This window comes from Leuciscus leuciscus (assembly GCF_965113295.1).
Source record: "Leuciscus leuciscus genome assembly, chromosome: 23".
Taxonomy (NCBI): Eukaryota; Metazoa; Chordata; class Actinopteri; order Cypriniformes; family Leuciscidae; genus Leuciscus; species Leuciscus leuciscus.
Genome location: NC_138747.1, coordinates 2034082 through 2088175, shown reverse-complemented (window position 1 = coordinate 2088175; position 54094 = coordinate 2034082). Strand labels below are relative to the sequence as shown.

General features: G+C 40.4%; 3 protein-coding genes and 2 long non-coding RNA genes across 8 annotated transcripts in view; 2 read left to right on the top strand and 3 right to left on the bottom strand.

Moving 5' to 3' along the window:
• Positions 1 to 4938: 4938 nt before the first annotated feature.
• Positions 4939 to 7328, bottom strand: LOC309487433 (uncharacterized protein). Its single transcript, XM_082155084.1, has 3 exons — positions 7319 to 7328; positions 6418 to 6950; positions 4939 to 6238 (listed from the first exon to the last, which is right to left on the bottom strand). Exons 2-3 carry the CDS (start codon positions 6907 to 6909, stop codon positions 6086 to 6088), a joined length of 645 nt encoding a protein of 214 aa, XP_082011210.1. The 5' UTR covers positions 6910 to 6950; positions 7319 to 7328; the 3' UTR covers positions 4939 to 6085.
• A 1641-nt stretch (positions 7329 to 8969) lies between these two features.
• On the bottom strand, positions 8970 to 10945 carry LOC309488458 (uncharacterized protein). Its single transcript, XM_082156694.1, has 2 exons — positions 10459 to 10945; positions 8970 to 9598 (listed from the first exon to the last, which is right to left on the bottom strand). The coding sequence occupies exons 1-2, from the start codon at positions 10909 to 10911 to the stop codon at positions 9446 to 9448; spliced, it is 606 nt and encodes a 201-aa protein (XP_082012820.1). The 5' UTR covers positions 10912 to 10945; the 3' UTR covers positions 8970 to 9445.
• A 4629-nt stretch (positions 10946 to 15574) lies between these two features.
• LOC309488039 lies at positions 15575 to 45269 on the bottom strand. Its single transcript, XR_014201987.1, has 2 exons — positions 44966 to 45269; positions 15575 to 15687 (listed from the first exon to the last, which is right to left on the bottom strand). It is a non-coding gene; the product is annotated as an uncharacterized lncRNA (long non-coding RNA).
• Positions 37735 to 38284, top strand: LOC309488056. Its single transcript, XR_014202003.1, has 2 exons — positions 37735 to 38146; positions 38181 to 38284. It is a non-coding gene; the product is annotated as an uncharacterized lncRNA (long non-coding RNA).
• Positions 45270 to 52986: 7717 nt separating the features above from the next.
• Positions 52987 to 54094, top strand: part of tmem63bb (transmembrane protein 63Bb) — a 55546-nt gene continuing 54438 nt past the window's right edge. For 3 of the 4 annotated variants that reach the window (XM_082155804.1, XM_082155802.1, XM_082155805.1), the window contains exon 1: positions 52988 to 53316. The gene's annotated coding sequence lies outside the window, so the exon portion shown is untranslated. Of the gene's footprint in view, positions 53317 to 54094 lie in introns of all 4 variants that reach the window. The other variant, XM_082155803.1, reaches the window with a different exon arrangement.

Genomic DNA, 54094 nt, shown 5'->3' with positions numbered 1-54094 from the left:
CCTTCGTTTAGCCCAAAAATAGACATTGCAAATTGTCTGATTTGGTCTAAATTAGGCCAAAAGTAGATGTTGAAAATAAAATATATTCATGCCTTCATATTGTAGTAGCCTAGTTTTTAATCAATGTTTTGCAATTTTATTTCTACACCACGTTTACCATTTCTAAAACTTTATTATATTATATTATATTATATTATATTATATGCTATTATATTATAAGCTATTATATCTAAATGACTTAAACATAGTTTTACATTCTCAGTCAATACTGCTTTCATGTTCTCATTCCATTTACAGTTTGATGATGGCCACAGGCCTATCCACTTAGTAATTTATCAAGTTTCAGGATGTTTGATCTGATGATCAAATAATTCACTCCATCAATTCTACATTTATGTAAATACTGCGTGACTTCGTGTTTTAATGAGCGCGCGCAGTCGTATTTGAACTGAAGCGGAGGGCGTTACCATGGAAATCGGGCGGCAGCTCAACTGACACCAGCTGCAAAACTCTCTCACTGTTGTTTTTACTACTTTCAGGTAAGTTTAAGTCCATACAATTACACAAATAGCACATACAAATTTTTGCTGGTACTTTCTTTCACGTAAATTACACGCTTCCGTTGAATATTTACTTTATAGAAATGGTGTCTTCGAAAAAGTCCGTTAGCATCTCAACCTTTAGGTCTGACTGCCGTTATCAATCTCTCTCTATTTTTTCCCTCTTTTTTGTGAAAACACTATTTTGGAGTTTTTATTTTGCTATTTGAGCTAATGGGAACACAAAATACATTTAATGCAAGGACAGCTCTTATCTCTTTGAATGGGGAAACATCAAATTCTCCAAAGATGTTCACCAAGCTTACGATTAAACTTCATATTTGAATCAAATCACCAATGAAATCTGACAACAACTGTCTAATAAATTTTGTTTCCAAACACTCAAATCTTGCCAATGCATGTGCAGTCATAAGTGCTCGTCTTCTAACGGCTGCTGCAGTGACGCATTGACTTTACCATTCGGCGATTGGCTCTTTTATTCAGAAGGCGGGACTTACTCCGCCATTTCGCGTTGCTCATGGTTGAACCGACTTTGTTTGTCTAAAAAGTTTACAGAAATTAATTTTCCACCACTCACTGAGGTAAATCTTACTTTGTATTTCACAAGGAAGGATATATATTTCGTTAATGATTAACTGTGAAACATGTAAACGAGTAGTTGACATTAAATGCTAGTAATATTCACACATACTCAACTTCAAACTTAAATCTGTACTTTTTACTACACATCTTTTTACTTTTGTTTGACACCATTATTTCTTACGAGTATTAACTATAGTTTTATTATATTAAAAGTGTACTAACCATGTTTTGTTTTTTTGTGGCAGATTGGTTATTTGTATAACTACAGTTTTACTACAAATATGGTTAAACTATGGTTAGTATTGCAAATCCATGGTTAAATTTGTTTTTGTTTTATTTCAAGTTAAAATGTATTTATATAGCACATTTAAAAACAACTATAGTTGACGAAATTGCTTAACAGTGTCAGTATACATTTGTAATAATTTGCATAAGGGTTTTCACATATTTATTGCATTAAAGGGATAGTTCGCCCAAAAATGAAAATTCTGTCATCATTTACTCACCCTCAAGTTGTTTCAAACCTGTATGTATTTCTTTTTTCTGCTGAACACAAAATAAGATATTTTGAAAAATGTCGGTAACCAAACAGTTGATGGACCCCAATGACTTCCATAGTAGGAAAAAAAAATACTATGGAAGTCAATGGGGTCCATCAACTGTTTGGTTACAGACATTTTTCAAAATATCTTCTTTTGTGTTCAGCAGAAAAAAGAAATTCATACAGGTTTGAAACAACTTGAACAAATCGTCTTCCTGACGATTTCTTTTAGTGTAATTCCAATGACTGTCCAGCAGAGGGCAGATGTTTGATAAGCTGACACGCACCTGAGCTGCAAGACAGGGAAAACTCTTCTGGAACTTTCAGTCAATCCTTGAGTTTTTGCATTGAGGATCTGATGTCAAAGCGCATGACCAGAAGTACTAGGGTTGCCAACTGTCCCGAATTACCCGGGACGTCCCGTATTTTGGGTCTAATTTATTTGTCCCGTACGGGACCTCCCTTGTCCCGATTAAATAGACTGCTACGCTGATCTAACCACTGACTGATACAACAGCAACACGACACTTGAGAATGATCACGACACCGCATCATCCAATCACAGCCCACACTCACACGCATCAGACCATACGAATAACAAACTCTAAATTGAGAATTAATTATTCTTTTGGGACAAATTATTGTTTGATTTGCGAACAGAATCCTCTGCTGTCTGGTCGCTCCCGGTTCGATCCGGAGATTCCGGACTCGCGCTAACGGCAAATCCCTTTCACTGTCCGGCCGGGTTTTGATTTCGGCAAATCAGTTTTGGTGAATTCAAACAACGTGATTATTGTTATATATATTATTATTCTAGCCAGGCTAGAAAACATGAAATCTTCCTGAGGGAAAAGTATGCTATTACTTTCTTTAATTTCTTTCAAATGTAGCGTATAATGTTACAAAAGCTTTCTATTTCAGATAAATGCTATTATTTTGAACTATGGTTTGTGTGTAATGTGACTTTTTTTGTGTGACATTAAAAATTCGTTTTAGAATTAGATTGTACATAAATAGGTTAAGCAAAACAAATGTGTTTATATCTGAGAAAATTGTAAACACATACAAACCTGAAATGACATATACTGTGTGATACAGTACAAATATTTTGAGTGTCCCTTATTTTCCTTTAAAGAACCACGATTGTCCCGCATTTTTCTTTTCTGAAGTTGGCAACCCTATGAAGTACCATCACCCGGTAGAGAGATTCAAATGATCAGAAGTTATAAACTAGCGCATGTTAGCCTATTCTGCAGGGTACTGGCTAATTAACCAAGTTTCATGCCGGTGGAAGGGAGATTTACGACTTCTAAGGCCATAGTGGCGGCATACTCGCAAATGAAGATATTTGGAGAAAAAATAAACGACACAGACCTCAGCCAATCAGAAACCACATCCTCCTGCTGATATGATGTAATCACAGCTGTCACTCACTTTGAAGTAATGCTGCAGGCTGTCTATGAGGCTTCTCCGAGGGCTGAAGACCAGAACATCAGCGACACATTAATGAATCTGAGAGTATGTAATGGGCACAGGTGTGGATGTGAGATTATACCTGTCACAGGTGCGCAGGCGTTTGAGCTGGAACTTCATGTTGGCTTCTGGGAAGGTGTATTTATGCCAGAAGCTCACTCTCCTCCTTCAGATGGGACAGACAAACCATCAGGAACTCATGGGCGTCCTGAGAGGAGAGAAACCGAAAGAAAACAAGGTTAAACTCCCTCACCTGCCGATGATCTCCCCTGAAATCTGGATGGCGAGTTTCAGTGCATCTCTTCACTGTAGACATGAGCTTCGCCTTCAGCTTCTCGTCATTGCCTTTCAGCCCGGTCATATGCAGGTCATTAAGCGCCCTGGAGAGGAAATCACACAATTATTACACTATAATTATATAAATTACATATTTAATTTGTATAGTATGGCTTTAGTTTTGCTGCGTCGAAATTTAAATTTTCCCATGTATCACTGCATCAATACAGTGTTGGTACCTGAGCATTGCGCTTCCCTCATTGCACCGCTCCCTCTGGGAAAGGACGTCGTTCCCGAAGGGAGAAACGGCGAGAAGCAATGCAACATGAAGTTCATGTATGACGTGTTTCTTAAATTGGGAAAACTTTGGCAGGAGGTCTTCAGTTAGAGGACATCTGTGAAAGGCACGTCATATGTGACTATATGTGTTCAAGCTTTTAACTAGTAGTGGACATCACAACATTTTCTCCATTTTGTCCGGCGATGCTGTCGACACAACATCAGCCAGCTCTACATCATCCTCCGTGTGGCTCCCGCTGCTCGACCTCCATCTGACTCTCATGTCTCTGCTGTTGATTTGTGCTGCTCTGTGGATGATGTGAGTCTCTGATCAGGTGCTTCTTTGCATTTAGCAAAAGCTTTTACCCAAAGCCTCATATCATAATGTTTATGTTCTCTGTCTTTCTAAACAGAAGGAAAAAACGACAATCCCCTAAAAGACCTGAAGAAAAAGAGCACAGCAAACAGGTACCTAACAAAAAAAATTCTCTAAGGACGTTTTTATAACAACCACAATAAGGGTATAAACGAGCGGCTTACATTTTGCTAATGTTCCATTTACGTTGTGAAAACGTTATTTCTGAACGTTCAAAACATCCAGTTTTTAAACATTTAATTTTTTTTTTTGAGTTTTCCATTCCATTTCATCCTCAACGTTCCATTTGAATGTTCTCTGAACGTTCTGAAATACATAACATTTAAACAAACATTAGACGAACATCCAACTAAAATGTTGAAGAAAAAACGTTCCATAAACGGTATGAATAACGTTTTTGTGCTTACATTGAGAACATTATTAAAGGCTAGAAAACTTTGAACACACGTTCTATTAACGTTATGCTCATATATAATGTAACATAAATGTTAACCAAAGTTCTGAGAACGTTCCCCGTTAGCTGGGTAATCTTAACCACAACCAAGTTTTTAATAGACTTGATGTGTAAAACTAGTTTCAAACCTGAACCTTTGATGTGTCTTTTCTCCAGAATTACACCGTGAATGAAAATAACTGGAGGATTGGTGACATGGATCTGAGAAGATATATTTATTTCAGACTGCAAAGTAAAATACACCACAAAGCATCAGCAGAGGAAGCTGTTTCATGCTTTCAAGAGTGTCACGTGACAGTGCTGCCCACTAGTGAACATCACAACAGGATCCTATGATTGAGGTACATACAGTAGACAGAATTCATATTTATACACACCACACTGTTTTTTTTTATGATCTCAAAGCTTTGGTCTTTGTAAGAATCAGTTCTGGTTCTTTTAGGTTGTCGTGTTTCACAGACTGATTTTACATCTCAGTATTAGACAGTTGGTCACAAAATCACCCAGTTTACCTGAATTTACCCTGATAAAAGTGAAAGTCATTCATATTGGAGACTGTATGTATAATTGTTTGTCAGCTCTCGATACAGAAACATGCTATAAGTTTAAAGGTTGGTTACAAACTTTATTTCATCCTATAGTCATATAAAACTATTTGGCCTTCCATTGAGTAATGCAGTAAAATAAGATTAGATGATAATCTACAATTTAATCATTTACAGTTGTTCTGCACATTATTATAACAACCATAAAATGCTCAGCTTTTTCTTTACCAGAAATAACATTATGAGCTGTGCTACTTCTGATGGACATGGCTGGCTCATATGTTTCCATATCTGTCACAGATAGGTTCTATTTTGTCTCGGTTTTCTTTGTGTTCAGTTTGTTTGCCTGTATTATTTTGACCTAGTTTGACAGTGTGCGTCAATGAATCTTCCCATTCACCTGTTAATCGTTAATTATCTCGTTCGCTCCTTTGTTTACTCAGTGTATTTAAGCAATGGGTTTGATCCTTCTCCCTTTTGTATCTCAGCATATGACAATATCCAGTCAGATATCTAGGAAAACTTGATATGAAAAATGTATGAGCTTTATTTATGAGACTGTTCGCAAATGCGTGTACATTACATTTAACAAGGCCGTATTGAGCAGATACAATTTGGAGACCTTGTATATTAATAGATGAGCAGAAACAATGTATTTCATGAACTATCAGAACTTTTCTTTTGGGTTATAAATCATACAGAGTATATACATATATACATATACATCTCATTAAAACCAGAATACTCAGAGTGGTTTTTTTCTTTTTCTTTATTTAAATGCTTTATTTTGATGTGTAATTTAAAACAATGAAAGAAACTTGCACTAAATGAAATGTAGTTTTATAAGTGCTCAGTGCATTGATAGTCATACAGTTTTCAATCGGACAGCATTAAATAAAATAGAAATAAAATGTAAACATACAATAGATTATTTTCTCAAAGGATCTTGAAAATACTTGTAATTTCCAATCTGCATTTGAAGCAGAATACAGCATCTGTTCATTTAAATACGCCTTTCACGTACAGTATGAAGATGGTGGTCACCGCGTAGGTTGCGAGGCCGATACCGAGAGCGACATTGTTCAGGACCAAAGCCGTTCTGGAGGATCTGATTGCTAAATCTTGCCGTCCAGCCATGTTATTATTTCGAGTCTGCGAAAACAAACACAATTTAAATATATAAATAAAATGTAATGCATGTTTTCCTTTCATACTAAAAATCTGCATTTTTCATTCTGTAATTTCATCATAGCTTTTGATGCCTCCAAATGCAAATCCAAATTTCAAAGTTGTGGCGATCAAATACTCTTGAAGTGAGAGCGAATACTTACATTGGACGAGTTAATGATGGCAGCGATTCCCAGAGGGAAACAGCAGAACAGCAGAGTAAAGATGGAGTAGCACAAGTAATCCGACACATGAACGGACGCTGTGGAGGTCATGAACACAGTGGGCTGAACCATTACCCCAGTGTGACCTGCGTACGGTCTTTGTGGATATGCAGACATGCCTGGATATGGCTGTTGATGGGCATACGGGCCCTGAGGGCCCCCAGGAGCTGCGTACGGCTGGCTGGGATATCCAGACGGGTTGGGATAGGACGATGGGAACGGGTATCCGGCACTAGGGTGTTCCTGGTATGCTGGCGGTGCAGGCGGATCCATCCTGGGCTTCTGCGATGGATCCTGCTCATCTGGAGCACCAGTGAATGAGGGGTTTATTCTCTCGATTGTCGGTCCTTGATTGTACATGTCTTCTCTTGTACTCGTGAACTCTTTGGTTTCGTGCTTCTTGCTGGTGAATCTGCCGTCTTGTGTTTTCATGAACCTTGTCCTCTGATGGTGACGTGCAGATTTATAGGACTCTAATGGGAGGTGGTTTACAGCTTGATAAGGGGAGGTTCAGCGGAGATTCAGTGTAATAATTGCTTCATCTTGAACATTACACCCAATACAATGTTTCTTAACTGGTTGATCACGCCTAAAAATGCGTTTTAACCGTGAAGTCAAAAGTGCAATTAAATCATAAAAAAAAATCAACTTCTTTAATCAAGATTATTTAGTATTGCAAAACATGCATCTTTAAAGTCGACCTGAAATCAAAATTTACCCTATTTACTTTGTTAGCGCATATTACTAGTCTTGTGGTGAACAATTAATCCGTGCAAGTTAATACACTGAAAAAAATTGTTTGCCGTGGTAATCTTTAATCTAAATCTGAAAAGTTACTTACGGTCTGAATGGCGTTCCTTTTCTGATGACGTCAGTTTGATGGCTTGGGTTGAAAACGCTAAACCACTCCCCTCAAACCGTCAGTCTGCTATGAGCAGAGATGGAGAGGAGGAGCGCTAAAGTAAAACCCTGCCCTCGTTTCAATATTCCCTTTCACTTGGAAATATGTCACAACACTGGAGAAAAGTTGTTTGCAACTTCCGGTCCATGCAGACTTTAATAAAAGGTTTACATAAGTTTCACATTATGAGCTGTGCTACTTATGATTACACATGGATCAATTATCTGAAAGCTGGATAAATAAGCTGTCCATTGATGTGTGGTTTGTTAGGATAGGACAATATTTGGTCGAGATACAATTATTTGAAAATCTGGAATCTGAGGGTGCAAAAAAAATCGAAAAATTTAGAAAATCTTTAAAGTTGTCCATTTATGTTCGCGATTGTGCAGCATTCACTCACAAAAACAAATGTTTTTATATATTTACGGAAGGAAATTTACAAAATATCTTCATGGAACATGATCTTTACTTAAAGGTGCATTGCGCAAGTCTCTGAGTTTTTGCAGAACTATGCCCCCTCTGGCGGCAAGCGAAACTGCAACAACAAAAGTTTTCTTTTTTTTATCTTACGTGGAGTTTGCGTTGGTGTTTGAAATTAACTACAAGCCGGTCTCTTAGAATCCATCCTCTACGGAGAATGGCGGCGAATACACAAACCTGCCAGACAGCCAGGTGAGCGTGCCGTGAACGCGCATGACGTCACGCCCAGTCTCAAATTCCGACCCGAATCCCTCTTATTTATTTTACTGTACAGGATTATAGAGACAATCGCAGTGATCAGAGAAGGGCTCATTCAGCCCATCAGGCAATTGTTTAAGCATGTATGGGTTAGAAAACGGGTATTTTTAACATGAAAAGTTGCGCAATGCACCTTTAATATCCAATACATTTTTGGCATAAAAGAAAAATCTATCATTTTGACCCATACAATGTACTGTATTGTTGACTATTGCCACAAATATACCCGTGCGACATGTGACTGGTTTTGTGATCTCCAGCATTTAGCACTTGTCACGCTCTTTGTTGTTGGGTTACAATGTGTGTGTCATAACGTTCAGTTGGGTTGATGACATTAATGGTAAGTTAAAAGTTGTGGGTAACGTTGGGTAGAGGATACCTATATCTTTTCTCCTGTTTAATGGATGGTTAAGGAGTGAGGGAAGCTATATGTTGTTTTGTTTTCTTTATTGTATGTATAGGTAGTCATAGTTAATGTTATCCCTTTAAGGTAGAGGTATTTTTGTTTTCTTTTGTTTGGGTCCTCCTCCCCAGGTAATGCTTTCGTTTGTATTTTTGGTTTCTTCGTAATGTTTTATTTAATATCCCTGGTTACTTTTGAACCCCTGTTTAGTGTAAAAATAAAAGGCAGACATGCTTTTTTTTTTTAACCCTAATGTTTGGTTGTTTGTGACTCTGGGGCTGGAGACTTGAAGATCCTCAAGAATCTCTCCAAACATTTATTGTTCATCGTTCCCTATTTACCCATAGACGGAAGGGAAAGACTTAACAATTGGGGTCTCGTTCGGGATCGAAAGATAGAGAAATAGAGTGAAAAATACCCTCCAAAAACACTCCTTGTATGAATAGCAGAGGCAAATTTTTAATACATCCTTGGACGTAACATTACATTTAACAAGGCCGTAATGAGCAGATCAATCTTGCATAAATTGCTAGAAAAGATTGATACCTTGTATAATAAGATGAGCAGAACACTTAATGTATTTCATGAACATATATATATTCTTTTGGGTTATGGATCATATTGTTATTTCAATTTAAAAAAAACAGAAAATTCAGTCCTTTTTCTCCATTAAAATTCTCCATTTCTCCACTTTATTTTGATGTGTAATTTAAAAGAATGAAAGAAACTTGCACTAAATTAAATGTAGTTTCATAAGTGCTCAGTGCATTGATGGTAATACAGTTTTCAGTCTGACAGCATTAAAAAAAAAAAAAAAAAAAAAAAAAACATACATTGAATTATTTCCTCAAAAGATCTTGAAAATACCTATAATTTCTTCTGCAAAATCATGAATAGCAGAATTTAAAGCAGAATACAGCATGTGTTCATTTAATTATGCCATACATCCACAGTATGACGAGGGTGGTCACTGTGTAGATTGTGAGGCCTAAACCGAGAGCGAGATTGTTCAGGATCAACGCCGTTCTGGAGGATCTGATCGCAAAATCTTGTCGTCCAGCCATGTTAGCATCTCGAGTCTATGAAAACAAACACACAAAAAAGAGAGGTTTTTAAAAAACTGTCAATACATGAACAGAAGGAACACGGGTATCATTGAGCAGGAAATTTATCACACAGGTAAAGGACTGAATGACCAGCAGACAATCAGGTAAGTGTGTAACTTGGGTTACACAAGAATGCAGACAGTCACAGATCTTTCCATCATTTGCATGGTTATGGTGGAGCACACGGATCACGCTGTTGATGCCTCCAAATGTAAATCCAAAGTTCAAAGTTATCCAGAGCTATGAACCTAATAATGCTGTTATCTCTGTTGTAAAAGGAGAATCCAGCAGCTGTCTGGTGAGATGACTATGACGTCATTTCACAGGAACTGGTAAGTTTCAGTTGCAATATGACCTTCTGGTTTCCCAGTATACAGTTAGCAGATAATCACAAAATGTATTTAGAGTTAATGCAAAAATCACTGCATCACAACATGTTCACGTAGAAAATCAACTCAATGAAACCTATTATCATCACATTCTATGAATCACATTCTATATATATATATATATTAGTATTGTATTATGATAAGCTCAGTACAGTTTATTTTTATTTATATGACATGTTCGATAAAATCTTTCATCATCAAATGTAACATCTATGGGTCATTTTATGAAGCATTCAGTTAAGTTCGTTTTTAATACATTTCTATTTTAAACATTTTATCAGACAAATAAAGTCTTTCAGTGTTACAAACAAAGATAATAAATATACTAACAAAAAAAATTGGATCATATGCATGTTGTCAATTAAAACGTATTTTCATTATTTCAAACATAGGTAATTCATTATGAGGCAATCAATTACTCTTGAAATGAGAGTGAATACTTACAGAGGCAGAGAAGATGATGGCAGCGAATCCCAGAGGGAAAAAGCAGAACAGCAGAGTAAAGACGGAGTAGCACAAGTAATCCGACACATGAGCGGGCGCTGTGGAGGTCATGAACACAGTGGGCTGAACCGTGACCCCGGTGTGACCTGCATTCGATCTTTGTGGGTATATAGACATGCTTTGAAATTGCTGTTGTTGGGGATACGGACCCTGAGGGCCACCTTGAGCTGCGTATGGCTGGCTGGGATATCCAGAAGTGTTGGGATAGGACCCTGGTGACAAAGGCGGACTCATCCAGGGCTTCTGCGATGGATCCTGCTCATCTGGAGCGCCAGTGAATGAGGGGTTTATTCTCCCGATTGTCGGTCCTTGATTGTACATGTCTTCTCTTTTACTCGTGATCTCTTTGGTTTCGTGCTTCTTGGTGCTGAATCTGCCGTCTTGTGTTTTCATGAACCTTGTCCTCTGATGGTGATGGAGATTTATAGGACTCTAATGGGAGGTGGTTTACAGCTTGATAGGGGAGGTTCAGTACAGATTCATTGCTTTATCTTATCTGAACCACTTTATCTCAGCTAACAAAAATACGTTCTTAGAATGTTATGAGATAATTATCCCTGATTGTTTTTTAAACGTCCAATACATGTCCAGTTTGTTTTAATGTATTAAGGAGTTTTTATTTTTTGGTTTAAGTGAACGTAAAGGAGTCAAAACATCCAGTTTTTCAAATGTGTTTTCTTGGTTATGCAAGAATCCTCCAAACATTCCCACAGGGACATTGCTTCTACTCTTCCATCCATTCTCCACACCACTTAACCTCTGTAGAGCCCCTTTCACAAAGCACATTGAGATCTTTAAGATCACTAAATTCAAGGCTTTTGGTCATACCTAGGATATCCAGAACCACCAAAGGAGGGAGAGCATTTTCACATTTGGCTCCAAAACTCTGGAATAGTCTTCCTGATACTGTTCGTTGCTCAGACTCGCTCTCCCAGTTTAAAACTAGATTAAAGTCGCATCTCTTCAGCCAGGCATTCATATAATCCCACAGTTCAAACTACAATCCGGCCTCTATCCAATGCCAGAGGAGAACTGGCCCCCGACTGAGCCTGGGTTCTCCCAAGGTTTTTTTTTCTCCATTAAGGCACCTGATGGAGTTTTAGGACACCATTAGGTCACTTGATGGAGTTTTTCGGTTCCTTGCCACTGTTGCCTTTGGCTTGCTCAGTTGGGGATATTTTGGGGATATTTAATTTAATTTTATCAATCAATAAATTCCTCTTGAAACAAACTTGTTGTATTATTTTAATTTAATACTGTGAAGCTGCTTTGATGCAATCTGTATTGTGAAAAGCGCTATACAAATAAACTTGACTTGACTTGACTTGACATTGATCCCCGGAAATTGCCATAAAATTGCTAGAGTGTCTTCCGTGTGAACGGAAACATGTCCAGGGTTCGATGCCGGGATGGGGACCTCGTAACATTGCCGGGATCAGTTCCGGAACGCACCCTGTGTGAACAAAAGCCAGGACCAATGCCGTAAAGGGTCTTTTGTTGCTCTTAGAAGAAAGTTTGTGTCTGTAATCAACAAAACAAAGAACGAAAAAATTTCTGCAAAATAGAATGAAGCAGAGACCAGGAGCTCCTTACTATTCGCGCTGAAGCAGAGAGCGTTCGCCAGCTTTGTGGAACGACCGAATCCGGAAAAAAATGCTTGAGCGTGGTTTCTCGAGATCGAAATCGCAGATCATTAGTAAACTTAAGACGCTGTGTAAAAAAATCCACCAAGTGCTCGACTACAATGGAAAGAGCAGTAGCGGAAGATTAGACTGGCCTTTCTACAACACATCCTGACGTCACGTGTCTTCATGGGATCTTTACGGGATCTACAGGCAGGGGAAACAACCTGGGTTGTGTTTCCCAAAATCATTGTTTGCCAACTATGGTCGCAAGTCCCGTCATTATCAGCATAGTTTGACGAGTCTGCGATGCCCAAAAACATAGTTCTGACGAACATTCGCAAAAAGCATCGCAAAGTTGTGTGGTTTGAATGACAGCTCTCTACCTGTGGTTAGAAGCAGAGTTTCTTGTTTGATTATATGATTGAATATAAAGCATAATAACTGTATATAATAAAAATTAGAAAAAGTCCTCAGATGCCATGTTCGTAATTTATAGCAAAACATCTAGCATTAATTCGATCTCAAACAGATTCTGTTACGTCAACGTCACCAACGTATTTGGGATCACTTCAGGGAGCCCCAATCATCTTCGAGTGTATACAGAACAAGCCAATGCACATTCGCGTGCGAGATTTGCAGCACTGGTATAAATACTTAAGCGGATGCATGCACCTTTGTCTTTCGCTTCGGAGCCGAGTTGTGAACACTTCTCTCTCCAAAAGTGCTGCAGACTTCACAAGCTTTGGATCTCTCTTTTCTTGGTGTTCCAGCGGTGGCCGCGAGCCTACAGTTCAAACAACTGCTGTTTCATAGAACTGTGAATTTCATTGTGTCGGTCTTGAGGGCGTTCCTTTTAAAAGTGTACTGCAGGCTGCACTATTCCTTGCTTGTGCATATTCTCCAAAAGTGCTGCAGTATATTCTATGTTGCCTTTGGCTTGCTTAGTTGGGGATATTTTGGGGATATTTAATTTAATTTTATCAATCAATAAATTCCTCTTGAAACAAACTTTGTTGTATTATTTTAATTTAATACTGTGAAGCTGCTTTGATACAATCTGTATTGTGAAAAGCGCTATACAAATAAACTTGACTTGACTTGACTTGACTATATTAAAAGAGTGTTTTTCCCTAAAAGACCTTCACGGGTGTGACACTGCATCCTTTTTAGGAATGTCGTTCCCTGGCTCCAGCTGACGGTCACAATCGTTGCCTCACGTGTTTGGCCATTCAATACACTGAGGCTGTTTTTATGGATAGTACATGTTCTCACTGCGGGAACATGTCTATCTTGGTGGTAAGGTCGAGACTTGCTTACCTCAATGGAGGTGGAGTCCTCTCGCCTATGCCCCGATCTAGAACTTATTCTGGTCCCCAGAATAGGGCTACTTCGGCGCTTAGCCAGGGTGACCTGAGGATCACCATGAGGGCTTCCTCGCCGAGTCAGCCTCCGTGGGCCCCTCACGCCTCTCTAACACCACAAGCCATGGAGCTTCCATTGGAGCGCGCTGGTCCCTTCTAGATCTCATGGTCGTTTCCTTCGGGGCTCCAGCTGACGATCAGATGTCGATCGCAGCATCGGAGGGGGAGCTTCAGTCTTCTAGAGATGAAGGCTCGGCTGAGTTGCCTCCTGGGAGAGTGGCATTGCACGAGACAGGTATGTTATCCCAGGCCGCCGAAAAGGTCGGGCTCACGTGGAATCCTCCACCGTGTCTTGAAGCTTCTAGGTTGGACGAGCCGCCCCGGTGCCTTTCTTCCCAGAGGTACATGAGGAACTAGAACGTGGACGGCACCTTATTCTGCCAGAGGCCATTCAAGTACCTCCTCCCTCTTCACGACCCTCGATGTCGGGGCAGCTAAGGGGTACATGGATATCCCCTGGTGGAGCGGGCCGTCGCGGTGCAACTGTGTCCAACGTCCGCTGCCTCCTGGCGGGGTAATCTACGGTTCCCATCCAAGGCCTGTAAGTTCTCGTCTGGTTTGACGGGCAAGGCTTATATTTATACCCGCGCTGTGGGGCGCAAAATGCAAATCTCGCACTCCAATGTGCATTAGCTCGTTCTGTATACACTCGGAGATGATTAGGACTCCCTGAAGTGATCCCAAATACGTCGGTGACGTCACGTAACGTCTCCGTTCCCTCCCTCAGGGAACAAGGGTTACATACGTAACCGAGACATCATTACTCCAGCACCGGCATGACATCATTAACCAACGTGGTTGAACGACCAATTTGTGACAATACGGTTTCGGGAAACAGTTGTGACTAGCTAGTTGATTTCTTCAATGATGTATCATACTATGGTAGTTCAGCAGCAAGTTACGTCGTTGTATGTGAAAAACACCCCTGGACGGATGGCCAGCCCATCACAAGGCTCATACACAAACTCTTCAGTATCGCCAATTTACCTGTGCGAGTACCTGGAGGAAACCCACACTGACACACAGAGGACCAAACCAGAGACCTTCTCGCTGTGAGCTGACAATGCAGCCACTATGCTGTCTTGATTATAGCCTATATGAATTCAAGTGATAAAAATAGATCAAATGTAAGCAATTCATTTCTTACAGCCACAGGTATGGATTTCAAACAAAATTTTTAAGTACCAAAAACTGTTAAGACACATTTTTCAGAATCGGAATGACATTTATTCGCCATATGTGCGCAAATACAAGTAATTTGTTGTGTTTTTTTAGGAGTTCTGGGTACATACATACATGATAAATAGGAAGAACATATAAATAAGAAAATAATAATTATAAAAATAAAGTTTTATACATCTGGAACAGAAGACTTATCCATAATAATCAACATAATGCACGGTAAACTGTAAAATGAACTGCAGCAGTGCTAAACTTGCATTATACAACAAGTACAACACACAAACTATCAATGCATGAATCAAACTCACTAAGACTGGCGACAATTTGTAAATTTATTTAGTAAAAAAATTAATTTCAAGGTTCACATTTCATTCAGTGGGATTTTGAATCGAATCGTGACCTCAAGAATCAATCTGAATCAAATCGTGAGGTACCAAAAGATTCTAATCCCTGATATTTTGATACAAAGGTACATCACATAATCAATTCTGATGGAAAATATCTTATCTTACATTTGGAAACAATCAAACTGGTCAGAGCGAATAGTAGAAAATATATAAATGATTAAAGAAATCAATAACGTGAAAAAAAAATAATGCAACAAAGAAAGATGATTAAATGAATACTATCAATGAAGATATTAATAAGATTCATAAAACGGAATAATAAATAAATAAATTACATTAATCAAGAGAATACATTTAAATGCAAATAATTTCACGTACACCACTTGTGATTTGTAATTTCTTTGGTAAAATAGTGATTAGCTGCATGTGAAGCAGAATACAGCATTAAAAATAGGCTTGATTGTGCAGTGAGAGGAGGATGATCAGTATGTAGATTGCGAGGCCGATACCGAGAGCGACATTGTTCAGGATCAATGTCGTTCTGGAGGACCTGGTCGCTATATCTTGCTGTCCAGCTATGTTAGCATTTTGAGTCTGCAAAAAAACAATCAAACTGTCAATGCACGTTTTATTTCATACAAAAAATCAGCATTTTTCATTCTGTAATGTCATATCATAGATCATTGCTTTTGATGCCTCCAAATGCAAATCCAAAGTTATCCAGAGCTATAACCCTGATTATGCTGTAATCTCTGGTGTTAAAGGAGAATCCAGCTATCTGATGAGATGACTATGACATCTAGAGATAATGAGAATAATTAATAAATGTTGTGTATGTGGTAGAGCAGCCGCTGATCAGATGCGCACTGCAAACGGAACAGGAGACAACGGGGCTAAAGGCGCACCGCGGTAAAAGACGACTTTGAGTTTATCTTTCTCTAGACCACTAGATGGCACAAAAACTTGCAACATCACTTTCCAAAACATCTGCTTTTCAAGATGCACGTGGAAATTTGTCTGATCCTTGACTCGATTCTGCGCTAATTTTATCTAATATGTTAAAATGTTGTAGATTTAAGTAGCAAATGATAATCTATAATTATGGTAATTATAATGATAATCAATGACTATATTTTGAGACAAAGGTCTTCTTGGTGATTTTCAGTTTTGTTCAAGATAATTAAAGCTGCAGTTTTTCAATAGCGAAAGAATATGTAAAGTATAGTATTTGGGGTAAAAGGCGCCCCTTCTGCGCCTAATTAACCAATAATTAGCATGATAATAAACAGCTGACTAACTTTTCCATTTATTGACATGATGTGGTTAGATTCAGATGGGAAATATCATAGCAATATTAAGTTGGGTGTCAATCTGAGAGATAATCACCATATTCATAATGAAACCATCATATTTAAAAATAATAATAATTATATATATATATATATATATGATACTATCATATAATAAAATATGATTTAATGTTACAACTGTACATTTATATTTAATTATTATGGGATCTCGTTCAATGCTTTGAGAATCTTTACTTTTTTAATGTATTTTTAAAATATATTTTTATATTAACATATTTTAATGACAGTATATTTATTGATCAAAAATGAATTATTTTGATTGTTTTTAACAAGTATTCATTTAGACATTATAAAAAAAATAATTTAAATTTAACATTTTCTGCAATCATACACTGGGAGAAGTGAAAAGCAAATTTTTTCTGTGTAAACCTGCGTTACTGCATGCATACTTTCATAATTTAGCCCCGGGACCGGGTTTCGTAACCCATCCCTGATGACATCATTGCAGGAAATGAAAAGTTTAATTTGCAATATGACCGTAAAGTTTCCTAGCATTTTAGTAGATAGTCATTAATGTAATTAGAGTTTATGCAAATATCACTGCATCACAACATGTTCACAAAGAAGATCAACTCAATAAAACCTTTTGTCGTCACATTCTATAAAGTGTTAAATTGTGTAAAAGTGCATTATCTCAAGCTATATATATACAAAATTACTGTATTTCACATACAACAATTACATTGTTACAATTACAAGCAATGTAAATTGCTTTACAGTATTATACTGCAATACATTTTACAGCAATTACCAAAAATTTTAAAGGACTTTATTGGTAACTCTTTTGCCAGTAAATTCCTGTAAATTCTACGGTACATTTTTTACAGTGTATATCTCAAGCTATATATGAAGTGAGAGTGAATACTTACAGAGATAGAGTAGATGACAGCAGCGATTCCAAGTGGGAAACAACAACACAGCAGAGTAAAGATGGAGTAGAACAAGTAATCCGGCAAATTAACAGGCGCTGGTGTGGAGGTTATGAACACAGTGGGCTGAACCATGACCCCGGTGTGAACTGGACCTTGTGGATATATAGACATGCCTGGATACGGTGGCGGATCCATCCTGGGCTGTGATGGATTCTTCTCATCTGGAAAGTCACTGAATGAGGGGTTTATTGTCCCGATTGTTGGTCCTTGACTGTACATGTCTTCTCTTGTACTCGTGATCTCTTTGGTTTCGTGCTTCTTGCTGGTGAATCTGCCGTCTTGTGTTTTTATGAACCTCTGATGGTGATGGAGATTTATAGGACTCTAATGGGAGGTGGTTTACAGCTTATTAGAGGAGGTTCAGTCAGTGGAGATTCAGTGTAATCATTGCTTCATCTTTACTGAACATTACAGTAATAACTGGTTGATCAAGCTTAAAAATGTGTTTTAACCATGAAGTCAAAAATGTATTTAAATCATAAAAAAAATCTATTTCTTTAATCGAGAATAGTACAGCAAAACATGCACCTTTGATGAAAGTGAGGAGAAAAGATTTCCTATCTTTTGATGTCCAAAATCATGTTTAATCAAATATATTCGGTATTCTGCTGCAAATTCATCTGCCATTCGGTAGAAGCTCATCAAATTAGACAGATGGCAATATGAAAAGATTGCGTGATGCCAGTGTTATTTTAGTAAGATCCTATTATAGTTTTAATTTATATTTTTATATTTTTCATTTTAAATTGAATTAATGTTTTAGTAATTTTGTTGTGTTATCATTTTTATTCGTTTTCTATATTTAAAAAAACTACATGACAACAACACAACAAAATTACTAAAACTTAAATTCTATTTAAAATATTGAATAGCCTATATATAGTTATATATTGTATTATTAGTACAAATTATACTAAATAAAAATGAAATAAAATAAGTTTCACTTTTTGTTTTGTTTCATCTAACATTTATTTTATTAGGCTATTTCATTCAAGTAAAAAAAAAAAAATTTAAGGATGGCTCACCCAAAAATACAAATGTTGTCATTTCTTACCCTCAAGTTGTTTCCTGTATGAGTTCTTGAACCTGTATATTCTGGTTTACACAAGAGAAGATATTTTAAAGAATGTTGTTAAACACCCACTGACTTCAACATTTCTAGTTATTCGTGTATATCGAGTCTAGTGTCGTCTGACAGTCATAAAGATTGACGTCAACTCAGAGGAAGAATGTGTGTATAAACCTTGAAGATGCAAACGGGGTAAATCATGTTTCACTTCTCATCTCCTGAGATTCCTTCATCTGATCGGTTTTTGAAGGCAGCATAGATGTATCCTTCGCTGCCTTTGATATCCCACAATCCTGTGCTTTCCTTTCTGTGACAGTTGAGCTAGAAACATAAAGATGGCGTCTGAAAGTTGTGGCTGGTCATCAGTTTGTGTGTAAATGTACATTTTTGATAAATGTTTTCCACTTATGATGTCATTTCTAGCGAGAAATTACTATTGTGGTCATTAAAGCTGCATTCAGTAACTTTTTTAGGCCTATTCCGTAACCTCTGCGATATAGGCCTATGCAAAGTTCGCCAAACATCACCATGATTTTGAGGCGGAGGAGGACGAAAAGTGCCATCATTGCCATCGGGTAAGCTGTGTCAAAAGGGAGGCCCACTGTCTTAGCGCTCCTATCTTGCACCCAGCGCAATTGACTTTGTACACCGATGCATGTATCATTCCTCTTTTGCACCCGACGCACAGCGGACTTTTCCCTCTACAGACGCACGTCGGTAAATTAGGGAATGAACTTGCGCTCCCATGGGCGGTTAAGCGAAAAGAGGAGGCGTGTTCCGGCGCAAACGTTCCCTGGTGCTATTTTGCAGTTCCCTTTCAAAAGTTACTATCGATGCTGCGCTGCTTAGCGCATTGGTAAACGTCTTTAAATGTGACCAGCTGTGAATATAGTGTATAAACACGTCAATAGAATTGACCCGGAGGTAATATAGCCTCGGCCGGTGACACGAGGCTATAAATAGATGAGCCACAGGTGCATCGTCAGGTCTTTTGTTTTTAGACCACTCTGTGTATGTGTGTCAAACAATCTCTCTCTCTACAAAACTCACTTCAGATCTTTGTTAGGAGTTAGTGTTCAAAACTGGCAGTGTGCAGATTTCTCTCTTTCTCATCTCAACATACAAGTGAAAAGAGTTCAAGTTACAGTTTTTCTCAGTCGCTTTGGTGCATTTCTCACATCACTATTTACATTTGCACAGCAGTTAGTTCAACCTCCACAACATTTAGTCATTTGTTCACATCATAGTAGCAGTTTCTCATTCCTTCCAACAAATTGCAAATGCTTTTGGACATGCATCAATTGCTTTCATACAACTCTCTGCTGTTTTATAACATTATCATTTGCTTATGTCATGTCAGTCAAAATTAACTATACTTGTGAATGCTGAATAGTCATTCCATATAAAACTAATAGTCCTCATTTCATTGCTTGAGTCATTACATACAAAAATGTTGAACTAGTTGTCAAAATCTGTCAAGCAAATTTTACACATTTTTTTTAATCTTTTTTATCCTGAAAATGTCCCGTAGTCTATACCAGACAGAGAGGAACGTCCGGATGTGCATGAATGATTACAGTACTACTGTATGTATGTTGTATGTTCAGTTCCAATATGTACTGCAATATTGTTTCCAGTTGCGCACAGCTCTACCCAAAGGGAGTTTATGTTTGTTGTAAATAAGGGTGTATTTTTTCTTTTGCACAATGCTGTGAACAAATTAGAATTGCAAAGAGCATATGCAGTAAAAATGTGAAACATACATATTCAGTGTCTTGTACTCAGTTACCTCACTAAATACAGTAATGTGTAACTTTACTGTATTTTTCAAATGGCTGTGCAAATAGTATATCGTGCTGTCTTGAGCATTTTCAGGTAGTGTCACCAAGATCTGACTTTTTTGCATTGGAAAACATTTACAGAGTAAACTGTCATAATGAAAACATGACAAAGCCATTTGACTATCTTGTTCATAAACAATGGTGTCAGGACTTTTCATCTTGATGACACTGACACTTTCATTGACATGAATACTTGCTTTTGAGGAATGATCTATCCATTTTGAGCAAGTGACACGCTTTTGCAGGTTATCAACTAGGTTTTGCAGTTTGTACTAATTGTTTTGAGAACTGAATTAACTGTTGTGCAAATGTAAATAGTGATGTGAGAAATGCACCAAAGCGACTGAGAAAAACTGTAAAAGAAATCAGCTGGTTAAAAATGAGTGAACAGCAGATTAAGCGCTGTGTCCATGAAAGCTTTAGCTTAAGTTCTGCCAGGAAGACTTTATTACTACGTCACTTATTACCTTCATCTCTATCCAATCACGTCTTTATACTTTCTGTATAAAAGATCAGTACTTACACATGTTTGAGTTCGCAGATGCCGACGCGACAACAACCTCCACCCTCCCCACCACCACCAGGATGGTCCTGTCCATACCTTTCAGGGGGGTCGGCTGCGCCCCTGCCTTCGTCTTCAGGCAGGAGATGCAGATCCGCTACCCTCGGATTACGAACTATGGACGGGGCCTACGCCAAAGTCTCTTTATAATGCTTGCTGGGCTGTCAATAAATGTATGCTTCGTTACATCATTTTATCTCCCGAGTCTTTCTGGTAGAACTGGATACACACACTTACTGCTTTGTTTGTTTGGGGAAAGAGCATGCTGCCCTTGCATTTGAGCATGGTGATTGCGAGCACAGTGGAATGTTCACAGTTAAAGTGCTTCGAGTTCGCTGTGCTTATTTCAAAGGGGTAGCTTATTTCAACAATGATTGTGGGGCTCGCATGTCGATCTGGCTGAGGAACGAGAGACGGTGCGTCCCTATCGCTCGTTCTCTCTCCAGATCGCGATGTCCTTTTGCCTGACTACCGAAGCATGCCACGGCGCTTCTTCGGCTCGGGCAGAGGACATTGAATCTCGTGAGTTCGCCGCCTCCGAGCGTTCCTCCCATGATAATAAAAGGAGAACTGCTTGGGGCGATTGCTCGTGCAGTGGACAGATTACTCTGATCACAACAAAAAGAGTCCCATAAAACACTCACAGTCTATAAATAAAGATTGTAAATATTTGTGTCTTGTGTCCTCGACATCGAGCCATTTTACTATAGCGGGTGCGAGGGCACATGATACTGCCTCAGTTTGGAGAGACGCTCGCGGGCTATCTCTCCCCTGAGATCACATTATCAGATGCATTTTCAGCGGTCAGGCTGGTACTGCGCTGTACACCATGGCTGTGTTACAGGCATACCATGCTGATCTTATGAAAGATTTAAACACAGCCTATCATCCAGACCGTGTTTGCTTGTCTGATTGATTTTGGTTGTGTTTATTGCTGAGGAACTGATATGTATTTATATATAATATAATATTGTCTGGCTGTTCTTTGGCCACATTTAATTCTGAGGAATTAAAGCTGCCTCCGAACACTTCTCTCGTTATGATAAAACGTTTGAGAGGTTCTCGAGGTGGTGCCTTGTGTAATGGCCGGATTACAACTAGACTGCCCTCCTTAAGGATCTCCATGACGTTAACTCATTCATGGGGAAAACCTTATTCTTCGTGCATCTTTGTGCCCTCGACGTATTAAGACTATCGTTGGTGCAGGGGTGTGTGGTTATACGATGATGGACCAGTCCGAAGAGACACTTGCTAAAATCTCTTCTTTTTGCTCATCATCCTTTAAGGAGGGTTCAAAAGCAGAGTGTAGCGAGTTGCGCTCCCCCTCGTAAAAACTGGGGATCTGCTCGTTGCACTCAGCAGCCTCATAATAGACCTAAGACAAAATCCTGAGGGTTGTTTTGTCCCAGGTCTGTGGGGGTGTGCCCCGACGGGACGAGGCATGCAAATCAAACAGCTCCTACCTGACACCCTTACGAAACCACTGTACTTCCCCGCCACCTCTGGTGATTCGGGGGGCAGCGGTTTCCAGCGAAATGTTAGATGTTCTGTGTCCTGGATGACAGCAAGAAGCAACAGAACATCTAACATTTTGCTGGAAACCACTGCCCCCCGAATCACCAGAGGTGGCGAGGAAGTACAGTGGTTTCGTGAGGGTGTCAGGTAGGAGCTGTTTGATTTGCATGCCTCGTCCCGTCTAACATCCCCTCAAAAGGAAGTGTTAAAATTGATACCACTCTCAGAGAGTCTGGCAGCCTTTTCTGCGTGGGTATTAAGTACAGTACAAATAGGATACAGAATCCAATTTATTAATCGTCCTCCGCGTTTCAACGGCGTGGTATCCACTTCCGTGAGACCGGAACTGGCGCATGTACTGTCACAAGAGCTACAATCTCTGCTGAGCAAAGAGGCCATAGAACATGTTCCTCTTCCAGAGAGAGAGAGTCAGGCTATTACAGCAGATACTTCCTGGTTCCCAAGAAGGATGGGGGGTTGCGTCCAATCTTCGATCTTCGAGGCTTAAACCGTACAGTCAAAGCGCTCAAGTTCAAGATGTTAACTGTAAAGACGATCGTGTCGCAAATTCAAGTGCACTTTCTAAAACTATGTTTATGGTAAGGGTTACGTGCTGCGGCTTCGTTCCCTTTTTATGTGGTTCAGACCCCGGTTCCTTGCCTTGGGTCCCACTTTAGGTGCGTCTTGCCGTCGCAGAATGCTAACGGCAGACGCCTCCCTGATGGGCTGGGGAGCGGTCTTAAGTGGTCGTCCAGCTCAAGGGGAATGGGAGGGTCATCAGCTCACTTGGCACATCAACTGCCTCGAGCAGATGACTGCATTTCTGGCCCTGAAATACTTTCTCCCTCAGTTGAGAGACTGTCATGTCCTAGTGCGGCACAGCAGCAGTTTCTTACATAAATCACCAGGGAGGTCTGCCGTTATGAGACCATTCTAAGTGCTAGGGCTTCCTCCACTAGAAAGAGTTATGCCAACAAATGGAGTGTCTTTAAATGTGGTGTGTTGTACATAATGCAGATCCAGTCAACTGCCAGATTGCTTCAGTTCTACCAGAAAGACTTGGGAGATAAATTGATATAACAAGCGCATGTTTATTAACAGCCCAGCAAGCATTCATTTATAAAGTTCTTTGGCGAAGGCCCCATCCTTAGCGCGCAATGCGAGAGTAGCGGAAGCTGCATACCCTGCCTGAAGACGAAGGCAGGGGCGCAGCCGACCCCCTGGAGGTAAAGGAAGGGACCATCCTGGTGGTGGTGGGGAGGATGGAAGGAAGGGACCATCCTGGTGGTGGTGGGGAGGATGGAGGGAAAGGACCATCTTGGAGGTGGTTGGGGAGGATGGAGGTAATTGGCGCCGTCAGTATCTGCGAACTCAGATGAATGTAAGTACCATTCTTTTATACTGAGAGTGTTAACACATGATTGGTTAGGAGTGAGTTAATACATGACGCGCTGATTGAGACTTCCTGGCAGAACTTAACGCTAAGCTTACATTTCTACCAGAAAGACTCGGGAGTTAAATTGATATAACAAGCGCATGTTTATTAACAGCCCAGCAAGCATAAATTTATAAAGTTCTTTGGCGTAGGCCCCATCCTTAGCGCGCAATGCGAGGGTAGCGGAAGCTGCATATCCTGCCTGAAGACGAAGGCAGGGGCGCAGCCGACCCCCAAAGAAAGGTGGAGAAATAATTCCACCAGGACGGAGCCCACCCCCAAAGAAGTGTAAGAAAATATACCCACCAGTCGTGCATCCTGCAGTTCCTGAAACGAGAGAAAAAGTAAGTTAAAAATAAGCGTGATAATTTTTTTTTTATTATTTTTTTTTTTTATTAAAGCAGGGCCACGAGGACCATTAGACTACGATGGGCCGCACATGGACATAAGTAATAGACAACATAGAGACAAGGTCCTATGGACAACACATAGAAGCCATAATAGCGCAAGGTCGTGATGACCACATAGAGACGAGGCCACGATGGACCACTTGACCACGATGGGCCGCACATAAAAGCCATTAAGGCGCCAGGTCATGATAGACCACATAAACACAAGGTCAAGCTTGACCACAGGCCATGATAGACCACATAAACACAAGGTCTTGCTTGACCACAAGGCCGTGATAGACCACAAAAACACAAGGTCATGCTTGACCACAAGGCCGTGATAGACCACACATAAGCAAGGCCGCGATGGACCAACATACCTCAATGGGCACACACAGACAAGCCACAATGGCCACACGGCCATGATAGACCACATATAAGCAGGGCCATGATGGCCACGAGACCGCGATGGGCCACACACAGGACAGGCCACGATAGGCCACACGGCCATTGGACCACATAAAACCAAGGCCGCGAAGGACCACAAGGCCATGATGGCCGCATATAGGACAAGGCCACAGTAGGCCACACGGCCATGGGAGACCACAGAGACGAGACCGCTTAGGAGCCACAACAGCCGCTAATGCCACACAAAGACAAAACCTATAAGACAAGGCTACTAAGCCACACAGAACCGAGGCCACGATGGACCACAGACCACGATGGGCCACATATAGGACAAGGCCACATAGCCATGATAGACCACACTGAACCAAGGCCACGATGGACCACAGACCACGATGGGCCACATATAGGACAAGACCACGATAGGCCACAAGGCCACTAAGGCCACACATAGACATGGCCAATTAGGCCACATGTAACCAAGACCTCTATAGGTCACTAGACCACGATGGGCCTTGCAGGACAAGGCCACAATAGGCCACACGGCCATGGGAGACCACAGAGACGAGACCGCTTAAGAGCCACAACGGCCGCTAATGCCACACAAAAGACAAGTTTCACGAGACAAGGCCGCTAGGCCACACAAAACCAAGGCCACGATGGACCACAAGACCACGATGGGCCATAAGGACAAGGCCACAATAGGCTACACGGCCATAATCTACCACACAGAAAACGGCTATGATAGCCACTCAGGACAAGCAGATTAATTGAAACATGACACCACCACCAATATTTGCATGAGGATTTACCTGAATCGTTACTGAAGAGCTTGCTGAGATTCCAGAATGATTTTAGAATCATTTCTTAAATAAGACTTGAATGCAGAGGAAAACCATCTGCCCATCATCTTGATAGCTGAAGTAGAAATGCCACATTCGGCTGCTGTAGTGGCTGCCCCAATCCTGCAGGAATGACCGGTATGCTGGAAGGGAGACAGCTGTAGCTTTTGAGGACAGAAACTAGAGGAGTCCTGAACCAGGCTTTAGAGAGAGATGCTTCGTTAGGTAGGAAAAACAGGGGGAGTGATCTGAAAATCTAGGGCGGATTTTAGGAGTTTAATCATAGATAGAAGGGACAAAATTTATTGCTAATTTTAGAAATTGTTAATGTGATACCAGAACTTGAGTCATTTGGAGTGCTTAAGAAAGAGTAAAGAAATTAGGTGAGAACGTGAATCAGAAAAAGAAAGACCATGGCAAGATCAGAGTGTTTAGATCTGAAGTAAATTCCCCTGGGTGCATGAGCCATGAATGCTGTTAAAACATGGCTACAATCTGAATATGAAAATAGAAAGAGAAGACCATTTCGAATGGAAGGTAATTAAAAGGGGGGTTAAATGAATTCCACTTTCTGTAATGTTGCTGTTAAAGCATTTCAACAACTGCAAAGTTACAACGCACAAAGTCCAGCATGGAAGACTTAATTTAAAGAGATCGCTTTGTAAGGACTACGACGACGCTGAGAGGGACTGTGCGGCATTCCTTCCGGATAAGTGGCAGCGCAAACCCTAAAGTTACATAAATCCAGCTCCCAGAATATGATTTATAGCATATCGAGACAGAATCAGTTAATGAATGACTAGAAGATTACTACGCATAAGCTACATAATTCATCAACTAACCATCCGGAAATGGTGTCTACATGTTGACGCTTCTGAGTCTCTCCATCTTTGTCGGAGTCAGGTTTGAACAAAGCTAAAAGTTTGAAAATGTCTGTGAGAGTAATCGAAGCTGCAAAACGAGCTGTTGAAACTCCACCCCCCGTGCCAGGGAGCAGCAGCCTGACTGCATCCAAAGGGACAGACAAAAACAATGCACTTTACTCACTCTCAATGACAATTCCAGCATAGTAGATGAAAATATATTTGGAGCATTCCAAGTCAAACCCCTCACACACACCCTGGGGACACTGGAGACCCACCACACATTGATTTCGTAATTGTAGACGAGGAAGGAACAACCGGCCGTGATCAGGATGGGAAATAAAGGAATCTGAAAAGAAAACCGAAACATTATAAACAAATACTGCAGAAATATAAGCTTTTAAGGTGTAGGGAGCCACGCCTTCAGTGATATATGGTCTAGCTGGATTGAGCAGAGCGACTAATTTACATGATCACTGTTAGAGGAGGCAGGGTGATAGACAAGGGTTGAATCATGAAATTGGAGACTACTGATTGCCAGATAAACATCTCAGGAATAGCATGATCGTCTAACAAGAAGATCTACCTCGATGTAACCGGTCTTTGTTAGCACATACAACATAAGTTTTGCCACCACTTATGTTGATGAACCCAAAAGGATGTTAGCAGCCACTATAGGATAATTTCTGTAAAGCGTGAATGAACGAAGCCTGAGCAGGCTCGATACATTTTTTTTATTTTTTTTATTAACCACTAATTCTTAATCTTATTAATCTTAGTACAATACTTACCTGAAGTAAGGTGACGGCATACCGATAAGATACAACCTCAATCACACTTGACATTCTGTTGTTGACTTTTGAGCATAGAATCTATTTCTCAGCTGCGCAGCGTACAACTGACATTACTCTCGAGTTGCTCTTGTATGAGTGAAGTTTTATTCACGGCCAAGAGATCGCTGGCCATGGCAACAAAGTGAGTCCCTTGAATAGAAAATCCGTGAACATTTAAATCATACAGATGAGTAAATATAATGTCACTCGAGTCTTCTTGACTGATTTTTTTTTTTTTTTTTGTGATTGGTTTGAATGATATAATTTAAACATAACTATTAGGTCTACTGTGTTAATCACATTTTGGCAAAGTCTGTGACCTTTGACCTGAGCATCCTTAGTCTGCCTTCTTTGTACATTTAATATCAAATACCTATTACGTAAATATTTCTATGACACATATTGGTGGATTAGAGTAGTCGCTGAGAACATTTGTGTTACAGCGATTGTACCATATTTCTGTTACTGAAGAACTTAAATGCAGGTATTAAAAGATCTTGATGATATGAAGAAAGAAAAAAAAATTATATAGAGTGTGGAACAGTTTTAGAGATTTATCAGCACTGTAAATGTATCATTTACCTCCTTTATATTATATACTCCTGCAACATACCCATATAAGCCCGACATATACCCTTCATAACCATGTCTACTACAGCATATGCACAACGTCCAATGACCAACTTGCTTCCTTTAAGGTCAGCTTCTTTCTTTATGATTTTTTTTTTTTTTAAGTTATAATTTAACGGCATTAATTGCTGTTGTTTTATGTTTGAAAAATAGATAGTTATATTACGGAAAACGAGCTGAGATATACGTAAAATATTCCCCCTATTGATTGGTTGAAGTCTGCAATCATCCAGTTATAAGTCGAGATATTTCCGGAGGTCGGGAAGTGATTGACAAAAACATCTCCATAAATGCCGAAACAATACCGAATTCAGAAAAGAGCGTAAAACAAGTTGAATAGGTAGGCCTAGGCTACTGCTCCTTTAAGATGGACGGCACTCTCACAATGGTGAGTGAGCAGATGAGGAGCGCGAGCTGTAATATATGGCATATGCATATAAAGCCGATTTAATATCTTAGTTGCTCTTAAGCTTGTTTTAATTTTATTCAGCAACCAGTTGTTAGTATTTTGCAACTGCCCATGAGTGCGTGGGATCAACGACGCTGAAAATAGATTACCACTGCGCTGTGGGATATCAGTTACGTAAGTCTTTGCATATACACTTGCTACAACCAGCGAGCTATCCGGCCCTACTTTTTAAAGCGTTACAGTGTTGCGTTGCGGACTGCAGAATATATCGGCAGGTTTTTTTTTTTTTTTTTACGAAAACTACCACGTCACCACAGTAGCCATTTGAACTTTACCGCTGATGAAGGGAACAGTAGAGTAGCAAGTTAATATACTTACCTGAATGAAGTTTAACCTCTTAGGGCCTAGTGGCCACATACGTGGACAGCACATGTTAGCTCTTATGCTGCGTTCACACCGGACGCGAATAGCGCGTCAAATTCGCGACTGCCGCGTCTAGTTTGACGCTTGACCACTTTGTGTTAATTCGCGTGTCTAACGCGCGTAAAAACAAAAGTTTGAAGCGAAATTTACGCGCGTCAGAGGTGAAAGTTTTGGCGGCCATCTTTTTTAGATGTTTATCGAGCATTAGCGTTAGCATTAATCGAGAAAGTCATCGCTCGTATATGCTCTGGAGAGCAGAAACAGCTGCGTAGGGGACATCGTCGCTGTACTCGGGTCCACCAGACCCTCCAGAGGGTTTCAGGAGTTTCACAATTTGCTCCAGGAGCTAGGTTTGGTGGACCTAACGGTGAGGACGCTGACGAGGACAGCGTAGGCCGTGAGGCCTCGGCCTCGAGTGGTCGCTGCCTGACGAGCCCGCGCTCTACAGCCCGGCGCGAGGTTCACCCTCGCCCGCACCCACCTAATCTGTCATTTGTTTTTGTTTTGATAATAAATGGAGTCAGCCTCCAAAAGTGAAACCTGTCCTGTGATTTTTGTTTTTATACACTAAATTGTGTTTGTTGTCTTTACATTAGAATAATAATGTTTCATATAATCTAGAATAGATATGGAATAAATAGCATTCAATACAAAATGAGTATCTCTCATATATTGAAATCGAGTTTTTATGTGAAAGATTTGCTTTGTTGTGCATTTTAGTCATATTACAAAATAATTTATTGAGGCCAAACATAAAATAACATTATAAACTGTCACTTCACCACGTGACAGCAGCAAGCAGGCTCCTGATTGGTTAACGCGGCGCGAATTGACGCAGAAGTTCAGATTTTTCAACTCGGGCGGCAGACGCGAATTCGCATCAAACCCGTGAATGCACAAATAGCACTAATAAAATCATTCGCGCGTAACGCGCTTAACGCGCCAGACGCTCAATTCGCGCTATTCGCGCGAACTTGACGCGCGAATGAGGCGTATTCGCGTCTACCGCGCCGCGCTCTACGCCTCATTCGCGCCGCAGGAATTTTTTACGCGCGTAACGCGTCTTTGCATTGACTTAACATTGAAATCACTCGCGCCTGACGCGCTATTCGCGTCCGGTGTGAACGCACCATTATGCTGCGTTCACACCGGACGCGAATAGCGCGTCAAATTCGCGTCTACCGCGTCTAGTTTGACGCTTGACCACATGTGTACATTCGCGTGTCAAGAGCGAGATTGACGCGCGTAAAAACAAAAGTTTGAAGCGACATTTACGCGCGTCAGAGGCGAAAGTTTCGAAACCCGTTGGCGGCCATCTTTTTTAGATGTTTATCGAGCATTAGCATTAGCATTAATCGAGAGAGTCACCGCTCGTATATGCTCTGGAGAGCAGAAACAGCTGCGTAGGGGACATCGTCGCTGTACTCGGGTCCACCAGACTCTCCGGAGGGTTTCAGGAGTTTCACAATTTGGTCCAGGACCTAGGTTTGGTGGACCTAACGGTGAGGACGCTGACGAGGACAGCGTAGGCCGTATAAGGCCTCGGCCTCGAGTGGTCGCTGCCTGACGAGCCCGCGCTGTACAGCCCGGCGCGAGGTTCACCCTCGCCCGCTCCCACCTAATCTGTCATTTATTTTTGTTTTGATAATAAATGGAGCCAGCCTCCAAAAGTGAAACCTGTCCTGTGATTTTTTTTTTAGTTTGTATACACTAAATTGTATTTGTTGTCTTCACATTACATTAATAATGTTTCATATAGATATGGAATAAATTGCATTCAATACAAAATGAGTATCTCTCATATATTGAAATCGAGTTTTTATGTGAAAGATGTGCTTTGTTGTGCATTTTAGTCATATTACAAAATAATTTATTGAGGCCAAACATAAAATAACATTATAAACTGTCACTTCACCACGTGACAGCAGCAAGCAGCTGAAGCAGGCTCCTGATTGGTTAACGCGGCGCGAATTGACGCAGAAGTTCAGATTTTTCAACTCGGGCGGCAGACGCGAATTCGCGTCAAACACGAGAATGCACAAAAAGCACTACATAAAACATTCGCGCGTAACGCGCTTAACGCACCAGACGCTCAATTCGCGCCATTCGCGCGAACTTGACGCGCGAATGAGGGCGTATTCGCGTCTACCGCGCCGCGCTCTACGCCTCATTCGCGCCGCAGGAATTTTTTACGCGCGAAACGCGTCTTTGCATTGACTTAACATTGAAATCACTCGCGCCTGACGCGCTATTCGCGTCCGGTGTGAACGCACCATTATGTCCACAATTGTGTTCACTGCTGAATTGGTGGTGTTATGGACATGTATGGGGGTACTTACACTGCCATCTGGTGGTGTCAGAAATTAAAAACACACTACGGTCAAAATGCAAAATGGCGGCGAACACAAGGGAAGATGCAAGTGGTAGCTCCATACACAAACGTCGACCAGTTAAGAAGTTCTGTTATATTTCATGGCTTATTCTGATTTAGATATTTATAAAAGCCTTGTATATTTGTCATGACATGCAAATTTGAAAAAAAAGTGTAAAACTAGCAACTTTGTAGGTCGCTAAACATGATGTACACATACGTGCAGGGCTCTCAAGTTTTACCAAAAGCTTGGAGTGAGATCACATGCGGTTAGGGGAGGAGCCCTAATGGAGCCCCGCCCCCATATGTCCCCGCCCCCCAATTTTACCCATTGTTCATAATTAACCAGCCCAAATTGAAATTATAACAATTGGTAAATCTGATAAATGACAGAGCAATTCATCACATCAAATATACTCTTTAATGTTATATTTCAAAATTACAAATAAGTTATACAAAAATTACAAAAATATAACAAATTGCTCCAAACAGTTTGGAAAAACTAATCTTTTTGCATTTTGAATGTGTCTAGTCAAAATGGTATAATTATTTATTGTGTGGTGCATGGGACATTGTGAACAAATGACATATTAGAGTATTATTAAGGTGTGTGTGTGTGTGTGTGTGTGTGTGTGTGTGTGTGTGTGTGTGTGTGTGTGTGTGTGTGTGTGTGTGTGTGTGTGTGTGTGTGTGTGTGTGTGTGTACACACAAGAGTACACACTCCAGCTTATGAAATGTGTTTTGTGTTTGAAAAATACAAATGCAATGGCAATGATTAATGTATGTTTTGACAGGATATAAAATATTACCCAGAGCACTCTGCTTTAATACATGTAGCCTTAATGTAACTAGAAAGACTATTAATACAGTATAATATATAATTTAAAATAAAATAAAATAAACAAATTTAAATGTATTTAAAATAAAATGAAGAAATACATCTTCATTCCTTCCCATACCCACTAACATTCCCTTAGTTTAAGAAAACGTAAGCTAGCCAAACTGAGCCAAAGCTTCTGGCCTGGTTGCAGAGTAGTTGTAGAGTTTTTGACTGCATCAATAATAATGTAAACGATGGGCTATATATTAAATGTTCTAGCCTAAAAATGTTAGACGAGCTTTCTTCCAACTTACCTTCTCCATCACGACGTGTGTTCGCGCGATGTTGTTGGTTACCTAGTAACGAACGTACGGTGGCCGAGAATGTTCCGTCAACTTCCGTGTGTTCGCGCATCTGTGTTGCCTTGTAATGAACGCAATCTGGCCGAGATACGTGCTGGCGGCAGGAAACTTCACTTTGTGTGCCTGCGCCTCGTATACAACGTTATATATAAAGCTCGCAGGACAACTTGGTTGGCATTGCCTTTTCAGCGTGAGAAATACACGGTGTGGCGTGTGAGCGTGTGAACTGGTTGAATTGCGTGTGTCTCACGCCCAATGCGTGAGACTTGAGAGCCCTGTACGTGTACTTATGGACTGAACCTCCTCAAAACAGCTAATATGCTAGTAAAGATGCACACACATAAAATGGGAAAAAGCAAGCTCTGATGCAGCTAAAAAGCTCTCACACTCACTCACACACACACACACACACACACACACACACTCACACTCACTCACACTCACTCACTCTCACACACTCACTCTCTAACACACACACACGCACACACACTCACTCTCTCACACACACACACACACACACACACACACCCACTCACACACACACACACACACACACACACACTCAACTCACTCACTCTCTCACACACACACACACACACACACACTCAGATGATGTTCTGTTGTTCCTGTAGTGTACGGAGGCTCAGAGGAAGCGTGAGGCCGAGGAGAGGAGGAGGACACTCACTCTCTCACACACACACTCACTCACTCACTCTCTCACACACACACACACACACACACACACACACACACACACACACACACACACACACACTCACACACACACACTCACACACACTCAGATGATGTTCTGTTGTTCCTGTAGTTTGCAGAGGCTCAGAGGAAGCGTGAGGCCGAGGAGAGGAGGAGGACACACACACACACACACACACACACACTCACTCACACTCACTCACACTCACTCACACACACTCACACCCACACACTTACACACACATTCACACACACTCAGATGATGTTCTGTTGTTCCTGTAGTTTGCGGAGGCTCAGAGGAAGCGTGAGGCCGAGGAGAGGAGGACACTCACTCTCTCACACACACACACACACACACACACACACACACACTCACTCACTCTCTCTCACACACACACACACACACACACACACACACACACACACACACACACTCAGATGATGTTCTGTTGTTCCTGTAGTGTACGGAGGCTCAGATGAAGCGTGAGGCCGAGGAGAGGAGGAGGACACTCACTCTCTCACACACACACTCACTCACTCTCTCTCTCACACACACACACACACACACACACACACACACACACACACACACACACACACACACACACACTCACACACACATTCACACACACTCAGATGATGTTCTGTTGTTCCTGTAGTTTGCGGAGGCTCAGAGGAAGCGTGAGGCCGAGGAGAGGAGGAGGACACACACACACACACACACACACACACACACACACACACACTCACACTCACACTCAGATGATGTTCTGTTGTTCCTGTAGTTTGAAAAAATTGCTGTGTTCAAGGCAGAAATAAAGAGTTTTTCATTCTATTACACAAAGGTGACTTTATTGTGTTTTATGGAAATTCGGACCATGAGTCCACGTATGTGGACATCATTTTTCTCTAAAAGTACATCATATCAAAAGATGATACTTAGTTTTTATTCTAATTAGGTTCCAATAAGCCCAAATAGCAAAGAGAAATAAAAAATGCATGTAAAAAAACAGCTTGGGCCTTAAGAGGTTAATCATAGTAATGGGGACATGTAAACAGTGGCCGCTGAAAGCGCCTACCAACGTAAAACCTTGAAAGTGGAACTTGAACTTGAAAAACCCTGTGTGGAGATCATCTCTCATGAGATTTCAAGCTGCCGCGCGCTTGTTTCCTAGACAAGTGTGTCGCACTCGCGCACCGCGAAAGTTGCTGAGATCTAATCAACGATACTTGCGTTGTTATGGTTGGAATCGAAACGCGAGTGAGTGAACGCCGGCGTCGGTTTCGGCGAACTAAATGGAAGCGTAATTGGCGCCGTCAGTATCTGCGAACTCAGATGAATGTAAGTACCATTCTTTTATACTGAGAGTGTTAACACATGATTGGTTAGGAGTGAGTTAATACATGACACGCTGATTGAGTCTTCCTGGCAGAACTTAACGCTAAGCTTACATTTCTGGATTTTCTGCATAAAAAAAAATTAACAACAGGCACATGCCCCGCCACTCTCAAGGTTTATTTGGCCGCTCTTTCGGCTTGCCACGCCTTGGTTGACGGGGTGCCACTCGGGAGACATCCTCTGCTCGCTCGTTTCATTCGTGGGGCCAGACGACTGAGGCCGTAAAAACCAAGATCCCATCATGGGACTTAGCAATAGTCCTAGAGGGTCTGGTTGAGACTCCTTTTGAACCTCTAGAATCAGCGTCTGACAGACTTCTGACTCTAAAGATGTTTTTTCTTATGGCAATAACTTCTTTGAAAAGAATTGGGGATATGCAGGCTCTGTCGATCTCGCCATCCTGCTTGGACTTTGCCCCAGGAATGGTGAAAGTGATTTTGCATCCTCATCCTGATTACCTGCCTAAGGTGCCTTTTTCGACTGTACATCCTGTCACTCTTGAGGCCTTTTGCTCTCCGCCGTTCACGACGCCGGAACAGGAGAGATCTTATAGACTGTGTCCAGTCCGTGCTCTTCAGGCCTACGTTCACCGCACTAGCCAGTGGCGTAAGTCAGAGCAACTGTTAGTCTGTTTTGGGGGCCGCATAAAGAAGCCACAACCTCCGCTACCGCTTTTGCAAGGGGTGCCCCCTTACAACATGTTTGTGATGCGGCATGTTGGTCCTCTCTGCACACATTCATAAGATTTTATAGTTTGGATGCTCATGCCACTCCGGGCTCTCACGTCCTTGAGTCGACATTACAAGCTAATGTCTAGAGCTTTCTTGCGTTCTTGTGAGCACACCTACACAACCGTAAGGAGTCCAGACACCTTCAAGCACGGTGGAGTGGGCATTCTCGTTCCCAATGCGCTAAGCAGCGCAGCATCGATTGTAGCTTTTGAAAGGGAACGTTCTGGGTTACTTGACTGTAACCCTGTTTCCTGAAAAAGCGGAACGAGATGCTGCGCTGCATTGCTGTGCTGATGATGTCCCAGGACTGCACTTCAAACAAAATATCTGACGATGCACCTGTGGCTCATCTATTTATAGCCTTGTGTCGCAGGTGCGCGCCGATGACGTCACTGACCGAGGCTATATTACCTCTGGGTCAATTCTATTGACGTGTTTACACACTATATTCACAGCTGGTCATGTTTAAAGATGTTTACCAATGCACTAAGCAGCGCAGCATCTCGTTGAGCTTTTTCAGGGAACAGGGTTACAGTCAAGTAACCCAGAACATTTCAGAAAACAATCCCGCCACAGACCGGGAAAAACCTAGTCTAAAGTCAGTGGCGCGTTCAGATGCTATTTTAAGGCCGCATGCTAGGCCATAATGTAGCATGTGCACAACGCGCATACACTGTATTTCTCTCATTTACACAGACGCAGCTGTTAACATTTTTGCAAACCATACATAATTACAAGGAAAAATATTCCACATGAGGGAAATCATTGTGGTGTCCATGAAGATGTGAAAAATAGGCATAAATCCAGCTTGCACATTTTATACGCCTGTTTAACCTAAGCTTATTTGGGTGGGTTTCTCCCATTTCTCCAACCCCATACAATGTCACTTCTCTGTCTTTTACGGCCCTGACGAAAACGTCAGTCTCCTCGGCTATGAACTGCTCCTGGCGTGCGCCTGGCAAATCCGCCATTATAATAGCAATCTCCCATGGAATAAACGCGCCTGCTCTTAAAGGGAATGTGAGATGATGCTCTGATTGGTTTATTTCACGTTACGCCCAAACCACACCTATGAGTAATGTAGCTACTTCAGACCAACCCATTTTAGATTTGTGTCGGGACCCGAGACCCACCCACAAAGTTACTTGCGTTTCGCGTTTGATACTTGCGTTTCAAATCGTTAAAATAGGGCCCATAGACTTTGAAAACCCCTGTTGTAGAGGGTTGAATTGGTTCCATTTGTAGTAAACAAATATGGGTCATCATTTGTATAAAAGTTTGAGAACTGAAGCTAAAAAATTAAGCGAGTTAGGTGCTGAAGCAAAAAGTGTTACAACCATCCCTGGCGGTCTTCCCTACCCGTGCTACTTGTGACTGGTTTTGTGATCCGGGGTCACATATGTGTGACTCCCACATGGTACCTCCCTACGGGCAGGGTGTGGGTTCCACAGCGTTCCTCTCCCCTGTAATGGGCACGCTTTCCCAGTGTTATCCAAGAGCGTCTTGCAGAACAGCAGTTGAGCTCCCTCTACGTGAGTCTTCCGCCCCAGAAAATTGGGGGTCTGAGAGACTTACATGGGACGCTGTATGTGGCACCAACCGTGGCGTTTTTCAAAAGGATCCTAAATATGTCGGTAACGTGACGTTGAACGTGACCGACTGAAAGTTACATCCCGTCGCCACGGTCGCTGTACCATCGTTGCACCAGTGTTGCCAACTTTGCCCCTTTGTCGCTATTTTAAGCGACTTTTCAGACCCCTTCAGCTAGGGATGGGACGATTACCGGTTTCACTATAAACCACGATAAAATGTACTGACGGTTAGTAATATTGTTTAAAATTTAATTATCATTAAAACCGTGTTTGATTATCGCGATTTTAGATCCTGTTCAGCCAGCAACAGTCTGACGCAGGCGCAGCGCGCAATGTTGTTTTTTTTTTATTCAAGAAAGAATTGCGGAAGGCAGTGACCGTGCTCAGGACATAGACAGTATAAGATTTTTCTTAGATCGGGAGATTTTTCAGCCTTTTAAGAGAACCAATTCTGAGGTGTGGTCATATTTTGGCTTTAACAAAAGTCCTGAGGGCAACTTAATCGAGGATGGTCACCCTGTCAGCAGAACATGCACAAGAAAAAGTCGCTTCAATAGGGATCTGCCGAGTCGTGTGACCATTACCCACTGTTGTATAGCGAACGCAAGGCAAGTTAACTTTGACCTCAATACCAAAACTACGTCTGGGAAATGATTGGGCATAAAATGTTGTTTTAAGTTGAACTATTTTATATCAATCACTTGAAATAAATGTGAAGCTTCCGCAAAGAAAAGTTCGCAGCAAGTAGCTTTGAGCCAAAGACGAACGAACAAGTTCAAACAAGACTATTAAGAGTGACATTTAAGGGATAATAATTTATAACGTTATTCATTATACACTTATTACACCGATTTTTTTTTTTTACCACATAATTATGGGGACATTGAATTGAGATTAATGTTTTAAATCTTACCCGTTTATAAATCCATTATGTACAGCTTACAAAACAATCGTTCAGACAAGATGATCACAACAATATTATCAAACTCTGTAAACAATAAATCAACTCTGATTTAATTTTCAATAGCAGTACAATTAAAAACAGAGACGCAAGATGGCAAAGTTGTATTTGAATGAAACGAGAGTGTCCATTGTGATAAGTTACATGGTGTAACGTCTGTCAGAGAGTTTGAAGTCTGCCCAGATGAAGAATACAAGACAGTGCAAATGAACTAGTAGTTCCACGAGACTTTTATATATGTTTTCTCTCAGTTATAAGCACACTCTTCACACACATGTCGAAGAGCGAATGTTAAAAGGGAAAAGAAAACACTCTAAAACACGCTACAAATCAAAGTGGAAGTAAACATATTATAATAAAACAACGGTCAGCAGTAGAGCGGTCATCTTCTTCCTCTTAGCGCGAGCAATCTCACTCTCACTGTGTGTGCGCGCTCACATAAAAACAGCATGCATACAATAACGTACGCCATAGAAGAAGTTATCTTAAAGGCACATCAACATTCATGTCATGAACACTACTTAACACTAGGTGTCCGTTACAATGGATGTGCGCGGTGTTATACTGCGTTGCTATTGACGACCGTCATTATAAGGAAGGAAATGCCACAGAATAGAGTCTTGCTTTAAAAAGTGCATAGAGCTGCTTGTTTTATTTGTTGTTTGTTGATTTTCAAATATAAAACTTGTTGAAATGTCTTCAGTGTGATCATCATCTCTTTTTGAACACTTTCATCTCGTTTTAACAAAACCGTGATAATATTGATAATCGCGATAATTTTGGTCACTATAATCGTGATATAAAATTTTCATACCGTCCCATCCCTACCTTCAGCAAAAAAAAAATCAAAAAAGCGACTAGCAACAAATCTAGCGACTTTTTAAACAAACCTCAGTAACCTCAAAATGTTGCCAGTACTGTCCTGCGAGCGAGAGGTCTTGCTTTCAGTTTTTTTCGTTTTTCCACGGACTTCTCTCGTTTTATATTTAAAGAATTTAGTTTGACCATTTTAATTTCCTATCTTTTCTTGTGCTTATTACTTGTCATAGCCTTCTCACTATCACAGAGCTTTCATCCAGTTCCCGAACTCTCTCAATTCAGATAATTTTACAAATATAAACAATGTAGTCATTCACTATATCATACCTATTGTCTGACAAAAATAATATAGGAAATGAGAAAAGCTTTATTGGACATTCGGCTATATTATATTATATTATATTATATTAAAATACAGTATGTGACCATGAATTTAGAGAAAAAACACATTAGGCAGGCAGAACGCAAGTACGACGCAATGACGTCACAAACATGCTATGGCGTGTGACGTCATCTGGCGACATTTAGTGCCTTTTAGGGAAGGTGTTAGCTACTTTCCTTTGAAAGTAGTTTGCAACACTGCACAGCACGGCCGAACACGACTAGGCCAGAGCCCGTCTACGGAGAGCCTGCCCACTCCCTATTAAGTCCTATTGTACCGAATTTTGGTTGTAGTTCCACCAGAGTTCCACCTGGGGCGATCGCCCATGAGTGCAAAATGAATGGGAGTCTATGGGGCTAGACGGCTAAATTTGTCTCTTTCACCCGATTGCCGTTGAGAAATCTCAGATTTGATTGTAGGTTTTGCAAGTTCAACATGGGTTATAGGTCGAAAGTTGAATGAACAAGTGCTTATGTCCTTTCGATTTCTTACAGGTTGAGTTGTTGTTGCCCATATCACGCTAGCATTCTGCTAATGAACGCTGATTGGTCAGTAAAGGACTGATTACGACCAGAGATACGGCTTGATGGCATCGTGGCATCCGAAGCGGGACCAGAAACAAACAACACAAATACTCTTCTAGCACGTGTGTTTACCTGTGTCAGCTGTGTTGTGTGTTTACCTGTGTCAGCTGTGTTGTGTGTTTACCTGTGTCAGCTGTGTTGTGTGTTTACCTGTGTCAGCTGTGTTGTTGATGCCTCGAAAGAAAAGAAAGTGCAGAGTGCGAAAGCACCAAAGTGACTGAAGGATTGCCGTAAAGCAGTATCTCTGGTCGTACGATGTGTATGACGTCATTGATATTTTAAAAGACTTTTTAAAGCAAATAAGTGACTCTAAAAAATCTAACACCCAGCAATGTGTAATTTCTTTGCATCTCCTTTCGAATACAACATTCAAATTACTAGACAAAAAATTATATCCTGAGAAAAGTGGATTTTGAGAGGTATAGTGCCATAGACCTCCATTCATTCTGCACTCGTCCTGTGAGCGCCCTCATGTGGAGCCAGAGTGGAACTGCAACCAGTTCAGAAGCCGGAAGTTTACTGAGAGTGGAACTTCTCCCCTTATTAGACATTCTCTGACTTGGCTCGGAATCATCCTCATCCTCTTCCGTATTTATACCTGCGGGGCGGGGCACTAGATGCAAGACTCGAACCGGAGACCTTCTCACTGTGCTGTCTTGATTATAGCCCATATGAATTCAAGTGATAAAAATAGATAAAGTATAAGCATTTAATTTACTACAGCCACAGGTATGGATTTCAAACTGAATTTTTAAGTACTAAAAACTGTTAAGACACATTTTTCAGAATCAAAATGAGCTTTATTCGACAAGTGTGCAAAACATACAAGGAATTTGTTGTGTTTTTTCAGGAGTTCTGGGTACATATATGACACGAATAGGAAGAACATATACATAAGAAAATAATAATTATAATAATAAAGTTGTATACATCTGGAACAGAAGACTTATGTACAGATTTGTGCATTGTGAACTATATACAGATGTATAAATACAAATATTTGTGTATATTTTCATAATGGGGGGTGGGGTTGAAATTATAGAGATAAACAAATTAATCAAGTAATTAATAGTTTAAAATAAAATCCAGAGTATTGTATCTAACAGATAAAGATTGTGAAAATCAGATTACAGAGAAAGAAAGACCCAAAAGAAGTACAATATTTGCAGAATTAAAGGAGAGGTAGAAGAGAAGAAGCAGAAGGGAAGAGCAACGAATATACAGGAAACTTATATCCTCCTAAACGTATATGTTTTGATCTGATAATAAAAAGTCAAACAGACTTATCCATTATGTCGTAGTAACGTAGTGGGTGTAACGGCACGGCTGATTCACATATGAATCGTGATTCTCTACCGATTCGCATCGATTCACAAGTTAGAAATATCGACTTTCTAAACTGTTACACTTCTTTAACTCCGCAGTACTACTCAAACTTATTGACACGTCATAGTGTAATTAATCACAATAAGCCGCGGTAAAGGACTCTTTCACAGCTCAAATACACACACAATTATGTCAAAATGCACATCGTGTGGATTATTCATGCAAACACAGTTTTGTCCTACGAGAACGTAACTGTTAGGAGAAAATCGGATATGTAACAACATATAATATAATGTTAATTAAAAAATCAGTCACTACTTTTGACTGAATCGTTTTTATGTTTAATATGAATCAATTTATATTTAAGTCATACAGTGTAGACTATACAGTGTTTTATTTTTACATTTGATTATTCAATTTAGTATTTCTTAGTACATGTTAAAAAAACTTAAAGTTGATTTAATTTGTATATTTTTTTCTGTTGTATTTGTCCTATTGTTTTTTTATTTGCTTTTTATAAATAAAATGGCCTGCCTTGCTTTATTTCAGAAGAATGTCAGTCATGTGTGTAATGATTGCAGTCAGATTAATAATAATAATAATAATGGGTCGACTAAAATGAAAAGAAAAACTAAATAAATTTCAAGGTTCACGTTTCATTCAGTGGGATTTTTTACCTCAAGAATCGATTTGAATCGAATCCGAAAGATTCCAACACCTAATATTTTGTTACGAAGGTACATCACATAATCAAACATCTCAGAGCATATAGTAGAAAATATATAAATGATAAAAAAAAAAAAAATAACATGTAAAAGAATTATGCAAAATAAAGAATGATTACATTAATACTATCAATGACTAGAGAATTCATAAAGAACATATTAATAAGATTCATTAAACGGAATAATTAATTAATTAAATAAATAAATAAAAGGCACCAATCAAAAGAATACACTGAATATATTTGAAGGCAAATAATTTCACATAGGCCTACACCACTAGTAATTTGTCATTTCTTTGGTAAAATCATGATTAGCTGCATGTGAAGCAGAATACAGCATTAAAAAACGTTGTACTGATGCAGTAAGAGGAGGAGGATCAGTATGTAGACTGCGAGGCCGATACCGAGAGCGAAATGGTTCAGGATCAGTGTCGTTCTGGAGGACTTGGTCGCTAAATCTTGCTGTCCTGCTATGTTAGCATTTCGAGTCTGCAAAAAACAAACAAACTGTCAATGCGTGTTTTATTTCATACTAAAAATCTCATGTCATATTGTAACGGTCATCAGCTGGAGTGCCCTTGAGAGCCACCAGAGGGCACTCCACATCAGACTATCCGGTTTCACTCACAAACTACATCTCCCATAATTCTCTGCCTGGACTCATCAGCACTCATTATTACTTTCACCTGTGTCTCATTATCTTGTTTAGCTCACCCCAGAGCCATAGAGAGAGAGAGTTGCGACACTCCCATAGACCTCCGTTGTAAATAATGGCGGCGCTTTTAACCGCCTACTTCCGGGATATGAAGATCGGAATAGTTCCAAACACTGTCATTTGGGCGTTGGACACCATTCACTTACATTGCTGCGCGTCAAGTTGTTCCAGAGTTAAGTTGCCGAAATATCGACCTCTTTTGAATTGTCAACTGTCTATATTGTATCAGAGGCCCTTTGCGATGCTTATACTGGTCTTCATTTGTACATGCACAGCGTAATTATTTATATTTTATGTTGGTTGTTTCAACCAATTTTCAAGCACTGCCTGCTAGCTAACGTTAGTTAGCTAGCGTGACTTCGTCAGCTAAGAGTTCGGTAATGAATCGCTACCACCTTTATAGCAACTTTTATTTAATTTAATTTTTTGGGATATACTAACTTTTCATTATGTTATTATTGTCTTGAGTGAAGCGGCTTGTGAGAACAATGCTGGACCTTTAGGATTGTTATGGCCATCACCAGTCCTGTCTGTTTCATGGATCACCTGCCCCTGGTTTTTGTTTTTCTTGTTCACACACACAAGCACACATTTTTGTTGTCTGTCATTGTTTAATAAAAAATATTTTATTTGAAAACCTTCATTTGTATCAGCCATGCTTAAATTCGTTTTTAATCTGTTATAGTTTTGATAATGTGTATGGCCTTAATCTTAAAATAATATTCTTAGTCTTAACATGATCATGTTTCACGTTGTGGTCCTGGGGGTGGCCACTTTCATCAGAAGAAGTGAGCTAGCTTCTAAGCGAATTCTGAACGGACCGCCACGGCAGACCTCTTTGCGTGATCACGAAGGTAGGCTAATGGCTGAATCAAAATTTATAAGCAAAATCACGGGAATCAATAGCCTAATACAGCCCAGTTGTGCTAAAATAAATATCATGAGACGTCCATCATCAGATGAATGATATGGAAAAGTTAAGTAGAGCCGCTAAAGCCAGTGCTACTACCCATGCGAACATGAACACTAAGCTTTTCCCTCCAAAAATATAGCTTAAACCTTATCTCCAAATGCAAAACTGACATTAACAAAATGCAATAATGCAATAACAGCTGAAAAAGTACTTGGGTGTGTGTTTTCTTTTATATTTACCGTTCAATAATGCAATCGCTGCTGTCTGTCCCATAGAAGAACATGACAGCCAGCGTACGTTTTGGAACTATTGGGGCTTACATGAACCACGTGACAGCCATAGCGGCGACATCAGAGAGTGTCGCAACTCTCTCTCTCTATGGCTCTGGCTCACCCCATATAAGCCTGGTTCACCCCATCACTCACTGTGAAGTTTTGTATGTTGTTACACGGCATTTCTGAGCGTTTCCACTGTTGTCGATGTTCCTGGTTCTTGATATCTGCCTGTGTCCTGGTTTTCTTGTTCCTGTCTTACCCTTTGGATTTGTTTGTTTGTTTGTATGGACTGCCTGCCTGTGTATGACCCTTGCCTGGATTTTGGATTACTCTAATAAACTGCATTTGGGATCCTCAACCTTCTTGTCTCGGAGCAGTTCGTAACACATATCATGATCATATCGTGAACAAAAATGAATTATTTGATCAAGATAAACAGAAAAGGGTGCACACTTTGCTAAAGTGATTGTTTTTAACAAGTATTAATTTTTAAAAACATATTATTTTACAAATGTGTGTCTCGCCACCTCATTCATTCATAAGATTTTTAAACAAAATAAACCACTTTTGTGATTTATTTTCACACAAAATCTGTTGCTCCGTCAATGTTCAGTACAAACATAATATATTTTTTCTGCAATCATACACTGGGAGAAGAGAAAAGTAATTTTTTTCTGTGTAAACCTGCGTTACTGCATACTTTCATAATTTAGCCCCGGGACCGGGTTTCGTAACCCGTCCCTGATGACATCATTGCAGGAAATGAAAAGTTTAATTTGCAATATGACCGTAAGGTTTCCCAGCATTTTAGTAGATAGCCATTAATGTAATTAGAGTTTATGCTAATATCACTGCATCACAACATGTTCACAAAGAAGATCAACTCAATAAAACATCTGGGGTGGTGGTGGCGCAATGGATAAGACACATGCCTTTGGTGTGAGAGACCCGGGTTCGAATCCACTGTGAGACACCAATGTGTCCCTGAGCAAGACACTTAACCCCTAGTTGCTCCAGAGGCGTGTGACCTCTGACATATATAGCAATTGTAAGTCGCTTTGTATAAAAGCGTCAGCTAAATGAATAAATGTAAATGTAAATGTAAAACCTTTTGTAATCACATTCTATAAAGTGTTAAATTGTGTAAAAGTGCATTATCTCAAGCTATATATATATATATATGTTTTAAACATTCTACCAGACAAAGAAAATCTTTAAAGGAAGAATTCCCAAAATTCTTCAAATTATCTTCTTTTGTGTTCAACTGAAGAAACTCATACAGGTTTGGAACAATATGAGAGAGAGTAAATGATGACAGAAGTATTTGGTGAACGATCCCTTTTACTTTCAACACCCTTGACATGGTTTTTATTCATTTGTAAATATATTCACGCAAAAAAACTACGTTTTAAATGTTAAACTATTAAAACTTCATCCTGGATTTTGGGGGTATTTACAGGATTTTATTTGGCAACTTTAGTTTAGAAATTTTATTTCACATACATTACCTGTAAAATGCTTTACAGTATTATACTGTAATCAATTTGACAGCAATTACCAACATTTTTACAGGACTTTTTGGTAACTTTTTTGCCTGTAAATTCTACGGTACATTTTTTACAGTGTATATCTCAAGCTATATATGAAGTGAGAGTGAATACTTACAGAGGTAGAGTAGATGACGGCAGCGATTCCCAGTGGGAAACAACAACACAGCAGAGTAAAGATGGAGTAGCCGAAGTAATCCGGCAAATTAACAGGCGCTGGTGTGGAGGTCATGAACACAGTGGGCTGAACCATGACCCCGGTGTGAACTGGACCTTGTGGATATATAGACATGCCTGGATACGGTGGCGGATCCATCCTGGGCTGTGATGGATTCTTCTCATCTGGAGCGCCACTGAATGAGGGGTTTATTGTCCCGATTGTTGGTCCTTGACTGTACATGTCTTCTCTTGTACTCGTGATCTCTTTGTACTCGGAATCTGCCGTCTTGTGTTACAGATTTATAGGACTCTAATGGGAGGTGGTTTACAGCTTATTAGAGGAGGTTCAGTCAGTGGAGATTCAGTGTAATCGTTGCTTCATCTTTACTGTACATTACAGTAATAACTGGTTGATCAAGCTTAAAAACATTTTTTAACCATGAAGTCAAAAATTTTATTAAATCATAAAAAAATGCAATTTCTTTAATCAAGAATAGTACAGCAAAACATGCACCTTTGATGAAAGTGAGGAGAAAAGATTTCCTATCTTTTGATATTCCTATCTTCTCAAATATATTCGGTATTCTGCTGCAAATTCATCTGCCATTCGGTAGAAGCTCATCAAATTAGACAGATGGCAATATGGAAAGTTTACGTGATGCTAGTGTTATTTTAGTAAGATCCTATTATAGGTTTAATTAATATTTTTATATTTTTCATTTTAAATTGAATTAATGTTTAGTCATTTTATTGTGTTGTCATTTTTATTAGTTTTCTATATTTAAAAAAAAAACTACATGACAACAACACAACAAAATTACTTAAACTTAAATTCTATTTAAAATATTAAATAGCCTATATATAGTTATATATTTTTGTATTATTAGTACAAATTAAACTAAATAAAAATGAAATAAAATAATTACTTTTTGTTTTGTTTCATCTAACATTTATTTTATTAGGCTATTTTATTCAAGTAAAAAAAATTTTTTTAAGGATGGCTCACCCAAAAATAATTTTTTTTGTCATTTCTTACCCTCAAGTTGTTTCCTGTACGAGTTCTTGAACCTGTATATTCTGGTTTACACAAAAGAAGATATTTTAAAGAATGTTGGTATCAAATACCCATTGACTAGCTATTCGTGTATATCAACAGTCTCGTGTCGTCTGACAGTCATAAAGATTGATGTCAACACACGGGAAGAATGTGTGTATACGTCTTGAAGATAGCCTAGAAATCTAGATGCACCCTAGCGGCAGCAACATTTATTTTGCAGCCAGTGTAGTCTAGCAACTCTCCGTTGACTTTCAAGTTGGAAAAAACAAACTCTAGTCAGGCCAATCAAATTGTGTATAGAGTCGGTGGGCGGGCTTAACATAATGACGGCAGAGTTGTGACAGTTCTGCGTGAATTCCCTGCTAATTGAAAACAAAGAAGAGCTGCTGCTGGCGAACAGCGGTCTTTCGAATCGGCTTTGTCCGTGACTCTGGAGGACTTGGAGTTAAGCTTTTCTCTGAGAAAAGAATAAAGAACGGCACTTAAGTCATTCTTAAAAAAGGAAGATGTGTTTGTAGTTTTGCCGACCAGATACGGCAAAAGTTTAATCTATCAACTAGCTCCGCTGGTGGGAAATCATTGTGGTGTCCATGAAGATGTGAAAAATAGGCATAAATCTAGCTTACACATTTGCCAAAATGATTATACGTCTGTTTAACCGAAGCTAATCTGGGTGTGTTTCTCCATCCCCATACAATGTCACTTCTCAGTGTTTTATGGCCCTGACGAGAACGTCGGTCTCCTCGGCTGTGAACCGCTCCTGGCGTGCGCCTGGCAAATCCGCCGTTATAATAGCCATCCGCCATGGAACAAGCGCGCCTGCTCTTAAAGAGAATGTGAGATGATGCTCTGATTAGTTTATTTCACGTTTCGCCCAAACCACACCTATGAGTAATGTAGCTACTTCAGACCAACCCATTTTAGATTTGCGTCGGGACCCGAGACCCGCCCACAAAGTTACTTGCGTTTCGCGTTTGATACTTGCGTTTCAAATAGTTAAAATAGGGCCCATAGACTTTGAAAACCCCTGTTGTAGAGGGGTGAATTGGTAGTAAACAAATATGGGTCATCATTTGTATAAAAGTTTGAGAACTGAAGCTAAAAAATTAAGCGAGTTAGGTTCTGAAGCAAAAAGTGTTACAACCATCCCTGGCGGTCTTCCCTACCCGTGCTACTTGTGACTGGTTTTGTGATCCGGGGTCACGTATGTGTGACTCCCACATGGTACCTCCCTACGGTCAGGGTGTGGGTTCCACAGCGTTCCTGTCACAGTGTCTGGTTTGTGTTTCCCCGGGTGTCCACTAGAGGTCTCTTTCCCTTCCTGTCACCATTCACTCTGGAACCGCAATTCCCATAATCCTTTGTCTGTTCCCATCATTCGTGATTGCACTCAGCTGTTCCCCATTACCTTGTTTGTATCTGTCTATTTATACCCTGTCTGTTTCAGTGTTTGTCATGGAGTCCTTGTTTTATGTCACAGCACTTCCGAAGTTTGTATCTGCCCTGTTCATGTTTATTTCTTGTGTTTTGGATTGTCTTACCGGATATTTGACCCTTGCCTGGACTAGTTGTGAGTACGGATTACCCAATAAATACTGCTCTTGGAACTTACCTTTACCCGTGTGTGTACCGTGACAGAAGGACTCCATCACAATGTCAAGATCCAGCAGTACGGGCTTCTGTATCCTTCCTCCTACTTGGAGGAAAGGAACCCAGCACGGTGGGGTTTCTCGAGCCGGAGAGACGGAACCGCGTTTGAACATTTTTCAGTGTTTCGCGCTGTGGGCCCGTCAGACTGAGGAGGCCATGACGGTTAATTCCCCCGAGTCCCCTTCCATCAGACACAGACAATCATTGGAGGGAACTCGTCTGGCCAGGTTTTCTGGGACCCGTGGAGGTCGTGGGAGGGGAGGTGCTAGATGTGAGCCCCGGTATCACTCTCCGCTTCAGTCTCTCTTCGACCCTGGGCTGGTGATGCCCAACCCAGAGCTCCCTTCACCACTGGTTCTGTCCAGCCCAGAGCCTGCTATTCGCCATCAAGGACAGCGGAGGAGAAGGAGGACGTCCTGCCTCCCCAATGTACCAGAAGCCGTTCCCGAACAGCCCGCTGTCATCCCGGAGGCCGTCCCTGTGCAACCCGCTGTCGTCCCGGTGGTCGTCCCCGAACAGCCCGCTGTCATCCCGGAGGCCGTCACCGTGCAGCCCGCTGTCATCTCGGAGACCGTCCCCGTGCAGCCTGCTGTCGTCCCGGAGATCATCCCAGAACTGCCCATCATCAGTCCTGCCATGGCCAAGAAGGTGGTCTTCCTTTTCTATACTTTGACTGTTCTGAGTGCATGGAGGAAGCGCATGAGTTCCGTGGATCCAGAGACTGTGCACGTCACGTCTGCCGATCCAGAGCCTGTTCACATCACGTCTGCCGATCCAGAGCCTGTGCACCTCACGTCTGCCGATCCAGAGCCTGTGCACATCACATCTGCCGATCCAGAGCCAGAGCCTGTGCACGTCACGTTTGCCGATCCAGAGACTGTTCAGGTCACGTCTGCCGAGCCAGCGTTTCCAAACCAGATAGCCGCCGCCGAGCCTGTGTCCCCTGACAAGATGGCCGCCGCCGAGCCTGTTCACGTCACGCCTGCCGAGCCTGTGTCTTCGGACAAGATGGCCGCCGCCAAGACTGTTCACATCACGTCTACCGAGCCTGTGTCTTCGGACAAGATGGCCACCGCCGAGCCTGTTCACGTCACGCTTGCCGAGCCTGTGTCTTCGGACAAGATGGTCGCCGCCGAGACTATTCACGTCACGTCTGCCGAGCCTGTGTCTTCGGACAAGATGGCCGCCGCCGAGCCTGTTCACGTCACGTCTGCCGAGCCTGTGTCTTCGGAGAAGATGACCGCCGCCGAACCTGTGTCTTCAGACAAGATGGCCGCCGCCGAGCCGGTGGTGTCTGTTCCTGAGCCGGTGGTGTCTGTTCCTGAGCCGGTGGTGTCTGTTCCTGAGCCGGTGGTGCCAGTTCCTGAGCCGGTGGTGTCTGTTCCTGAGCCGGTGGTGTCTGTTCCAGTTCCTGAGCCGGTGTCTGTTCCAGTTCCTGATCCCTCCCCCTGATCCTCCACCGTTCCACCTCCCTCCTGGACTTTTGTTGGTTTTTTGTTTCGTGTCGTGGAGCGTCTGGTAGCCGCTCCGTAGAGGGGGGGTTATGTCACAGTGTCTGGTTTGTGTTTCCCCGGGTGTCCACTAGAGGTCTCTTTCCCTTCCTGTCACCATTCACTCTGGAACCGCAATTCCCATACTCCTTTGTCTGTTCCCATCATTCGTGATTGCACTCAGCTGTTCCCCATTACCCTGTTTGTATCTGTCTATTTATACCCTGTCTGTTTCAGTGTTTGTCATGGAGTCCTTGTTTTACAGCACTTCCGAAGTTTGTATCTGCCCTGTTCATGTTTATTTCTTGTGTTTTGGATTGCCTTACCGGATATTTGACCCTTGCCTGGACTAGTTGTGAGTGCGGATTACCCAATAAATACTGCTCTTGGAACTTACCTTTACCCGTGTGTGTACCGTGACAGTTTTTCAAAAAAGCAACTAGCGTTTTATATTTAAAGAATTTAGTTTGACCATTTTAATTTCCTTTCTTTTCTTGTGCTTATTACTTGTCATAGCTTTCTCACTATTACAGAGCTTTCATCCAGTTCCCAGTTCCCGAACTCTCTCAATTCAGATAATTTTACAAATATAAACAATGTAGTCATTCACTATATCATAGCTATTGTCTGACAAAAATAATATAGGAAATGAGAAAAGCTTTATTGGACATTCGGCTATATTATATTATATTATATTATATTATATTAAAATACAGTATGTGAGCATGAATTTAGAGAAAAAACACATTAGGCAGGCAGAACGCAAGTACGACGCGATGACGTCATGAATATGTTAATTGGCGTGTGACGTCATCTGGCGACATTTAGTGACTTTTAGGGAAGGTGTTTGCTACTTTCCTTTGAAAATAGTTTGCAACACTGCACAGCACGGCCGAACACAACTAGGCTCCGAAGCGAATCATCCTCATCTGCTTCCGTATTTATATCCGTGGGGCAGGGCACTAGATGCAAGACTCGAACCGGAGACCTTCTCACTGTGCTGTCTTGATTATAGCCCATATGAATTCAAGTGATAAAAATAGATCACTGCTTTTGATGCCTCCAAATGCAAATCCAAAGTTATCCAGAGCTGTAACCCTGATTATGCTGTAATCTCTGGTGTTAAAGGAGAATCCAGCTGTCTGATGAGATGACTATGACATCTAGAGATAATGAGAATAATGAATAAATGTTGTGTTTGTGGTAGAGCAGCCGCTGATCAGATGCGCACTGCAAACGGAACAGGAGACAACGGGGCTAAAGGCGCACCGCGGTAAAAGACTACTTTGAGTTTATCTTCCTCCCATCTTTTCAAGATGCACGTGGAAATTTGTCTGATCCTTGACTCCATTCTACGCTAATTTGATCTAATATGTTAAAATGTTGTAGATTTCAGTAGCAAATGATAATCATTAAAATTATTGACTATATTTTGAGACAAAGGTGGTCTTAGTGATTTTATGTTTTGTTCAAGATAATTAAAGCTGCAGTTTTTCAATAGTGGATGAATATGTAAAGTATAGTATTTGGGGTAAAAGGCGCCCCTTCTGCGCCTAATTAACCAATAATTAACATGATAATAAACAGCTGACTAACTTTTCCATTTATTGACATGATATGGTTAGATTCAGATGGGAAATATCATAGCAATATTAAGTTGGGTGTCCATCTAAGAGATAATCCCCATATTCATAATGAAACCATCATATTTAAAAAATAATAATAATTATATATATATATATATATATGATACTATCATATAATAAAATATGATTTAATGTTACAACTGTAAATTTATATTTAATTATTATGAGATCTCATTCGATGCTTTCAGAATCTTTACTTTTTTAATGTATTTTTAAAATATATTCTTATATTAACTTATTATAATGACAGTATATTGAACAAAAATGAATTATTTTATCAAAATAAACAGAAAAAGGTGCAAACTTTCCTAAAGTAATTGTTTTTAACAAGTATTAATTTAGACATTATTAAAAACATATTATTTTACATATGTGTGTCTCGCCACCTCATTCATTCATTATTTTAACCAAAATAAACCACTTTTGTGAATTATTTTCACACAAAATCTGTTGCTCCGTCAATGTTCAGTACAAACATATGTATTGTTTCTGCAATCATACACTGGGAGAAGAGAAAAGTAATTTTTTTCTGTGTAAACCTGCATTACTGCATACTTTCATAATTTAGCCCCGGGACCGGGTTTCGTAACCCGTCCCTGATGACATCATTGCAGGAAATGAAAAGTTTAATTTGCAATATGACCGTAAGGTTTCCTAGCATTTTAGTAGATAGTCATTAATGTAATTAGAGTTTATGCAAATATCACTGCATCACAACATGTTCACAAAGAAGATCAACTCGATAAAACCTTTTGTCATCACATTCTATAAAGTGTTAAATTGTGTAAAAGTGCATTATCTCAAGCTATATGTATATATATATATATATATATACAGGTGCTGGTCATAAAATTAGAATATCATCAAAAAGTTGATTTATTTCAAGAATTCAACTTAACAGGTGAAACTAATATATTATATAGACTCATTACATGCAAAGTGAGATATTTCAAGCCTTTATTTGTTATACTTTTGATGATTATGGCTTACAGCTTATGAAACCCACGAAATCAAAATCCCAGAAAATTAGAATATTACATGAAATCACACAGTAATACCATGGTCATTGAACCAGGTTTTGGTTCTTTCGGCAGTGTGGGCAGGTGCAAATCCTGCTGGAAAATGAAGTCAGCATCTCCATAAAGCTTGTCTGCTGAAGGAAGCATGAAGTGCTCTGGAAATGTCCTGGTAGACGCTGTGTTGAGTGGACAGCACAGTGGACCAACACCAGCCGATGACATGGCTCCCCAAACCAACACAGACTGTGGAAACTTCACACTGGACTTCAAGCATCTTGGATTGTGTGTCTCTCCATTCTTCCTCCAGACTCTGGGACCTTGGTTTCCAAATGAGATGCAAAATTTGCTCTCATCAGAAAAGAGGAGTTTGGTCCACTGTGCTTTATTAAATCCAGAGTCAATGCAGCCGTCTACCAGGACATTTTCAGAGCACTTCATGCTTTCTTCATTTTCCAGCAGGATTTGCACCTGCCCACACTCCTTTCCACATGGTTTGTCTTAAATCATATTAAAAACACCACATAGACACATAAAAAACATTAAAAGCTTGATTTTCACCACAGGGGGACTTTAAACAATTCTTAGCAAGCCTACAAGTCCTCTCTTCACCAGCAGGTGTCAGTGTGAGATCACATTTCTAAATGACACTTGCGATCAAGGGCCGTTGCATAAACATAGCCATATTATAAGATTTAGTATGACTCACTAGCAAGTCAAGGGTCAGTCAATCTTACTTTCAGTATCAAATTAGGCCAATCTACGTTTTTATGTAACTGATTTAAAAAAAGATATAAACAGAACAGTCTGATGACTAACTTGTAGTAATACTAGTCTTAGCGGTTTATGCAACCGGCCCCATGTGATTAGTTAGTCTCTCAACCTCTCACACCATGAGCTTAAAAGTGCAAATCTCTTTTCATTAACGAAGAGTCAACAGCTTTTCTACATTTTATACATAACAAAGTACCATAAAAATAGTCTTGAATCTTACATGTGTAAAATGTTCTGTTTGTGAGGGATCCTGGTTTTTTTATTTATTTAAATGACCCTTCAGCGAGCCCTAACGAGGACTTTTACGCTGAAAAGTAGCCAAGGAGGCCGCCATTTTGAAAACGGCCCCTCACACACTACGTCGCTTCACACAGCTGAATATATTAAGCCTCCAAATAACCGGTATTTATATTCGTGAAGCGTCCGTCCGTGCATCCTCATAAAGAAAACAAGCACGACCCGCACCTGTGTCAAAAAAACAAGTTAAGAGAAATTTAACCTCAGACAACAAGAAGTGCGCGTGTTTTTATTCTGATGAGGATATTATTGAACGCGCTTGTAGAGTTAATTTATTCCACGGTGGATTTGGAAAAGGATTTATTCTATTTGGGATCTTGTCATTGGAGCAAAGGAGTCAACAGAGACAACAGAGTCCTCAAATCCGTTCGGATTGACAGGTAACGGGAGACATTATTTCCATTGCGTTATTGTAAATCATGTGCGAATATTTGGCGCAGTGATTCTGATCGTCATTCATTCACGCGCGACTTTGACGCGACGCGTTACATGACATTGTGTCTAGTGTTTGTTACATTATGTGTCTTTATTTATCTACCGATTCGACAAAGCTGCACATAAAACAACTAGATTGTGTAACGCACATTCCCCACCATCCTTCGCTCATGCCGGACGACAATTTCTCTTTTGTTTTATAGCGTTTCTCTGTGTGTGAACAATATATTTAATTCCGTGAATCGGTCAGAAACGCCCTACTTTAACATGCGGGTTGATCATGATATTATTAAAAACATCAATGACTGCGTCTATGTAACGTTATAGCTTATTTTATCACGTTCCTTCATTAAACGTCGTTTAAGCATTTAAAGCAGCTCTTTATATTCAGATAATGTTGGTTATTTCAATTTAATTCATCGTAATTTATTGGGGCGATTTATTTATACAGCATCAATAAAAGCATAGGAAAAATATGCAATAAGTGTTGGAAATGCTAATTAAATAATGTGAGTGAACATTCAAGACTTTAATGAACATTAATAACAGAGAGAGATCTGGATATATAGGTTATGAGTATGAATATGAGCTGCAACACCTGCACCTGAAAATGTGAAATGAAATATTCACAATTTTTTACATAATTAATTGTTTCTTTAATGCTTATTAACAGTGAAAGTAAAATCTGCATTTAATGTATATATATTAAAGTTACATTTTAAC

What these genes read in the sequence shown, in the direction of transcription:
- LOC309487433 (XM_082155084.1), bottom strand. Translation starts at nt 6,909, where the DNA reads ATGAAAACACAAGACGGCAGATTCACCAGCAAGAAGCACGAAACCAAA. An exon ending in CCATCATTAACTCGTCCAAT is followed by an intron (nt 6,239 to 6,417) that starts GTAAGTATTCGC and finishes TTGTTTTCGCAG; the next exon opens with ACTCGAAATAATAACATGGC.
- LOC309488458 (XM_082156694.1), bottom strand. Translation starts at nt 10,911, where the DNA reads ATGAAAACACAAGACGGCAGATTCAGCACCAAGAAGCACGAAACCAAA. An exon ending in CCATCATCTTCTCTGCCTCT is followed by an intron (nt 9,599 to 10,458) that starts GTAAGTATTCAC and finishes TTGTTTTCATAG; the next exon opens with ACTCGAGATGCTAACATGGC.